Source organism: Euprymna scolopes, chromosome 46 (assembly GCF_053919585.1).
Source record: "Euprymna scolopes isolate OS-2025 chromosome 46, ASM5391958v1, whole genome shotgun sequence".
Taxonomy (NCBI): domain Eukaryota; kingdom Metazoa; phylum Mollusca; class Cephalopoda; order Sepiida; family Sepiolidae; genus Euprymna; species Euprymna scolopes.
In genome coordinates, this window is record NC_136527.1 from 23,935,908 (window position 1) to 23,996,855 (window position 60,948).

The 60,948-nt window shown below is 32.5% G+C and overlaps 2 long non-coding RNA genes across 2 annotated transcripts; one reads left to right on the forward strand and one right to left on the reverse strand.

The window, feature by feature from the left end:
• The first annotated feature begins 2,928 nt into the window (after window positions 1-2,928).
• LOC145270845 (uncharacterized) lies at window positions 2,929-12,032 on the forward strand. The gene is made up of 2 exons (XR_013865596.1): window positions 2,929-3,028; window positions 9,312-12,032. It is a non-coding gene; the product is annotated as an uncharacterized LOC145270845 (long non-coding RNA).
• A 37,795-nt stretch (window positions 12,033-49,827) lies between these two features.
• Window positions 49,828-57,735, reverse strand: LOC145270837 (uncharacterized). The gene is made up of 3 exons (XR_013865591.1): window positions 57,654-57,735; window positions 55,878-56,015; window positions 49,828-52,733 (listed from the first exon to the last, which is right to left on the reverse strand). It is a non-coding gene; the product is annotated as an uncharacterized LOC145270837 (long non-coding RNA).
• Window positions 57,736-60,948: the final 3,213 nt, after the last annotated feature.

Consider the following 60,948-nt stretch of genomic DNA (forward strand, 5'->3'; position numbering starts at 1 on the left):
GATTTCTGAGTCCCAACTGATCGATCACCTTGATACTGGCTATGCAACTTTGATAACCAGATCAGCCATGGCAGCAACAACAGCCGTTTTAGGCTGAGATATGAAGGTTGGGCCAAAACAGAGTTTTTCATAGTCCTCACGGGTGACTTATGTCGTGATGTTGATAAAATACTGTTGACTATGATGTTTGGTCCACACGTTGGACAGCTGGTTTTAGACATGGTGCTTCAGGGCCAAATTTGTATGTGTGTCGGCGTTCAATATAGCTGGATTTCACACATAGGATTCAAAAACGGCTGCTTCATGTTCAGTGCATGATGTTGGTGATGTTTGTGGCTGTTGTTTCTTTCTATTTTTGTTGCGGCACACATTTTCATAGTGATTTTTACGAACACATCCTTTGCATAGATGACACTAGATGGGATATTCCTTTCTTTGGGCGCTTGTTTTCAAATATTTTTCTCTTCGGAAAAAAAACAACTTGTGTGTTACTTATTTGTCATGTTATTTGGTTAATAAGAACCAATACAGTGGTGCCAATTTTTGTAAACAAAAAACACTTTTGCTAAAGTTAAAGTTTTAAGTATAAAAAAACAAATAACGCATGAATTTCTGTTTGCGTTTATATATAAAATAAAGCATTGTAGTGTAACAAACCGTCGACCCCCAACGTCGTATGTGCCGTGGTATTTTTCGTTCACTGTGTTTATTATGGCCTGGTCGTCATTTTTCTCACATCGATGTTATGTTTCTCTGTTAGTCGCAACCCGGCTCTATCTCTGTTTCACAGTCAACTCTGAAAACTGTCCAACCATTGTTGTTATAAGCTGCTATCCGCCGCGAACGGCATCTAGTTGTCAACTAACTGCCTTATCTGCGTCCATATCTGAAGTCGCCACCCACCCCTTGGCCACCAGGAAGCTGCCCTTCCCTTGAAGTCTGTAGGCTTGTATTGTCATTGTCAAATCTAAAAGGCTCGATCTAAAAATACCTACAAATTCATTGTTTGCTGCTCCCTATTTCATTTGTACGACACTTCATATCTATTGTCCGCCCCCCTCAGCACTTAGTGAATCATGGCTCACCTTCATAGTATCACAGTAGATATTTACAATTAAAAACTATTTTTCTAATATTTCAAGAGCATTGCAATAAGCAGTATTCATTCAATATTTTCACAAAAAATAATATAATTATAAAAATGTTCAATGTGATTTTAATGATGACAATTATAACAAAAATTTCAAATGTAATATTATAATATTTTTCTTGTATGAATGATGGTGTAAACATCAGCGTATGGATTATTTTATAATCCTGAAAAATATTTTTTTAATTCAAATCCAGGAAAATAATTGAAAAGAAGATGGTATTAATTTTAATAATAATTTAGACAAATACGGATGCGCAAAAAATGTAGAAAAAAAAATGAAAACAGACAGGATATGCATCCCAATCACAGTATTATCTTTAATTATTAATAAATTGGTTTCGGTTATTTTTTTAATAAATAAATTGTAATCAGTGATTTTAATTGACTTTTTATTTCACATTTAAAATGCACTTTTACGTGCAGGAGGGATTTAATTTATCGGTACAAAACGTTTGAGAATAAATCGAGTAATCGGGTAAAAAAATAAATGCATATTTTAATAAAAGAAATATTTTTTTAACACAAAATAAAATTACATAATCTAATGAATATTTTTTATAATCTTTAAAAATACAAAAATTAAAATATAATAATATTTCAATTGTTTTATAAATTAAAAAATAATGGACTTGCTGACATTTGTGGGTTCTGTAGAATAAGGAGACAACTCAGTTCGAACTATCGAGGCATTATAATGGATACATTTACCCTTAAATAAAATGTTCACGCTACTGAAAAGATAATTTTCCGCATGTTTCATGTAATGTAACGCGGCGGCCATAGGCGATTTTTGTACCGAATAAAAGTATTAAAATACATTAAAATACATAACTTATCCAGGTAGGTAGAACAGTAACTTATCGAACCGAATAAAAGCATTAAAATACATAACTTATCCAGGTAGGTAGAAGAGTAACTTATCTTGCTTTGTCACTTTTTTTTATTTGTTGGCTTCTCTGAACAAAACTCCCAAAAACGGTGAATTGTTATTTTTAATTATTTTGAATGCACCTAATAATTTTTTTATTACAAAATATTTTTCTACTTTATTTTTTGTTGCGGTGAAAAGTGAAAACATAGAAGAAAATAATTAAAACTAATTATTGCAGTATTTAAAAAAAAAAAAAAAAACGGAAGAAGTTTCGTTTCGTTTCCGTTCTTACATCAAGTTCCGCTTCTTGAAACAGTGTTAGGACGAACTATTTTTCGTTGCGGAAGCCGCTAAGAAACCTGTCAATATTACCTTTTATTTTATTAATTATCTTTGAAATAGTCCCAGAAAACTAGTATTTATTCTTAATGGGATTTTTGGGTTTTACAAGGAATTTAATTAACTTCTTAATTTAGATGAATTTGTCAGTTTCTGCCGACGTGATAACAGTTTTCATTTTCATTATAACATTTTTTCACCTGTAATTTTTTACATAATATCTCTTTAATTATTTTTTTCTCGTATAGATTAACTTTAGATTAATCTTCTAAACACAATCAAGAAATGATCGGAAATCTTTATAAAAATAAAAAATAGATAAAAATACGAAAAGGTGGCTTTAAAAACTAGGAGTTTCCGCCATTAAATTGCACGTGCAACGAATTATAGAATTAATAAACATAAAACTTGTAACTGTTCTCTCATGTAAATATTAAAATGTTAAATAAAATAATATTAATTTTATCCGTGATATTCACCAAATAGATCGGCTCTATTTCGAAATGATCTTTTTATTTTTCCTCTTCAATTTTGTTTTCTGCGAAGTCGCTCTTCCGTTCGTCATCTTGAATGTTAAGTTGAGCTTGTAAAGTCAATCATTTGAAAAATCGTTTCCTTTATAAAAGCAGATAAAGTTAATCGAAAGCAGATTATAAAACAAAAACGTAAGTATTACTACATGGCGCACGTATGTTTATTTTTTATTTTCATCTTTTTTTCATCGGATTATTATCGAATGATCACTAATTTATGAGATTTTGTTTTCAATACTGACTTAAACATAAAAAAAGGTCAATACGTAATTCTTTATGTTATCAGTGGTGGCCAATTCTTTATGCGTTTTCACGTACAGAATTGTTCTTTAATGTCCCTGTGTCTTTATTGAAACATGAAATCAGAAAAAAAAAAGCGAATAATCCTAATGAAAATGTTGATTTATCATTGAAAATATTTCGCTGTCGACTGTTTTTGTTTTCAATTTCATCAAACGAAAATAATGAAATTTTTTCATCAAACGAAAAAAATGAAATTTTTTCAGCATACGAAAACAATTACATTTTTTCATCGAACGAAAATAATAAAAATTTTTCATCAAACGAAAAAAATTTAATTTTTTCATCAAACGAAAAAAATGAATTTTTTTCAGCATACGAAAATAATTAAATTTTTTCATCGAACGAAAATAATGAAATTGTTTCATCATGTGAAAAAAAATGAAATTGCGAGACGAAAATCGTGTTTACATAATTAGTGCTTTAAAATATTGTAATGTAGTAAGCATTTTGAACGTGAAAACATGCCTGTGTTTAATAAATCTAGCAAAAATCAACTAATGATCAGATTTTCATGAAATTTTCGATACTTATCCATTTTAGACTGCAATTACATATAAAATGCAGTTTTCATGAAATATATTTTTTTTAGTGCGTGTCCACCCCTCCCCTATGTTTTTTTTCGAAATCCGAACAAAATATATTTAAATCTATCGAATTTTTTGTTTATTATGAAGCATAAAAGTTCAAATAAGTAAAAAAAAATTTAATTTAAATACACATATTGAACAAAATATATTTAAATCTATCGAAATTTTTGTTTATTATGAAGCATAAAAGTTCAAATACGTAAAAAAAAATTAATTGATCAAAAAATTAAATACACATATTGAACAAAAAATATTTAAAGCTATCGAAATTTCTGTTTATTATGAAGCATAAAAGTTCAAATAAGTAAAAAAAAATAATTTAAATACACATATTGAACAAAATATATTTAAAGCTATCAAAATTTCTGTTTATTATGAAGCATAAAAGTTCAAATAAGTAAAAAAAAAATTAATTTAAATACACATATTGAACAAAATATATTTAAAGCTATCGAAATTTCTGTTTATTATGAAGCATAAAAGTTCAAATAAGTAAAAAAACATTTTTTAATTTAAATACACATATTGAACAAAATATATTTAAAGCTATCGAAATTTTTGTTTATTATGAAGCATAAAAGTTCAAATAAGTAAAAAAAAATATTTTTAATTTAAATACAAATATTGAACAAAATATATTTAAAGCTATCGAAATTTCTGTTTATTATGAAGCATAAAAGTTCAAATAAGTAAAAAAAAAAAATTAATTTAAATACACATATTGAACAAAATATATTTAAAGCTATCGAAATTTCTGTTTATTATGAAGCATAAAAGTTCAAATAAGTAAAAAAAAATAATTTAAATACACATATTGAACAAAATATATTTAATGCTATCGAAATTTCTGTTTATTATGAAGCATAAAAGTTCAAATAAGTACAAAAATATTTTTAATTTAAATACACATATTGAACAAAATATATTTAAAGCTATCGAAATTTTTGTTTATTATGAAGCATAAAAGTTCAAATAAGTAAATAAAGATTTTAATTTAAATACACATATTGAACAAAATATATTTAAATATATCGAAATGTCTGTTTATTATGAAGCATAAAAGTTCAAATAAGTAAAAAAAAAATTTAATTTAAATACACATATTGAACAAAATATATTTAAAGCTATCGAAATTTTTGTTTATTATGAAGCATAAAAGTTCAAATAAGTAAAAAAAATGTTTTTTATTTAAATACACATATTGAACAAAATATATTTAAATCTATCGAAATTTCTGTTTATTATGAAGCATAAAAGTTCAAATAAGTAAAAAAAAATTTAATTTAAATACACATATTGAACAAAATATATTTAAATCTATCGAAATTTTTGTTTATTATGAAGCATAAAAGTTCAAATAAGTAAAAAAAAAATTAATTGGACAAAAAATTAAATACACATATTGAACAAAAAATTAAATACACATATTGAACAAAAAATTAAATACACATATTGAACAAAAAATTACCTTGAAGTGGCAATTAAAAAATGATATAAATTTAATATTATTACGTTTTTTTTAAAATAGCGTTTTTTTTTTCGAATTAATATATACTATAATCAGTATAACTGTCAAGAAAAAGAAACTTACTAAAAATTAAATAATTTTAAAAGCTTAAAACGATTAAAATTCCATTATTTCCAAATATTCCCTTACAACATAGATTTTTAATTAATTGTGCTTAATTTTTTTAAATATTAATTTTAATATAAACATGATTCTTGTCAGCTTTTTTATCGCCAGATTAAAAGCAATTTGAAAATATTTTTGCACAAATATTATGCATTTTTTAGAACCCACCCTCATATTCGTCTCTTTTTAGTGAACAAAATATGGAACCCCGTAGGTAACCAAATGAACATTCAGTAAAACCGTTTTTCAAATTAATAAACAAATGTTTATAACATTATTAATCGTTAAACTGTGTAAATATTAAAACATCACAAAATTATAACAAAGATTAATTATTAATTGCAGTTTGAAGAAGATAAACAAAGGTTTTAAAAATCATTAAGCCACTTCTGCTTTTCTATAATTCGCATACTTATCACAAATATGACGTGATGGAAACATGCAGTCCATTTTTCACAATCGTTTGGCAGACCCTAATGAAATCTAATTCTCTGCACCATTTTTAAGTATGTATTCATTTTCAGCACACCCGAAAAACTATAAAAGTTTTCATTGTAAAGATTTTTTTTGCTTTACGTCAGATTCTAGACATTGATCGTTGTTTTTTATGTGTAAGTATTGAAAATAAAATAATAGATTAATGATTCTGACTTAAGCATAAAAAGATATATGTCTAAAATCTTTCAAAATTACAAATATTCTTTACAATGACAACTTTAATAGTTTTTTAAGGATGCTGAAAATGAATAAATACTTCAAAAGTGGCGGAGAGAATTAATTTTCATGACACGAGGAAATTATTTTTTTCAAAAAGTGAGGATCACATTTCTATATAAATTTAATGTGGCCACATGGTGATATTTGGGAGAGGAGGGGCTGCCTGAAAGCCGTGTTGGTTAATTGTTACTTACTTTCAACCTTAATAGTCATCTTTACCATGACGAATTCTATATGTTTTCGGGTATGCTGAAAACGAATATCACATTTAAAATTGCCGTAAACAAGTAGTATGGATATTAAGCTCTGTAATTATTTATGTATCCAGTGGTGGCCACCATTCATAACATAAGGAATTACATTGCTTAATATTCGGAAAACTCGTTATTGTCTTGTTAACTCAATTTTTTCTTTCCCAGAATAATTTTCTTCTTGTTTTGTTAAATGTCTTAATCTGGGGAACACCCGATGCATGGTGAATACCATCTGATAATTTAAAATTAACATAAGTAGATGACACTTGATGACTTCCATGCTTGAGTTGATAAGCAAGAAAAAATTAATTTATTTTGCCTTTCTAATAATCTTTTCTTTCATAACTCATTACTAACGCTTCACATACTCTGTCAAAATGGTTAGCTGAAATCATGTTCCAAAGTGTCACATATAGAACAAACCCCGAGAACAGAATATTTTTAAAAACAGAATATAGATCTTACCAAACCTAAAGAATTCCCTCCCACTGGCTCTTCCCCACTTCACAACTCCGAACCAACTTTAGGCCGTTTCAAATGGATCCTATTACTGTCTTTGACATCCACAAACGATGATACAGCAGATAATTTGTGTTGAAATTATTTGCAATTTTCGATGTCATGCTATATGTCATGACTCTACAATCCATTAACGGCTTTTCCTGTTGTTGCTGACTCCTTCATATTGAGATATCAGTTTGTTCTGTGGCTCAATCACTATCCCACTCATTGGACTTTCCTCAATCAATGTTACCCACAGGTGTTCCACATGCGCCTTCTGGTGGTTCTTATAAAAAAACAGATTTCCAATCTTAAAATCTAATGACTTTATTTTCTTATTCTTGTTCTCTATCAGTTTTTTCCTAACATCCTGAATGTTATTCCTTACCAAAGTAAAAGATTGATGCATCTCTTTTAGAGTGATCTCGTGTTGCTCATCACCATAGTATACTCTACAAAGCATTAATATATTATCTAATGACAAGATCACGTCTCTGTTGTAGAGCAAGTGGTATGGTGATAATTTTGTCGTTTCGCTCACATGGAATCTGACAGTTGCCAACATTTGGTTTATGTATAAATCCCATAACAGCTCATTGTTCCTTGCTTTTGTTTAACTATCATGCATCCTCTGGCCATATAGATGAAAGTCACTATATACTAGTTACTCAAAGGTAGGGCCAGAAAATATTCAACGCCAGTTTTGTGAAAGGAAAAGGAAGCAGATCGCACTTCTGCATTCAAGGTTGTTGCTTCCTCAATTCTCTTGTTTGGCACATTTGATACATTTCCTACATATTCATTCACCTCCTTAAATAAACACAACCAGAAATATTTTTGCTTAATGGCGTGAAATGTCTTTTCCACAACCATTATTGTCATGGTACTGTACTAACATTTTTTTAAAGATGTGACAGTACATATAACCTTATCAATAGTTCATTGTCAGGTTGGGACAAGTAATACACTGTCTTGTCCATCACTATGAACTTTTTTGTTTTGCATCTTTAAATCTAGGCATTTTATTATTTTCCTCTGGTTCCCTTTAATAGAAATCAAACAACGTATAATGGTCATGCAACCTTCTTATATGATGCAAGTTCTTTTGGCTCAAACAAAACAATTCAAGTTTATTACACCAAGTAATTCTTATCATCTATTTCTACCGGGAATCATCATTGTCATTATCTCAACTAGAGGTCCACACCAACATTTTCTTTCCCCTTCAGGTACTATCTCGTCTGCATATCACTAACTTGATGGGATAAGAAGTAGATTTGTTTTTAACATATTTACCCTCGCTCAGATCATAGATCATTTGTGACAGTAATAACCTATGTGAGCTAATTAATTAGTAGTTCTCTAAAGAGCTCTTCAATTCTTCCCATGTTAAACTTTCATTGTTTATATGAGTGTTTATGAATTGTTCGACCAGGCCCCATGTGGTTAAGAAAGCTATCTGACATTTTTCCTCATCCACTGCTCCTGTCATGCTTAAATACTGCTCAACATGATCCACCCACCTCCTATCGCCACCGTCTTTTCTATTTTCCGACAGCGTTGTTTTCCTTAGAAGAGATTTCTCTCTTATCAATCTTCTGGATTTGTGTAATAAATTGCGAACAGACGGGCTTACCTGACAAACGCTCGAGGTGTGCACTCTGCAAAGCGGGCACGTCCAAAGAAAAATGGCAAGATGGCGGCGGCCGGTTAATATTGCCAAGTAATCACGCAAAATCTCGTGTTCTCTCGCACACACGAGAGTTCAGCTTAGCATAAAAACGGGTCACTGTGAGCAAGAAGAGAGAAGGAAAAACGTAGTCAAGACAAAGACGACGCTTCTGACGACTGAGAAGAAAAAAGAAGAAAAAGAGCAAGAAGTAGAAGAGGAAGAAGAGAACGATACATGAGAAGATGAGGTGTGTGCGGTTTTGAGTAAATCGAAACAGACAGAAAAAAAGAACTCTGATTACATTATTAACTAACTAGTATTGAATAAAACTCTACTCATTTTATTATAACTTACATCTGTATATATGAAAGGAAAAATGTGTGTGTTTGTATGTCTCCCTAAAAATTTCGACAGAGGCAACAAATTTTCATGCGATTTGTATCATTTTTAAGCTCGACCTTTTGGACAATTTTTTAAAAAAAAGTTTCAACATCGTTCACTTGCACGTTCTTTTTTGTATTTTTCCATCACGTTCAGTTTTTGTTATTTTCCGATATTTTTAAGAAGTTTTAACATCGTTTTTTGTTCTTTTTTATCAGTTATTCTTTATTTTCCATTTTGTTTTGATTTATCCCCTCCCCCCACACACCTCCAAACACCCTGGAAAGCAGGGTACCCACGCTAGTACATAATAAATTCAGTTTTACCACATTCAATATATTTTATAAAATTTATTTTACATTTTCAGAAGTTGAACACAAAAAGGAATTCATTAATGGATAAGAAAGACCTTTCGTCATGTGTGATTTAAAAAGGTTTAAAATAATAATAAAGTTCTTCATATAAACTTCCTAAAGTTGAATTTATTAGCGTGCCTAAAATCATACACTTCATTGCATATACTTTTCTGGAATAAGATGCAAGCAAACATGAGAGCTAAGCCAAATTCTTGTGAAGTATGTGGTTCTTCTTTTGCTTGGAAGTCAGCTTTGTTGTGTCATATGAAAACACATACGGGAGAGAAACCATATTCTTGTGAAGTATGTGGTTCTTCTTTTATACAGAAGGCAAATTTGTTGCGTCATGTGAAAACACATACGGGAGAGAAACCATATTCTTGTGAAGTATGTGGTTCTTCTTTTGCACGGAAGTCAACTTTGTTGCATCATATAAAAACACATACAGGAGAGAAACCATATTCTTGTGAAGTATGTGGTTCTTCTTTTGCACAGAAGTCAACTTTGTTGTGTCATATGAAAACACATTCTTGTGAAGTATGTGGTTCTTTTTTTGCAAAGCAGGCACATTTATTGAGTCATATAAACACACATACGGGAGAGAAACCACATTCTTGTGAAGTATGTGGTTCTTCTTTTGCACAGAAGTCAAATTTGCTGTGTCATATGAAAACACATACGGGAGAGAAACCACATTTTTGTGAAGTATGTTGGTGTTCTTTTACACAGAAGGCACATTTGTTAAGTCATATGAAAACACATACGGGAGAGAAACCACATTCTTGTGAAGTATGTGGTTCCTCTTTTGCATGGAAGTCAGCTTTGTTGCATCATATTAGAACACATACGGGAGAGAAACCATATTCTTGTGAAGTATGTAGTTCTTTTGCACAGAAGGCACACTGGTTGCGTCATATGAAAACACATATGAGAGAGAAACCATATTCTTGTGAAGTATGTGGTTCATCTTTTGTACGGAAGTCACATTTGTTGAGTCATATTAAAACACATACGGGAGATAAACCACATTCTAGTGAACTATGTGATTCTTCTTTTGCACAAAAGTCAAAATTGTGTCATATGGAGACGCATATAGGAGACAAACCACATTCTTGTGAAGTATGATGTTCTTTTTAACAGAAGGAAATTTGTGTGATATGAAAATGCATATCAGATATAAACCACATTCTTGTTAAGTATGTGGTTCTTTTTTTGCACAGAAGTAAAAGCGCACATGGGACAAACCACATTCTTGTTAAATATGTTGTTCTTTTTTTTTCATAGAAGAAATATTTGTTGCATTATATGAAAACACATACGGGAGAAAATTAGCCATTATAGGAGCAACCAGGCTAATGAAAAAGAATTTCAAAAACTATCTGGTGAATATACCTGGTGAACCAAGTGCAAAAGAAATACAAACAATGGCAGTTAAAGGGACGGTTATCACTTAAAAAAGATCTCTTGGTTGGAGTAACGAAACTAGTGGGAGAATGTTTGGCATCCGGTAGAATGCTCTATTCCCTGGAAAAACAATGATAAGAAAATTAAAACAGAGAAAAAACACATTTTGTGTGTTCTTTTTTTGCACAGATGTCAAAATTGTGTCATATGAAAACACATTATTGTGAAGTGCCTTTTCTTTTGCATTTAAGTAAAATTTGTTTCGTCATATGAACACACATAAAGGAAACAATATCTGATGATCTTTCAAAATCCATACCTCAAAAATAGCATTACAAAAAAATTCCAGCAGAACAACAACAACATCACAAAACCAATCAATTTATAGATACCTCAACATTGTATACCAGTCTCATGAATCAAGAACAACAGAACGATCTCAATCACGAAAATGGTCAGGCATTTTAATCAAGTCTAATTTACAAATATGAAATACATAGATAATAAGTCTGCTACAAAAAGAACTCAAAAAGTTGTTAAAAATACTCCAGAAGTTTAATTACAGAAAATTGGGCCAAAACAATATCGTGACAAGTATTTTCTGGATTTATCCACCCAGGACTATAAAAGTAAGACTAAATGCACAGGATGAAACCTGGGTATGTAACTGCGATTCAGACACTAAAGCTGTTTAGGGAATTAAAGAAGCTATCAAAATCACGAGATGGGGCCAGATAAGCAAATATCCTTCTGATTTATGAATTTCTACATCTGCAAAAACTGTCTCTAGAGATACATTAAACGATGTGAGAAATGTGTAACTCTGATGTTCTTTTCTAGAAAAAAACCCTAAGAAATGTTCCATTTTCGTTGTTATATGAGAAATTAGACCAGAATATTATGTATTGAATGCCTGTCATAACATATGAGAAATTAGATTTTTTATACTTGTTTTATATTCATATTTTATATTTATGTAAAGAAAACATTTCACTTAAAATAATTGATCTGATGAAAATACTTCTACTGAGCTACGTACAGACTTATGTCTTAATCTAATTGTGTCTATACTCATTAAAACTTACATAATATTTGGAAACATCAACAAAACATCTTATATCTTATTCTAATTGTGTCTATACTCATTTTATTATAACTTACATAATATTTGGAAACATCAACAAAACATCTTATGTCTTAATCTAATTGTGTCTATACTCATTATAAATTACATAATATTTGGAAACATCAACAAAACCGTTTCCTTTGTCATATCCCATATCCATAGTTACATAAACAAAATGTGAAATAAAATTTACAAAATGTTAGACTTTAATTTTTTTAATTTAATTTTTTATTACATTTTTTATTTTACATTTGGTGACATGCATAAATGAAACCAGTTAGAATATTACAAGTGCTAATTAAAAGATAAATAGTTAGAATATTACAAATGCTAATTAAAAGATGAATAGAATTTTTTTAATGAAAAAATCGAGGAAAGCGAAATTATATAATAAAACATGTTTGTATCTACAAGTGTCTGAGTCAATACGTTCAGTTCTCTTGCTAATGTCTAAGAATATGTGCGTGAGATGAAGGCGTGTATGCGAGTTATTAAAGATTCCTTTTTGCCTCTCTCCAACTCAAGACACAATCTTAAGTATTTCAGCCCAACCAGCTTGAGAAATTCGAAGAAATCAGATTTTGTTACCCAAGGCATTAATTTAACTTAATTTAGCATTTTAATGTTCAACAAAAGTTTATATGCACTCTTTTCATAAACGCATATTTTTTTTCCTCGCATGTGTTTTTGCTTTCAAGCGACTAAGGTCTTTATTTTATAGTCAGTTTTATTATTATTGTACCTGGCTTTAACTCATCAAACAAAAACTACATGTGTAATAAAGTACAATAAAGATTTGCTGTTTTTTAATGTTTTATTTAAAGGGATATTGTTTTAGGTAGGAAACACCAATATTTAATTAATTACTTCTTAATAAGGTTTTTTATTAGTCTGAAGGATGACCGTATAAATATGTGTGGAATCTATGTGTGCCAAACACGATTGCCAGTAGTTCCCGCTCGGTACATGCGTATCGTTGTTCTGTTTGTGTCAGACTCTTGCTTGCATATAAGACAGGCATTAAATTGCCAGCTGAGTCTGGTTGTAGAAGCGCTGCTCCTATTCGATGAAGACTTGCGTCACAGTGTAAGTAGATTGGGCGCTTGGGGTCAAAGTAGTGAAGCAGGGACGTTTCAGACACTTCACTCTTCAGGTTTTTGAAAACTGTCTGGTGGTGTAGCTCCCATTGGAATTCTGACTCTTTGTGAAGTAAGTAACGTAATACAGTGGTTTTTGAGCTGAAATCCTTAATAAAGCGGGATAGGTATGTCATTACACCTAGAAACTGTTGCAGTTCTGTTTTATGGCATTTCCTGTAGGTCTCATACCTTTGCTGGGTCAGGTTTCATTCCAGAATGGGTGTATATATTTCCGAAGAAGGAGATTTCCTGGCGTTTTATCTCGCATTTCTTGGAATTCATTGTGAGGCCCTCTTGTGTGGCGACTTCCATGAGGTGCCTTAGGTTGTTGTCATGTTCACGTTCTGTTGAGCCATATACAACAATATCATCTGCTATACCGCATGCTCCTGTGCACTTCTCAACTATTCTGTCCATCTCGATCTGGTAGATGTCTTGGCTCACGTTTAAACCAAATGGAAGTCGTTGGAAGCAGTACCTTCCAAATGGTGTTTGAAAAGTGGTCAGGATCTGGCTTTCCTGGTCAAGCTTTATAGACCAGTATCCTGCCTTAGCATCCAGTTTTGAGAAGTATTTTGCACCTGCAAACCGGTGATTGAGTACCTCAACTGTTGGGATTTGATGATACGGCCGCATTAGGGCTTTGTTTAGTGCCCTTGGGTCTAAGCAAACCCTTATTGTGTTGTCGCGTTTGGTTACATATGTAAGGGAGCTTACCCAGTCAGTTGGCTCCTCAATACGACCAATGACATTCTGTGACTCCATCTTGTCTAGTTCAGCCTTTATCTTCTCCCGCATGGCTATTGGCATTCTTCTTGGTGCGTCTATGTGGCATGGAGTGTTAGGGTGTACAGTGAGCTTGTGTGTTTTCTTGAACTCGCCAATGCGGTCGAATCTGTCGTGGTATAAACGCATCAGATCATCTATGCTGTTGATAGGTTGTTGCTGAACGGATATGGCACAGTTCATTGTCACAACGTTGAAGGTTACAGATGTTGACAGGCCCAGTATAGCTGGTCCCTGAGTGTTGACCACATAAAATTGAGTGTTGAGCCCTGAAGAGTCCTTGTATTTGCACCTGATGTTTGCGGTGCCATGGCATTTTATTTCAGTATTGTTGTATGCTGTCAGTACGCATTTCGTTGGGTTTAGTGATCCTGGTATTGGGTTTCCGTCTTCGTTTATGGCGGAGGGGCACATACTGCGGAATATGCGTAAAGGTAGTGTGTTTGCCTGTGCACCCGTGTCTACCTTCAGTTTGAGGCTGTGCGTACCTGGGTGGTCTGTCAATATAACGTTGATATTGACAAACGCTTCATTTTGTGTTGTTTTTTTTTAATCAGTGGATGTTCACTGTTAATAGTGCTGAATATGAGGTGTGCTCCATCGCCGCATGTAGTTTTGTTGTGGCTCTGTCGTCATGTTCAGCAACGCTGTCGACTTTTCGGCCTGTTCCATGTTGTCTGTGCCTTGGCTGGCTGCGGCTTTTGTGCCAGGGTTTTTCTTGTTTCCTGGGTCTGAGTCTCGCTGAGAAGCACAATTTGGCCCAATGGCCCATTTTCCCGCATTAGCTGCATATGTCGTTCTTGGCAGGGCAATGCTCCTTGCCAAAACGGTGGTCCCGTCCACAATTTTTACACAAGTTGCTGGTATTTCTGTTGCCTTCCTGGCGTTCGCGACCACCGCGATTTATGGTGTCTATCTGTGACAGGCCATGTAGTTGGTGTATTTTGTTTATATACACGGCTGAAGCCTCATATGTGCGTGCAAATTTAACGGCCTCTTCTATTGTGTAGCCCTTCGGCTTGTTCAACAGTTCTTTTTGTAAGTCCGGTATGGGCGTGTTGGCTATCAGTATTTCTACTAAACGTTCGTTCATTTCATGGGCTGTGAAATCGCATTTCTTCGCCTGTAAGCGACCCCTGTTAAGAAATCTGTCGGTCGTCTCGGTAGGTTTTTGTTGGTATCTACTGAGTTCGAGCTTACATATACGGCGGTTGGTTGCCGGTTCCAGCTGCTCCAAAAATGCGTTGAAAATTTTGTTGGCATCTCTCTGGTCTTCGTTTGACATAGACCAACTGTTGTATCTACGAATTCCTTCCTCGTCAGTTGCGAGTAGAATGATAGGCACTTTCTCTTTTTCTTTAGTTCCCTTCGCTGTGAAATAAAGTTCCAAACGTTGTTGGAATATTGTAACGAAACGAAACGATAACATCGTTACACCCTCAACGAATGAAAACATTTGTAGGAAGTAGAGAAAAAAAACCCAAAGAATCCGCCAAGACAGGAAGAAGTGCGTGCATGGAGAGGGGCATACAATGTGCTGGTGTAAGATCTTGGAACGGAGGAGCAAAGCCAGGGTCACACTCTAATTCCCAGACACTCTAAGTGTAAGTTTCACCTACTGTCAACAACAAGGAAGCCTGGCTAAATTTCGACAACGATTTTTGTGAGTTATTGCAACTAGCCGGACAAGGAAACGTTTAAAGTAAGTTAAAATATATGACAAAAATGATAATCAACCTGGCATCTGAAAGTTATGATTATGTAATTTAACTTTAGTAATTTTAAAATTTATCCGTTACTTATGATAGTCTTGTTATAGTTTAACTTTAAGTAAAAATCCATCAGTCCAATACGATTGTGTTAACGTTTTGCATTTTGTTTTGTTTTAATTAATTTGGTTAAATTAAATTAGCCAATAAATAAACGAACTCGATAAGAATATAGCAATTTTATTTTATCATCAACGTATTTTTGTATTTTCCTTTTTTATTTAATGGTAGAGAACCATTAAAATGGTAAGAAATTTAATTATTTCTCAGAAATATTACTTTAAAGAAAGATTTTCTTAAACCCCAAGAGAAACTTTAGGATGTTAAAATCCTAGAATATTTCAAAGAAGAAGGGAAATTGGTCGCTGAAGTTCCAAGAAGAGGTCGTCAGTCTAAAAGAAGTTTTTGTAAAGGTTGTACCAACTGTCGACCATGTTTACGCACAAAACAAAGAAAACTTTACCTTCTGTAACATGTTCTTTATATATATTTCTATTGTTTTGTTAAAGTGTTGTTTTTACTGTTGCATGAGGAACTAATCGCAGGTTACACCGCTAGAGTAACGTCCCTTGGTGGTGACAGACTTGTATTGTAGATAATGGCGCGAGAATAAAAATAAGATGTCAGTAGACCAAGTGTATGCGTTGTGTTGTTTTCATTAATGGGAATCTGCATGCAAAGATAATGAAACATGTTGGCAGCGGTCGGATGAACAGAGTTCCAAGGAAGAATACAAAATGGAAAATGTATTGTAAGAAAAATAAACGAAGATAAGTAATGCTTGATTTATTCTGTAACATTGTACACACACACACACATGCACACCTACGCACGCACACACACACGCAAAATAGTTTGTATTGCCTTATCTGATCATTGTGGTCTATTTGCATTTAAATAATATGAAAAAGAAGTTTAAACCAATTTAATCGGCCGTAAAACACAAGATTGTATTGAGAAAAAAAGTATGTGACCTTAACATGGAAGAGATAAATAGAACTGTGACGAGGATACGACCCCCACAACCCCTGTGTATGGTAAATATCTTTCAGCGAAATGGAAGCTGTTTAAATTAAGATGGAATAACTATGCTATCATCACGTATCTAGCGAGACAACCCGTACTATACCAAACGGTGGTGTTGCTGCATACACTTGGAGACGAAGCGTTAAAAGTATATTATGGGTTTCAATTTCTGACTCCGGAAGAAGAGAGAACACCCAATGAAATTCTCCAAGCGTTCGATAAGTATGCCATTGGAGAAATTAATGAGACATACGAACGATATATCTTCGACACATGAAAGCAGGAAGAAGGTGAAACAGTGGAAGCATTTATCACGACACTCCATACGTTGATAAAGACATGCAATTTCTGTGAGAATTGCTTCTCTTCCATACTACGAGACCAGATAATTCTTGGAGTACACAACCCCCACACCCAAGCGGAACTGCTTAAAATGAGACAGTTGGCCTTATAGAGATGCAAAGACATATGCAAACTATCGGAAAATGAAACGCTACAGTCTAAAATTCTAGTAGTAGACTTGAAACCTAAGGGAAGGCCAACAACCACAGAAAGTAACAGAGGGTGTAGGGCGTGTGCATTGCGACATGAACCCAGAAAAGAGTTTTGTCCAGCTTTTGGGAAGATGTGTTTCAAATGCAATGGAAAGCACTACTTTGAAAAAAGATGCAAATCAAGGAAAAAGAATATTCGGTTTGTTGGAAAACAAGATGATAGCGATAGCAGTAGTGATGTTTCAGACTATGAACACGTGGACAGTGTGACCAGGAAAGAAGGAATCAATTCCATCAGATCTTAAGTGATAAAGGAAGAAATGATGGTCAAAGGAAAGCCGGTTGTTTTTCAGCTAGATAGTGGAGCCTCAGTGAACATGCTGAACGAGAAACATGTGGCGGGCAAAACACTTGAGCAGTCAAATAAGACCCTTGTCATGTGGAACTGGTCACAAATGAAACTGTTAGGAGAACGTCGGATAAAAATGATAAAACCAAAAACCGGACTCAAGTATGCAGTGAAGTTTGTCATTGTAAAGGAAGACTTCCATCCACTACTTGGAGCGAATGCCATCCAGCAAATGGCACTCATTAGTGTGAACAATAACAAATTTAAGAGGGTTGCAAACATATCTCAAAAAGACAGCAGCCAGCACCCGCAGAGCACCATATCCGAATTTCAAGATGTATTCCAGGAAATTGAGTACGTTACTTGGAGAGGTTCATCATCTAGAGGTGAACTCCAACGTAACACCACATGTTGCAGCGGTTCGAAGAATACCAGTGTCTATCAAGGCAAAAGTGAAAGCAGAATTAGAAAGACTGGTAAAAAAGAAGGTAATTGAACCAGTGAACGAGCCAACACCATAGGTAAGTGCATTATCACTGGTAATAAAATATGGAAAATTACGGATATGTATTGACCCCAGACCATTAAATAAGGCTCTTAAACGGGAGCATTTTCAGTTACGAGTACTGTATGATCTCCTCCCAGAACTTGCTGATAGCAAAGTTTTCTTAACTCATGATCTAAGGGATGGATTTTGGCACCTGAAGTTAGATGAAGCCAGCAGTCGCTTGACCACTTTTGCCACTCCATATGGTCGGTTTCGATGGAAGGTTTTACCATTTGGAATTGCTCCAACCCCGGAAATACTTCAAAGAGAACTATATAATAATGTAGCCGATTTGAAAGGAATCATCAACAAAGCAAACGATCTTCTGGTGGTTGGGATGGTAAAATGATGGAAGAAGCAACAGAGGACCATGATGGAAACCCGATATGCGCAGATCGAGAAATAACTATTAGCAGAGGTTTATGCCTGTGAACGGTTTCACCAATACACATTTGGTCAACAGGTTACAGTACTGACTGATCATAAACCATTAGAAGCAATAATGAAAAAGGAACTGGGGAAATGTCCAAAGCGACTGCAAAATATGTTAATGCGATTGCAAGTTTACAATGTGATTGTTTTATACCATCCTGGTAAGAAGATGTTCCTAGCAGACATATCAAGGGCATACATTCATGGAGTGAGCAATGAATGTATCGAGGATAATGATGATGATGATGCCCAGGAAACAGAATATATTCTAGTGACAGAGGGAAGGTTGCTCGAATTGCGCTCAGGCACAAAAGAAGACAGATGTATGCAGATGTTACAGCAAGTAATTGTGGAAGGATGGCCAGAAGACAAAGTACATCTTGACCCAGAGGTGAGAGCATATTTCAGCATGCGGAATGAAATGACGGTACAAGATGGATTAATATTCAGAGGAAACCGAGCAGTAGTACCAACAACACAGCGGGCAGTGTTAAAAGAAAAATTGCATTCCATACACCTAGGGGTCGAAGGATGCTGCAGAAGAGCAAGAGAATGCTTGTACTGGCCAAATATGTATAGTGGCATCAGAGACTTTGTCTCAAAATGTCCAACCGGCTGGAAATATGAGGTAGCCAATCATGCAGAGTCTTTAATGGTTCATGAAATTCTGGAGAGACCCTGGGCAAAAGTAGGAGTAGATCACTTTAGCTTTGCAGATAGGGACTATCTCTGCACCATTGATTATATGAGTAATTTCTGGGAAATTGACCATCTCCCGACTACACAAGCTAGAACGGTGATCACTAAGCTTAAGCACCATTTTGCATGACATGGGATACCAGATCAGGTGGTCACTGATAATGGATCACGATTTAGTAGTCAAGAATTCTCCACCTTTGCAAGAAAGTGGTGTTTTGCACATACACCCGTCAGTCCTTACAATAGCAAGGCAAATGGAAAAGTACAATCTGCTGTAAATATGGCAAAGAACCTTTTCCGGGAATCAATGGAAGATAAGGCTGATCCATACCTAGCGATGCTGGAGCACAGGAATACGCCAGCCAAGGGTCACTTATCACCGGCACAGAAGCTAATGTCAAGAAGAACAAAGACACTTCTTCCAACTGAAGAGGACCTACTCAGACCAGAACTACACAAAAATCCAAGCAAAACAGTTAAGTGGGACAGCAGAAAGCAAAAGCATTTTTTTCAACCGGAAAGTAAAACCACTTCAGCCAGTGTAACATGGAGATGTGGTACGTAATAAATCAGACATAAAAGGTCAGCGAGAGTGGAAGAAGGCAGTTATGTGGCAGAGACTGGGTGAGAGGTCATACCATGTCAAAGTTGATGGGGAGTTGCTCCGACGTAATAGGGTGGATTTTCAAAAAACAGTAGAAGCACTCCCATCACCATCATTGATCCCTCAGTCATACCAAAAGCCAAGCGAGGAGGCACCAATAACTGAACCGCCAAGTAAAGAAGGGGTTTGTAATTCGCAAACACCTCGGCTTGAAAGTAATAGAAGAGAAGGAATGAGGCCGGCGACACCATCCCCAGCAAACCAAAATACTGAAGGAATGAAGATGACACGTTCAGGGAGACTAATAAGGAATCCGGCTAGATTCAAAGACTATACGAACTAATTGAGTCCAAGTGAAAAGGGCAGAGTAATCCAAGTTAGGCCGGAGGGTAGTCAGCCCAGTGAAGGCCTAGGTCACAAGGACAAAGCAATGTGTTTTTTTGTTTTGTGTTTGTTTGTATTTTAGTTATTTTGTGTTTTTGTTAGTGGATCTCTTATTCTTTGTTGTTGTTCTTAAAAAGGGGAAGATGTTGCATGAGGAACTAATCTCAGGTTACACCGGTAGAGTAACGCCCCTCGGCAGTGACAGACTTGTATTGTAGATAACGGCGCGAGAAATAAATTAAATGGCAGTAAACCAAGTGTAAAAGTTGTGTTGTTTTCATTAATCCACATGAAAAGAGAATGAAACAAATACCTATTTGCTTTTTTATATAAAAAAAAAACATTGTAGATGTTAACAATAAAAATTTTGGTGGTAAATGCACTTGTTTTTTTTTATTCAATTGTAATGTTAAAGTACAGAATAAGTACAAAACACCTTCCACTCCATGTGCTAAGAATGGCTTTTAAAATAATAACGTTAATATTTCAGCACGGATCAATAAGTGCCTGCATGAGTACGTTATTTTTAATAATGAGCAATTTTTTTTTTTAATTACGGATGGGTTGATTGATTGTACTGGCATTTGCGGAGGGGGGGGGGCTAAATTATTTTTTTTTGCACAAACAAGGTGTTTTTTTTAATCAATATTTAAAGATTTTACTTCATTAATTATCTCTGAAATAGTCCACAAAAACTAATATTAATCTTTCAAGTTAAGTTTAAGTTTCTAACGATGCCGTAAAAACATTTCACGTGTATTTTTCCCCCCGTATAGAACTATGGCTCTTTTTCAATATCTTCGTTTTCAATGTGTTTGGTAAACTGCACAAGCACCAGATTTACTTAAATGTTTCAAACACAATACAAAAAAAGAAGAGTCTAAAAAATAAAAAATAATAAGTAAATAAAAATACGAAATGGCGGCTTTAAAAACTATCAGTTTCCGCCATTAAATTCCACGGGCAACGAATTAGAGAATTAATAAAGATGAAACTTGTAATCTCTTCTCTCTCATGTAAATATTAAAATGTTAAATAAAGTAATATTAATTTTATCCGCGATATTCACCAAATAGATCGGCTCTATTTCGAAATAGTTTCCTTTTTTTTTCTCTCTTCAATTTTGTTTTCTGCGAACTTGCTCTTCCGTTCGTCATCTTGAATGTAAAGTTGAGGTGGTAAAGTCAATCACATTTGAAAAATCGTTTCCTTTATAAAAGCAGATAAAGTTAATCGAAAGCAGATTATAAAACAAAAACGTAAGTATTACCACATGAATTTAGTATCAATTTTTGCGCATTTGTAGAATACGTTAAAAAGGTAAGGGAGATAACTACATTTACTAAACGAATAATCCTAATGAACATTAGGGTAGGTCGATTTTGGAATTGTAATAGGCCGTGGGTTGGGAAAGTTGCAATTTACCAGAAAAACATGATATCTTTTCCCCTTAATTTGTGTTTATATTTGAGGAAATGACTTTAAATGAGGAAATAATTAACGATTCTACTACGATAACGGTGTTATCAAACGATGTCAGCCGGTAAAATTTAGACTAGGCATTAAAACAAATGCAATATTTAGACGTAAAACTATATTTTTATAAGAAATATTCATGCTCGTCTTCTAAAAATAGAATAATAGTTCATAAAAAAATTACTATAAAATATATATTTTAAAATACAAATTCCAATTTAAAAAAACGGTGAAATTCTCGCGATACGGAATTATCTCCCTTTGATATTGTTTATATTACGTCTAAATATTGCCGTTCGAACACCTTTCAATACATTTCATTTTTAAATTAATATTTTTATATGCATATTTAATAAAAACTTGTAAGTTGTTTTCAAGTAAAAATAGCGAGAGTTTTCGTTTGGTTTTCAAGCAATTTAACTAGGCACCGCCAAAACTGGGGGGGGGGGGCAGGTAAGTACTTTTTGACGGACCGTCTTTTTTAAAATCTACCAAAAATCAGGTAATTATCCAATCAATACGAAATTTTCAGCGATTATTAAGAGAAGAATGAACTTTATAACAGTCTACTTATTTTTCATAAACGATATTTATATATATTTATTTTGCTTACAACCCCGTCCCCCCTTGTTTTGAAGTGGGAACAAATATGCTTTAAATAATCATCTGAAACTAAACAAAACATATTCCGTTGTTGTAAGGGACAGGATTATAGATAAAAAAGCAACAAAAAAAAACACTTGTTTACATACCTTATTTTGACGTCTGAATATCAGAACTTTGATTGTGTTTAATTATTCCGCTTTTGACTTTTGGAGTGTGAAATTCGGTGAATATGTTAAGTAAAATAATTAATTTAAGCTAAGCAAAAAAAAAATTTTTTTTAATATTTATACGAAAAAAGCCATTTTAAAATCTTTGATAAATAAATTAATAATTTTTTTTTTTAGCAAGCCGAATAATGCATGACCATTATTAAACAGGGAATTCTTTGAAGAATCGATACAACAAAAATCGATAAATATTGTGCGCTTTGTTAAAAAATATCATCAGTTTTTCGATCCCATTTGATAACGTTTGCCGCCTTTCGACTACGGTGGACCATACGTGCTGAAATAATTTTGTTGGATCTTCATGACTGCCAAAACCGGTGCAAGCGTGAATCAGAACAATTTATGTTGGTCAACACTCACATAGAAACGAGACGTTTCTCTTTTCATTGCATTTCATTTCAATTTTAATTTTTATTCTGCTTTACCCCCCCCCCCATTTTTGGGAGCCTAACCCCCACACATACACATTAAAAACCAAACTCATCAAAATGGTCACCCATCTGGTCCTGGCCAGCCTCAGGGTTGCTTATGTAGTTTAGTTTTTATTCTGTTTTAAATTCCCTCCCCCCATCTTGGGGAGCCTGAGCCCCCCCCCCCCCCACACACACACGCGTACACATTAAAAAGCAAACTCATCAAAATGGTCACCCATCTGGTACTGGCTAGCCTCAGGGTTAGTTTAATTTTTATTCTGCTTTGAATTCTACTCCCCCATTTGGGGGAGTCTTACCCCCCCCCCACACACACACACACACCTCGGGGTTGCTTATGTAGTAAAAAAAAAACCTACAGTTCTTCCTCGTTCAATGACGGAGAAATCTTTCTAGACTGGGTCAATTTTAATTTATATTCTGCTTTATCCCCCCCATCTTTGGGAGCCTAACCCCCCACACATACACATTAAAAACCAAACTCATACAAATGGTCACCCATCTGGTACTGCCCAGCCTCAGTGTTAATAATACATTGAAATTTTCGTCACTGAAAAATAAGGTTTTTTTTTGCCTGTTTGGTCTTCCATAGTTTGCTTTTTATTAAACACAACCGTAAATATTCTCGATCTGGACTCTATATGGACGCGAAGTAACTGGTTGCCTATATGAATAAGTGGAATTATTTGAAATCCAGGTACTTATATTATAATATTTTTGCATATATTCATAGAAAATCACCCTAAATCTTAGTTAGACTAAAAATAAACAACTTAATTCTTTCAAAAACCCTTTTTTTTTTTAAATATTTATACATGCTTTTTGTGCAAGACAAAAAATGTCAGTTGTTAACTTTGGGGGAAATTTTAATATTTAAAATTTAATTAAAAATAGCAGAAAAAGTTTTACATTATTCAACTTTCTATATGATAAAAATCAGGATTTTATCTTTCTGGAAAAAAAGTTACTCAGAAATCATGGGTTTTAATAAATGTAATTCCGTTTTAAAAAACAACAACTTCATTTTTCGGCCATTTTTGGCGGTGCCTACATTTAACTGAAAACTTAAGTAAATAAAGACACTTTTTTCATTAATAATTGTTGTTTACATTCACAGTGATTTCCACGTGGATTCATTCAGTTTTCTGTTTATATATAAGTTGCACAACATTCTAATTACATGTATTTAAACAATTTTTAAATAGACTTAATTATTTTAAAGAAAATTTTTAAATATTTCTGTTTTAATTTTTTTTCTGTAGATTTTCAATGTTTAACCTCGTGGGAAGACAAACCGAAAGTAGGCACCTCCACCGCAAAATTACCCCCTGTATGTAATTTTATTATAAGTTAATATTGCTGACTTAATTACTTAAAAAAGAGGTTGTAATTTTTTTTATTTAAAAGTTGTTTTTCATTGTTTAAAATTCAAAGTTCTGACGTTAGTCAATGAAAAGGAAATCCTTCTAGACTAAGGCAATTTTAATTTTTTTTCTCTAATGGTCTTTCAGCTTTTTCCTATATGAAAAACTGACCTTGTCTAAGTTTAACCTCGTGGTAAGTAAAATTAGATGCTGTTAATATTTATTTAAAATTTATTGTAAAAATTTTACAGATTTATTCTATATATTTTTAAAAAAATGTAGTTTTCATTACTAAAAATAAATAAATTTATTTATTTTACTATTTCTCACCATTTTCCAAATAAATCGCACAAAAATAAATAAGATGGTTGGATTTTATGTTACTTCATTATGTTCAATTTTAATTTCGTAATATTCAGTAAATATGTATAATGTCTGATATCCTACTACAATATATTTTCTTTTAAGATATTTCAATAAAAATGGTTGGAAAAAGATGCACAACAATTTGTGTTAATCAAAACTAGGCACCGCCAAAAATGGCCGAAAAATCAAGTTGTTGTTTTTTATAACGAAATTACATTTATTAAAATCCATTTATTTCTGAGTAACTTTTTTTTTCCAGAAAGATAAAACCCTGAATTTTATCATATAGAAAACAGAATAATGTAAAACTTTTTCTACTATTTTTAATTAAAGTTTAAATGTTAAATTTTCCCAAAAAGTTAACAATTGACATTTTTTGTCTTGCACAAAAAAACGTACATAAATATTTTTTAAAAAAGGTTTTTGAAATAATTCATTTATTTATTTGTTGTCTAACTAAGATTTAGGATGATTTTCTATGAGAATATGCAAAAATATTATAATATAAGTACCTGGATTTCAAATAATTCCACTTATTCATATAGGCAACCAGTTACTTCGAGTCGATCTGGAGTCTAGATCGACACTGTTTACGTTTGTATTCGATAAAAAGCAAACAATGGAAGACCAAAATGGCAAAAAAAAATTATTTTTCAGTGACGAAAATTTCAATGTATTATTAACACTGAGGCTGGCCAGTACCAGATGGGTGACCATTTGTATGAGTTTGGTTTTTATGTGTATGTGTGTGGGGGCCAGGCTCCCCAAAATGGGGGAGGGGCAATTTAAAACAGAATAAAAAAAATTATTTCAGCGCGTTTGGTCCACCGTAGTCGAAAGGCAGCAAACGTTTTCAAACGGGATCAAAAAAATGATGCTATTTTTAACACAAAGGGCACAATATTTATCGAATTTTTTTGTATCGATTCTTCAAAGCATGCCCTGCTTAATAATGGTCATGTATTATTCGGCTCGCTAAAAAAAAATTGTTAATTTATTTATCAAAGATTTTAAAATGGCTTTTTTCGTATAAATTAAAAAAAATTTTTTTTTTTTTTGCTTAACTTAAATTAATTATTTTACTTAACATATTCACCGAATTTCACACTTCAAAACTCAAAAGCGGGATAATTAAACACAATCGAAGTTCTGATATTCAGACGTCAAAATAAGGTATGCAAACCATTTTTTTTAATCTATAATCCCGTCCCTTACAACAACATAATATGTTTTGTTCAGTTTCAGATGATTATTTTAAGCATATTTGTACCATCTCAAAACAAGGGGAGGTTGTAAGTAAAAAAATATATATATATAAATATCGTTTATAAAAAAATAAGTACACTGTTATAAAGTTCATTCTTCTCTTAATAATCGCTGAAAATTTCGTAGTGATCGGATAATTACCTGATTTTTTGGTAGATTTAAAAAAAAACGGTCCGTCAAAAAGTACTTACCTGCCCCCCCCCCCTCCCAAGTTAAGTTTAAGTTTCTAACGATGCCGTAAAAACATTTCACGTGTATTTTTCCCCCGTATAGAACTATGGCTCTTTTTCAATATCTTCGTTTTCAATGTGTTTAGTAAACTGCACAAACACCAGATTTACTCTAGGCTTAAATGTTTCAAACACAATACAAAATATCAATTTTTGCGCATTTGTAGAATACGTTAAAAATGTAAGGGAGATAACTACATTTACTAAGCGAATAACTCTAACGAAAATGTTGATTTATTGTTGAACATTTTTTCGCTGTCAATTGTTTTTTGGTTTCAATATTGACTTAAACATAAAAAACTTCTCTTTTATAAATTTTAAATATTTTTAACTAGTGTTGTTTTTTGTTTAATGGTTTTTGTTTTTATCTTTTTTTCAATTTTCTCAGTGGATTATTATCATTAATTTATTTTTTATTTCAATACTTATCATAAAAAAACAACGTTCAATGTCTAGAATCTGACGTAAAGCAAAAAAAAAATCTTTACAATAAAAACTTTTATAGTTTTTCGGGTGTGCTGAAAACGAATATATAATTCAAAAGTGGCGCAGAGAATTAGATTTCATGATATGAAGAAATTACTTTTCCCAAATGTGGGAATCACTTTTTTCTTATATAAATTTAATGTAAAATGAGCGGTACTAGTGCACTTATTGATCCATGCTGAAATAATAATGTTATATTTTTAGAAAGCCATTCTTGACATGGAGAGTGGAGGGTGTTTTGTACCTATTCAGTACTTTAACCATACAATTCAATAAAAAGAGATATCATAAAACTTTAATTAAACTTGGAAATACTATTTAAAAAATAGTGCAGATCAATAAAGTCACTAGCACCCACTTTCAGGCCACACAGTGATAATTTTTGGGGTTGGAGTTAGGCTGCCTGAAAGTGGTTTTGGTAAATTTTTACTTACTTTCGACCTTTACAATCACCTTTAAGATGACGATTTCTATAGTTTTTTTTGTATGCTGAAAACGAATATCCCATTATATTTGTCGCAAACAAGTCGTTTTTCGGATATTTTGCAATGTAAAGAATTTGGCACTACTGATAACATAAGGAATTACACTGCTTAATCAGAAACTTACTCTGTATAAAAATATGCATATGTTTGCACATACAGAAATGGTCACCACTGATAACATAAGGAATGACACACATCTGCATACAGAGTTTTGTCTTTTTTCTGCTCTTTTATGTCCTCGGGCTTTATTGAAAGATGAAATTAGAAAAAAAATTTTTTAGCTCCACTCACTAGGTGGCCATAAAGTGGGTGCTCATTTTACGTTAAATCTATAATGAAAAGTGATACCCGACTTTTTAAAAAAGTACATTTTTCATATCATGAACATTATTTTTCTGCACCACTGTTAAAGCATATATTTGTTTTCAGCAGCTCCGAAAACTTCCAAAAGTGGTAATCGTGAAAGTTTTTTTTTTTTGGGGGGGGGGTAAAGATTCTAGACATTTACCATAACAACTTCTTTATAGTTTACAATGAAAAAAAAAGTTTAAAATAAAAAGAAAATGCTCGACGCATGCATAGAAGTGGTATGCTCCTGTGTATTTGTCACTAATCAACCAGATTATAAAAAAAAATTCAATATTTACAATTTTCAAGTTGTGCTCTGTTTCTAATACAAAGTTCTAGTAAATCGATCTCCCATGAGATATCGATGCATTAGAAACTGTTTACACACGTAAGTATACCAAAGAGTTTTCCTGTTAATCTATTTGGAAATGCAGTTATCAAATTTTCTGTTTGTTTAAAGAATTCTTATAATTAAAGAAACTTATGTTGTATTTTTAAGTTTTCTAAAAAATACATTTAACAAACCTTACTACTTTGACTAAATAAAAAATAATCATGATTCTTAAACAAATTACAATATTACGGTTCTGAATTTTTAGATGAGGAATGATTCTTTGTATTATTTAGATTATTAAGACTACTGTTCTCATCTTGAGTGTTATTTATTGTGCAAACGTAAAAATAACAATTAAGATGAGAACAATAGTTCAAATGAATAACATTTTTTTTTACATGTTGAAAAATTATTTTTGTTTTTCAATAATTACTTACCTTTTAATTTTAATTCTGTTTTGAAAAGTGAAGATGACATAAAATTAAATAATTTTGTATTTTGAGGACATTAACTTTGATAGATGAAAAGGAAGTTATTATAAATGAAGCTTTCATAAGTAGATGTTCTGAATTTGTGTATGGAAAATCGTAACTTACTTGACTAGCATGTGTGTGTGTGGTTCAAAGGATTGGTCATGTAACAAAAAAGAAAGGAAAGAAAGAAAGAAAGTCTAAAATGGTTGATGATCACTTATGCAATGCAGGCTGTTTCTATTTTTAAAAAATGTACTAAAAAGGGCATCATTTCTCAGATTAGCATGAGAAGAAGCTGATCAGTTTCTGACATGTGCAAAAAATATCCCCTTAAATCATGAAAAATTAACAAAATTTATTTCTCTTCCCTCCCTTTATGCCTGCAAAGGTTAAACAGCTTTCGTCAACCGGGAAGAACAAGAGAAAAAGAGAAAATATAGAATATGCAATCATTGTTTTCAGTCGTCTTGAACCTCCTATTGTCACTAGTATTAAACAATGTCGACTCAGGAGTGATGTGGTTGAAGATTGTGCAACTCTTATCAGGCACCCTTACGGTGGGTATCCATAGTCTGTCAAGACTGAAGGAAGTCACTACTATATATATATATTACGGTGGGTATCCATAGTCTGTCAAGACTGAAGGAAGTCACTACTATATATATATATATATATTATGGTGGGTATCCATAGTCTGTCAAGAATGAAGGAAGTCACTACTATATATATATATTACGGTGGGTATCCATAGTCTGTCAAGACTGAAGGAAGTCACTACTATATATATATATATATTATGGTGGGTATCCATAGTCTGTCAAGACTGAAGGAAGTCACTACTATATATATATATTACGGTGGGTATCCATAGTCTGTCAAGACTGAAGGAAGTCACTACTATATATATATATATTATGGTGGGTATCCATAGTCTGTCAAGACTGAAGGAATCACTACTATATATATATATTGTAACCATATGCTGCGGTAGATATATTCTTCACAATTGTACGTCGTTGTGTTGCAAAAAGTAATACACTATCTTGTGAACCTTATTGTTTTATTTTTTGTTTTCTTCAACTTTATAGGACCCTTCTTTGTCGTATGCTTACAGTTCGTCCCCTTAATATTTGGTAGAATAACTGGTCAAAAACTGCAGCAAATGAAATGTATGTCCCGCTGTCATTGGCTATATATACCACTTGCTTTTTGTGCTCACCCTCGACAGCTGTTTGTCAAATAGTTGACATTTCGCCATTTACAATAGCAATTATGACAAACTAACCTCATCGTCCTGTGAATTTGTTACCAGCTGTCATGCATACGTTTGCATGTGTGCACCTTCACGCTATACCAAGGAATCAAACTCTTGTCTCTTTTACTTTCCAAGTCATGTGATGCCACGTGGGGTTAACATCATTAAAAGACTTTCATAACAGCCCAAATATTTCTTAATATCTTTAAATATGAAGCCAGTCAATTCTTACAATCTATATAATGTAAACAATGTGACAGTTTGTTTTCTAACACCGAGCAAAAACAATATGTACTATTTTTTTACATGAAGGTCACCACTTATCAACGCCTAGAAGCCACTCGGGGATAATGGTTATTTTGTGAACAGTAATCCATGGGATAGTGTTGCAGTATTCATTAGTAGTGGAGATTTGATAAAGTGTCATTACTTAGGGGGCGATTCATCAGGAATTTGTCTATCTCAGACTTGAAGAATTCCATGTTGAAGTAAGGAGGGAAACAGTCAAGCGGTAGAAAGTTCCACAGGCGTGCAGTTCTAAGAAATAATACATATCAAAGTGAGGTGGAAAATTTAAGAGAAATCCTCCACCAGAGAACTAGACACAAGAGTATTCAAGTGTGATTCGACTCTCCAGAAATATGTTGTGTGTGTGCAGTTGCTTGTGTAAAAATCATGGCTAAGAGATTCTATGTAGATGTGGAAAATTATACAACTGTGAGCCATGTCATTCATTAACAGTAAGGTTGGAAAAAGATTGAAGAGCTGTAATATGTGGAGAGATTGAAAAAAAAACAAGAAATCAGTCGCAGATTGAAATGTGATGAGAAAACGATTAGAGCGACTGCACAAAAGCATAAAAAACTTGCTGTGTTCGTGATGTCCATAAATGTTAGTTACTTTTTACAGGGAAGAATGCTATCTAGATCCAGAGCGTCAGAAACAGTTTTGAATGGCTTCCCAAATCCAACAACAGTGTAATCTTGTTAAGAAGTGTTCTCTTTCTACAGTTAAGAACAAATTGAAGGAATTTAATTTGTGAGACGTTGTTTGAAGATGCAAGCCAATGATTACTGTAAAGAACAGAAACTGCAATCTCGACTTCATCAGATGCATTAAAGATCATGATTTCATATTAGTCAAAAGTGATTTTTAGCAATGAAAGAAAATCTTATAGGCAAGGCACTGATTGCAGGCATTACATCAGTCGAAAGGAGGAAGAAGAATTAATTCTAGGTGCATAGCTTCAATGCTACAAGGTGGTTAAGGTTCAGTATTAATGTTACATATTATAAGTGCCTATAGTTCGCTAGCAAGATCGAATAAATTCGACCAAGTATATTAATGTGTTGACTGGGCATTTTCTACCCTACTTTGACCGAAATTTGGATTATAATTCCATCTTTATGTAGGATAGTGCTCTCATTCACACAACTGACAGTATCAATAGGTTACTTGAAGGGCATGATATTCCATTTTTGAATTGGTCTTCACAATTTCCAGACATCAATCCTATCAAAAACGTATGACATTACATCAGGCTACAACTACATAATGATAAAATTTCAAATCGGGAAGAATTTTGGACAAAAGTGAAAGAGAAATACCATACATTTTTACCGGAGTTTTGCTGGAGACCAATTTAAGAAATGCCCATAAGATTGCAGGCTGTCGAATTACAGAAGGACTATACTACTAAATATTAATTAGTTCATTGTGTTCCTATTGTATTTGTGTTACAGTAATGCTCTAAAATTATATTAAAATACCATTTTCCATGGTACAGTGTTTCTTTATGTCTTCTCAATTTAAAGTTAATTTTGTAAAGAAATGAACATTAGGATACTTCAATTAAAAGTCAAATAAAATTATAGACGAATGAAAGATGACACAAATGAGGTATAAGTTTTTTAAACTGTTACATTCAATTTAGCTTAAAAATGATGAGTGCAAACCTTTTTTGATGCCACTAACGTCTAGAAACAAAAATGTTCATAAGTTCATACTAGGATTATCTGCTAGGGACCGTGGTGCTATGGTTAGAGTACTTGGGAAAATTCAATTGTAAGTTACATATACCTGATCGTTGAAGTTTCAATCCTCAGTGAGATTTAAAATAGAATTTTTAATAAGTTTTTTTAACAGTCATCTCTAACAGCATGAAATATAACTCTACTCATTTCCTTTTTTTTAAATTTCATTAATAAAAGATGTTTTTGATATTTTTAATAAAAATCAACAGGAGAAATTTAAGTTAACCACATAAATATATAATTTTTCAAATTTATTTTATATTTTCAGAATTTGCAACAATGAAAACAAAATTAATTAATGGAAAAGAAGGATCTTTCCTCCTTGGTGATTTAAAAAAGGTTTAAAAGAATTATACATTTCTCATATAAATTTTCTAAAATCAAAGGTTACTCTATCACCATACACTGCATTATATTTTGTGGAATCAGATGAAATCTAACATGGCTAATAAACCACATTCTTGTGAAGTATGTGGTTCTTCTTTTACATTGAAGTCAACTTTGTCGCGTCATATAAAAACACATATGAGACACAAACCACATTCATGTGAAGTATGTGGTTCTTCTTTTGTACAGAAGTCACATTTGTTTGATCATATGACAACACATACGGGAGAGAAACCACATTCTTGTGAAATATGTGGTTCTTCTTTTGCACAGAAGTCACATTTGTTGCGTCATATGACAAAACATACAGGACACAAACACCATTCTTGTGAAGTATGTGGTTCTTCTTTTGCTCTGAAGTCAACTTTGGTGCGTCATATGCTAACACATACGGGAGAGAAACCACATTCTTGTGAAGTATGTGGTTCTTCTTTTGCACAGAAGTCACATTTGTTGACTCATATGACAACACATACGGGAGAGAAACCATATTCTTGTAAAATATGTGGTTCTTCTTTTGCACAGAAGTCACATTTGTTGAATCATATGACAATGCATACGGGAGACAAACCATATTCTTGTGAAGTATGTGGTTCTTCTTTTGCTCACAAGTCAACTTTGTTAGGTCATAAGACAACACATACGGGAGACAAACCACATTCTTGTGAAGTATGTGGTACTTCTTTTGCACTGAAGTCAACTCTGTTGCATCATATGCAAACACATACGGGAGATAAACCACATTCTTGTGAAGTATGTGGTTCTTCTTTTGCTCTGAAGTCAACTTTGGTGCGTCATATGAAAACACATACAGGAGACAAACCACATTCTTGTGAACTATGTTGTTCTTCTTTTGCACAGAAGTCACATTTGCTGCGTCATATGAAAATACATACAGGAGTCAAACCTTAGAGAATTGAATGCATACGAGACACTATCCTCAAGTGTCTAACGTCTCTCTGTAAAGTTGTTTGCCATAACAACCTGGCATCAGAATACTTACCCTAAAATTGAACCCTAACCAAATATTTAAAATCACATAGTATTCATTGCCCAAATAAGATCTCCTCACTATGGCTAAGCCACGTTAGCTTTTATGATGAATGGTGCACCTTCTCCATGTAATGTGGCCTCAAGTAACTTCACGAAGCTGGATACTCAACTTGTCCTGAAATCCAGTATGACTAAAAGACCAAAATGAAAGATATACTATAACGTATGAAAATGGTTAATAGCAGAGAGGAAAATTATGTTCTCAATTTCTTTACTGTGTTTGATAGATAAACAAGTTTAATAGAACATTCAAATATAAAGTCCAACGGTAAACCCCAGGTTATGGGACCCTTGATTTCCGAGCACTACATTATCATGCATGGAAGTCAAATTTGGTGCGTCATATGAAAACATATACAGGTCACAAACCTTATTCTTGTGAAGAATGTTGTTCTTCTTTTGGCTGGAAGTCACATTTGTTGTGTCATATGAAAACAGGATATAAACCACGTTCTTGTGAAGTGTGTAGTTCTTTTGAACGGAAGTCAAGGTTGGTGCATCATTTGCTAACGTACAGAGAAATTGAATGCCTATTCGACACTGTCCTCATGTGTCTAAGGTCTCTCTGTAAAGGGGTTTGTCAGAACAACCTGGCATGAGGATACTTTTTCCATAGAAGTAAACCCTGACCAAATATTAAAAATCACATAGTATTTGCTGCCCAAATAAGATCTCTATGGTTAACCCACATTAGCTTTTATGAGGAATGGTGCACCTTCTCCAAGTGATGTTACCTCAAGTAATAGCACGAAGCTGGACACTCCACCAGACAAGATAAATTCTTGTCCTGCAATCCAGTAAGACCCAGAGACCAAAATGAAAGATATACTACAACGTATAAAAATGATTAATTGGGGAGAGGAAAATTATGTTCTCAATTTCTTTACTAACTCAGTGTTGAAGAAATAAAGCACTTAAATGGAACATTCGAATATCTATGTATCTCATATAGAGTTCAAGTGTTAGCCCCAGATCGTGGGCCCCTTGATTTGAAGTAAAATAAAACAAAAACGGACCAACCAAATTCTTGTGAAGTATGTGGTTCTTATTTTGCACAGAAGTCAAAATTGTTTATTCATATGAAAACACATATGGGAGAAAAATATCTCCACTAGAAAAACTGTAAAAACCTGAATATCCAATGTAGTAGCAAATTTTGGGAACATGTATGATAAAGAACAGTTGGAGATTTGTCACACGCTATCCACTGTGACTATTAAATTCCTACAGCTACATACCTAAAAAATGTGGCTATTAAAATACCAAGGACTTGTGTACGACATGAAAAGAAACTGAAATCTTAAGACGGTTTCAATCATACCAGTCATTATAACAGCAATCGAGCTAATGAAAAAGAATTTCAAAAACTATCTGGTGAATATACCTAGTGAACCAAGTGCAAAAGAAATACAAACAATAGCATTTAAAGGGACGGTTAGAATCTTAAAAAAGATATTTCGGTTGGAGAATGCTTGGCATACGGCAGAATACTCCATGCCCAGAAAAACAAAGTGATAAGAAAATTAAAACAGAAAAACCACATTCTTGTGAATATGTGGTTCTTCTTTTGAAGGGAAATCAAATTTTTAGCGTGGATACAAAAAAGATAAGAAAACGTTAATCTTTTACAAAAATGTGAGATTTGTTGCATCATATGTAAAACACATACAAGAAACTTTGGTATCATCGACTGGCCACAAAAATGCATCAACCGGCTAGATGTAAAGACACGGAAGCTACTAATGCTTCATAAAATAATATACAGAAATCAGTATCTACCAAGCCTGTATTTGCTCAGGGGAGAAGGAGGTCTGGGACTCTCAGAGATTAATCATCAACATAGGGCAACTATTGTGAGCACCGGTCAGTATCTGAGAAGCTCCCAGAATGACACCCTCTCAATAGTATATGAACATCAAGAGACAAGAGCCAGCAGAACAACATCAGTCACCCAGCTGGCCAAGCATTTTGGTCAGGGCTGTCTCTCACATGAGGACGAAACACCAAACAAGTGTGCCACAGGAATAGCAAGAAAGAGCTGGTAGAAATATACCGAGACCTTTCAACAGATGAACCTTAAAGAATGGGAACAACACCAGCGTGCAAAGTATTTTCTGGGGGAACTCTTTCAGGAATACATAGATAAAGAAGGTTCTTTGGACTAACTCAAAAGGGGATCCCTCCACAATGATCAGGAAAGGGGCATAATGGCTGCCCAAGACCAGGGATTGATGACGCAAGCATTCAAGAAGATGGCAGGGATCAGTAATGACAATAAATACAGGTTCTGCCATACAGAATTGGAAAGTGTTGGTCATCTGATATCAAGTTGCGTCATATGAAAACACATATAAGAAACAGATGTGATGATCTTCTAATATCGATATCTCAACATTGTATTGCAGCCTTATGAAACAATATCCAATAGAACAATCTCTTTCACGCAAGTGCCCAACCATTTTAATCAAGACTGTTTTACAAATATGACAGAATTAGAAAACAAGTCTCCTACGGAAATCATCTAAAGGAGTGGTTAAAAATACTCCAGAAGTTCCATTACAGAAAATTGGAAAAATGGGCCAAACAATATTGTGACAAGTATTTTCTGGATTCATACACCCAGGACTTTATGTTTGAAATATACAGAAATTGTGAGGTTGAGCCATTTGATATCGAGCTGTTAAGTTCTTCAAGAGGATTGCTAATATACAATGGAATATAAAGGAATGTGTAAATATATCCAAATGACGATTTATAACATGTTGAATATTGAATGCTGCAGCAAGTCATGGGAACAACAGTTGGACATGTTATACACCATCCGCTATGACAGTACGATTCTTAATGTGACACACCTTAAAACGGAGCTGTTAAACCTGACATAATCATATGAGACAATAAGCCGAAAGAAGCAACCTTAGAAGTTTATGTCTTATTATATACTTAAAATAGTAAGAGTAAAAAATTACAAAATACCACATTTATGTACAACGTGAAAAATTTAGAATCTTTGAAAAATTTCTATTTCAGTAATTATAGGAGCAAATGAAATTCAAATAATAATTTTAAACACTACCTGGAAAATATACCTAGTGAACCAAGTGCAAGAGAGATCCAAAAGAGACGTAAGAATCTTAATATAATTGCTCGGTGGAAATGTATGAAGGGTGAATACCTGGCATCCGGTAGGATGCACGATCTCCAGCTTAAACAAAATAATTAAATTAAAAAAGAAACAATTAAAATTAGCCAAACGACATTCCTTTGACGTATGTGGTTCTTTGCATAGAAGGAACATTTGTTGTGCCATATGCAAAAACATACGGAAGACAAAAGAACTTTAATAGAACATTCAAATATCCATATATTTCATGCATAGTTTGATGTGAGCCTCATGATTTCTGCGACTGATGAAAATTGAAACAAAAGAAAAAATGTATGAAATATATTTTCTGGTTTAATAAAAAATCTTAAGAAATATTTACAGACAATTCCTAGAAAACCAAGCTTTTGCAATGAAGCGATAACAGGAAACTTCAAAACTTCCAAAACTCGACACTCTTGTTTCAAAATTTCCAGCTCCAAAACTCAACTTTCAAGTTGAGTTCCAGACGACTACGTATGTGGCATACCTTTTTCTTACTCGTCCATCAACAGCGAGAATTAATTTTCCTTTAACGTTTTTATTCTCATGTAAATCTTTAAAACCACCCAAAAGAACTGAGGTGGCGTCTTAACAGTTTTTACCTTTATTTTTAAATTTAATATATTTCAATAAAACGTCTATTTTATAGAAAGTTTCCATATCTTAATGATTCATGTTTTAAACTTTTATCATTGTTATTTTCATACAAATCTTTATCGTGAAAGATTTTTTAAATATGATTGACGTTCAATAAGTAATGACCCTGACCCACTTCCGTTTGTCTGATCTAGTAGAAATGTTGCATATGCAATGATTTATATCTTTATGGGTCATGTGGCAAATTACAACTCTGAACTAATTATTGTTTCTGATTTACAAGTGTTGGAAATTAGTTAAGTGTGAAATGGAGCTTGTCAAGTGTCATGCTGTGATCAGTTGTCTTATTTGAAATCACGCACACCACACGAAACTTGATGAAATTAAAAGAAACGATGTCACATCATATTATTCTTGTAAAACGTTTATATTATGAATTCCAATATGTCATGATATCTGTAGCAGCAGCACCGAGGCTTGGTTGCTCTCCATCTGTCATTGATGAGGCCACTGTCAGCCACTGTGATGCAATCTTTTTTGAAGATCCATGCTTGACTATTTGTCAAATCGCCTTAAAGCCCATGGTCATTGGGGGTCTGTGGAAACTGTCTGATGGATTCATAAGTTGCTGACAATTTTCCAGAAGCAAAACCGCGTTGATTACCATAGTGTACCGAAAAGTATTCACTCTATATATCTTAAACTGGGATCCACATTTTACAGGCGCTTATTACGCTTTAATTTTCAGAAAATATAGTAAAGTTATCAAAATCAAGAGCCGGGGCCAGATCAGCAAATATTCCCCCTGCAAGATATCACTCCAATCCACAACGCACATTGTTCGAGATCAGAAACACAGACATCTATGAAATCCTTTCCCATGCATTTTGCCTCACCTTTCACTATCCGAGTTTCACCGCTAGAAGCCATAAAATTGTTTTTGAAAGAAACGCCTTTCCCAGATAATGCAGCTTCACTTCTGATTTAAAAGATGCGAGAAACGTGTAACTCTGTGATGTTTTTATCTAGAAAAATAATAACTGTGCCATTTTTCGGCGTTCTACTTATATGAGAAATTAAACCAGGGCATTACGTACTGTACGCCTGTCATAACAATTTTATATTTTTAGGGAAAGTTTCTTCTTACAAATCAAACGATAAACCAAGAGTGTTGGACAACATCGGATTATCATTTACTGCTGCAGCATCAGGATATCGATAAAAATGTAACAATTATAAACTAATATGCCATATACAACTCCGACATAGATAGTAAGTTGTATAGCAGTTATATTTTGTGGGGCTGTTTTATATTTATGTGAACGAATCTTTCTACTTAGAGTAATTGACCTATTATTATCAAATGAAAATACTTTATATGGAGTGAACTTCTACTGAGCTACTTAAACACTTCTCTCATATCTAAATCAGTTGGGTTGGAAACATTAACAAACTGGTCGTTTAGACGCTCCAATCCAAATCACCAGCGATATGACATAGCATTTGGTTTAAATTATTTTATGAGCGAACACGGGAAATAAAGTTTTTAAAAATTGAGACATTTTGATTAATTTAACTTTGGATTAAAAAGTTTCATTCTGCATGTTTTTTTCCGTTTGCACACGTAATTTATCATTAAAAAATTGTGATTCTTTTTTCAATAGACCATTGCTAGATTAGTTGAGGAAGAATACATTGTGACGTCATATTTTTTATAAAAGAAATTAAACAGTAATGCATATAACGAATATTTAAGCATAAATAGAATTTTTGAAATAAAAAATTGAAGAAAACGAAATTTTATAACAAATTATGTTTATATTGTTAGGAGAAACATATATACCCACCTCCTTATATCATAATGGATGTATGGATATGAGCCAGACAGACCTCCCTTCCCCCCTTTCCAAGTCAAGCCAGACAGACCTCCCCTTCCCCCCTTTCTAAGTCAAGCCAGACAGACCTCCCCTTCCCCCCTTCCAATTCAAGCAGCAGACCTCCCCTTCCTAAGTTGAACAGCGAACAGTCGAACGACACAACCCCCTCCCTCCCTCACTGATCAACTATAAGCAGCAGTCAAACACCCACGCAAACATAGGTAACCATGACAGCCGACATCAGGCGGTCGTGACGTAAGCGCTGGAGGAAAGCACGCGAAAAAGTTCAGTTTTCAAGTTAACAGCCGTTGGGAAACGACGACAATATTTTCTGCTCCCCAAAAAGCAGAAATATGTACCAGTATGAAACCCGCCGGTACGTCGCGTCATCCAGTAGGCCCTTCTTCAGTGCGTTGGTGGAATCGTCTTTGCTGCAATGTCCACAAGGCCGGATCTTCTGTGATCGTCTAGAGATTTTTGCCCGTTGACGGAAGCAGTTTCACAAGTAAAAAAAATAATAATGAAAACATCAGCACATCAGCAAATCGAAGAATTTTGAATAAATAAAGACTCCGGAGATTGGGTTATATGGAATGTATTAAAAGAAAACCATAAAAGAAATATATACAAACACATGTACAGTTTGGAGTATGAATTTGTAAGCAAGCATTTAAACTTCTAAGTGGGGTTTCCCCTTGCTGGAATTCATAGGTCTATTAATTTAACCCTTTTTAGTTATCGGGCAATAGGCGAGGGGGTAGAGAGAGGAGAGGTGAGGTGGCTTGACTCTCGGACTCGCTCCGACTTCCCAGACTCTCTCTGTTTTGCTCTGACTCTCTTGGTCTTTATATAGTAGAGCACTGGGCGGGGCGGCAATTACCAATTCCTTCCGACCAATCAGAATGCTCGATAACCAAATCGCCTGATTCTCTCTCATTGGATAATTTGACTGATGATAGAAATTGGCAACCTCCGTCAATCCAAGAATAATTCTAACTCCTCCCCGATCAATCAAAAACGCCCGATGGAAACTAACCAGTTTTCTCTCATTGGATAATTCCCAAACTGCGTAATACGCGATAACCGCGTAAGTAAGAAAGCTGCGTCTAAAAAAAAAGCTTCGTTAATTCTGCCCTTAGATGTGACACGTGTCATCATCAAAGGAAATAAACAATTTATTATTCTGTTAACATCTCGACAAAATATGTTATTGAAAATTGTCAGGTGGCAAAAATCCTTTGATCTATATTTCAGAACTGCGATTCGGTTTGAGAATGAAAAGTGTTGGGAATGTTATTTTGGGTTCAAATGGTTTTATCAGAGTCATAAAAAATCATTTAATATTTAATTCGACAAAGAAGCCGGCAAATGCGTGTATGAAATTTTAATTCTAAAGAAATTATTTATCCTTGTTTTGATCTGTCACAAATATATTTTGTGACGCCAACAAATACGTGTGTGTGTGTGTGTGTGTGAGTGTGTGTGTAGTTTTTAGTTCAAAGCAAAAACATAATCTACCTTTGTTGTTTCTAGCTGACACATGAATTGTGTTCTTGAACAACAAACGGTCGGCGCATCCTTTGAACCTGACCAATGCGTACGTGCGAATTCAAATCAGGAAAAAATATCAACAATCGAATTATGCTTTGAATTCGTTCAGGCATTTCAACTTGGCTGAGGTGCTTGTCCCGTTTCAAGTGTCAAAGTGTATCAACAAAAAAAAACAGAAAGGAAAAAAATGTTTTGACAGAATTGGAATTCAGCGAGGTCTTTTCTTTTTTCGATGTCGGCCCGGGACAAAAATATTAACATATATCTCTTAGTTAAATGGTGTTGCCCGGAATAAGATCTTAACATCTATCTTTCAATTACCCGATATTGCCCGGGATAAAATATTAACGTTAAATAAAAGCGTCACATCGACCCTAATGGTCTGACGCTGCCTCTCTTTGGTGTTACACCAGCGTGGACGACGTATGGTGACCGGCAAATGATCAACTCAACTCAACTTGGCGGATGGCCATGAGACCAAAAAAGGGGCTTTGACTCCAACACGGAATTACCTTGGTCAATATAATTCAACGAGTGCCATTCTACCCGAAAACTTTGTCAGGACAAACCGCATATCGAAGATGACAAAGAAAGAAAAAGAAGTGATAAAGAAAAACTAAGGACATTATCACGTCATCGTTATGTGCGTGTCAGGAGAGAAATTCCCACCAAAAAGCTAAGTATCGTTCGATATTTATTCTCTCATATTTCACCCCCCGCCCTCAGCCCACTCAGTGACAGTTGAATTCTTTCCGTGAAATAATTTCTCTCACCAAGCATAAAGGTGAGAGAATTGGCAAAAGAAAAGAAGGATAAGGAGAGAAAGAACATTGTTACCTAACTTTCACTTTGATTGTTCTAATGTTTGTTTCAACTGTGACTTTATGCATTATCAAAAGAAAAGAGAAACCATAACCCCATCCCAACCTGATATTGTCTGCGACCCGACTTTTATTTTGATTATCCTAATATTTTGTTTGGTCTGTGTCTTTATGCTTTGACAAAGTCTGTGACCCGACTTTCATTTTGAATATTCGAATATTTTGTTTTAACTGTGACTCTGTGTTTTATCAAGAAAGAAAAGAAAGAAAAGGAAAGAAAAGGAAGAGAAAAATAATATATCTCCACCAATGACCCGCCCCCCATCCTGATCTGATGTTGTCTGTGACTGGACTCTCATTATGACTGTTTTATTATTTTTATTTTCTTCATTTGTTTTTTTTTGTTTGAATAATAAATTTATATATTTTAACGTTATTCATTTGGTGTCATACCTTTTTCATTCCCTGCCATCTTTATTATTAAACGTGAATGTTATCAGGTAGTCCATGACGATTCCATTGATTCGAAACTTGGGAGATGCCATGCAGTCGTGATATTATTACGACCGGCAAAATTCCACACTTTTACTTTTCTTACGACGTGTACTTGGTATAGAATTCTTGTGAAAGTCCTAACCCCTAGACTAGACCCGGGTCACGTCACAATATCTACACGTTATGACCGTTATTGAAGAAGATATTGTCTTTAAAAGAGAATATACATCCCATAATATTTTTTTAATATTTTTACTTGTTTACTGTTGTTTTTAAAAAATTAAATTAATTTTTCTAAGTTTTCGTTTTCTACCTAGCTTTTGGTCTTTCAACTTATTTTAAAGAGTTTATGCAGTTAAAAAAAGTAATGTCGAGTGTTACTTATGAACAAAAAATGTCCGACATAAGAGGATCATGTCTTAGGAGTCTCGATAATTGCTAAAAAATAGAAAATTAAAGAGGTAGTATAGTTTTAAAACGGGCGCCCTCCAAGAGAAAATACATTTGTATATTTTTAGGTAATGCACATCCCATAATATTTTTAAAAATATTTTTACATGTTTATTGTTTTAAAAAAAAAAAAATTGATTTTTCTAAGCTTTTGTTTTCTACCTAGATTTGTAAGTTTTTGGTGTTTAAACTTATTTTAAAGAGTTTATTTAGTTAAAAAGAAATGACATTACTTAGTAAATAATTTTTAACAAAAAATGTCTGAAAATTAAAGAAAATAATGAGGTAGATATAGTTTTAAAACGAGCCTCCTCCACCTTCAAAAGAAAATGAATTTGTATATTTTTAAATATTGCACAAGGGCCTACGAAATGAATTTTAAACGATACCCTCTCCTCCCTGTTAAAAATGGCTTTCGAAATAATAAGTTATTATTTCAGCGCGGTATCAAAATTACATAAGATCGTGTTTTTTTTTGTTGTTATTTTGTAATAATACAAGAATTATTTAAACTGAATTAATTCTTCTAAATAAAATAATTGCTTTCTTTTCTTTGATAATACGTATTTTCTCTCTTAATTTCTCTTTCGTAATGGCACACAAAGTTTAAATCTAGAGTATTTTTAAAAAATAAATATTTGGTTTCGTTTTTCGTATCTTAACTCCGTAATCAAGTTTATTTTTTTTTAAACAAGAGTTAAAATTAATTTAAAAAAAATATTATGGGGGTGCATAGTCTCTTTTAAAACGGTAATAAGTGAACGGTAATAAACTGTGTTTTCAATCGATATTTATTCAATAAGGGACCAGTTTTCCTACCTAGCAAAAAGGGGGGATTTTTTCCGGGTACGAGTTTTCCGGAGACGAGTTTTCCGGGTACGGGTTTTCTGGAGACGAGTTTTCCCGGGAGGAGTTTTCCGAGCACCAAAATAAACACATTCTATTCGCCCTCTGAAAACAGGAGGTTTTACCTGCGGGCAGATCCTTCTAGGACAGAACAAACACTGCACTGATATACTACCACAAAAGTCTGATTTGTTTATATGCTTTCTAGGACATAAGTAAGACACAAGGTCAATTCATAATCAGAATAACGCTCTGAAAAATATCAAATTAATCAAGCTGCTAACATCCTTATTAGTACCTTGCCATACTTCACGCAATAAGTAATATAAAATTTGTGGTCGGAAATAAGTAGATAATGCCTGCGATAATTCATTCATGAAACAAAACATATACTTGACTTTGACCTTCACCAATCGCTTATTATAATTATTACTAATACACAACGTGTCCTCGGCATGTTTTTCAGGCTAACCTGCTCTTCCACTTGAATCCTGACTCTTCAAATCCCTGTTTCCGACTCACGTGTTTCATTCACCAAGGAGTTTCATTGGCTCAACCGGCAGAGTGCTATTTGCCAACAACTGAAGTTTCATTCTTTACGTTTAGCCACACACGAGACTTCGAGATGGCGAAACATGTGTCTGTCGAGATCTAACAGAATAAAAACATTTAACGGACATTTAAAAAAAAAAATTCTATTCAAAAACTTGTTAATGCATTAAGAGATAAAGAATGAAATTTTTCAGATCGCACAATAATTGTTTATAAAAATATTGAGGCGTTAACCTGCGTGTAAACCATTATTGTGCCCCTCCAAACTTTCATTCTTTATTTTTTATTGTTTTAACATTTTTTTATGGAAACGATTAATTTTGTAAAATGGCTGTTGTAATATTGCTTTAGATAATGTTATTTACTTCCGGGTATTGCATCATTCTTTTGGAGAGTGGATTTATTTGAATCTTATTGTCTTAGTTGCTGTCAGGTTTAAGGAAGTGCAGTCAAAACGATTGTCGTGACATCCGAAAACTTTTATTGTCTTCACAAGTTTTTAATTAATTTTGTAAAATGGCCGGTGTCATATTGCTTACATAATGTTGTATAGTCTTTTCTACCGGAAATTGCATCATTATCTGGGTCTTATCGTCTTAGTTGCTGTCATGTCAGTCTATGACAACGTAATTGTGTTAAATTGGTAATTCTCATACGTGTAGTGCTAGGAGTGTCAGAAGTTGCCATTAAAAAGGAGTGATTAATTAGACTCGCTATCTGTCGAAGCTTATACCAACATGCATACTGTAATTTAAACCCTATTTTTTTTCAATAAAAGGAGCAAAGACCAAATTTTAAAATAATAAAGGTTTAATCCAAAATTATACATTTTTTTAAATCGGTTTTCTTTGCAAAATATTTCAGGAAATTCTACGAATTTTAATATTTTTAAAAATATTTTTAAATATAATAAATATATATATATATATATAAATTCCAAAAAATCATTGACCTATATAAAATACTAATCAATGGATGCTTCCATTCTTCATTTATAAGAATTAGTCCATATTTATATTTTATATTCCATGTACTTTTTAAATAAAAGGATATTTTTAAGTAAGAGTCACAGAAGACTGCATTTTGTAACTCGTTCCCGCTGTTAGCAAAGGCGATGTTTCCTCTATTTTTCTAGTTGTTAAATACGGATGCATAAAAGGGCAATAAATTATCTTCCTTTTGTATTTCTGACATATTTTCTTTAATCTACAAAGCTGATCAAGATGCGTCATCGTACTTGAAAAATTATCACATTTCACTCATCAGTTTTGGCCTTTTTAAAAGAAACCGCTCAAACAATTTTCCATTTTTTTATTCTCTTAAAAATACATGAGTTTTTGATTTAATATATTTTATTTCTTCTTTATGCAGTGATTTTTGTTTTAAAATATCTAAATACAAAAAAACATCGACAAAAAAAATTGTCGTCAGTCTGATATTTACTGGAGAATCTGACCAGAGCATGAGGTTTCAATTAAAAAAAAATAACGTGTTTTTTTTTAAGTTTTAAACTTTGCACTTTACAGGTAAATTTGCAAATAACTATTCTTTTTTTGTTTAAATTATTTTATTTATTGATCTTTTATCTTCAGTTTGTGATATATAAAACTTAGGTGAGAAAATTATTTAGTTTCATTTTAATAGACATTTATAAATGTTTTTTTTTATTATTAAAACAACGTTTGTCTAGAATATTATATTCGGTTTATTGTAAAGAGCATAAAATTTCACATTGAACCTGAAAATATCGTAAATTTTGAACCAATAGAAAAATTTTGATAGATTTTTAAAGTTTAAAAATTGAAAAAATTAACTCGTAAAATTCAATTAATTTCATTACGTAGAAAAATGGCTTTTAGTTAAAAATGAAAAAAATGACTTTTAGTTAAAAATGAAGATTTTTAGTTAATAATGAAGACAACGAAAGGAAGTCTAATTTTAACATTTCATAAACAACTTTATTTGGTATTTTCGTTAGTTGGGTTTATCACAAGAGTACAAGAGAAAAAGGTATGAGTAAGGGAGTTCAGTGTTCATACGCGCTTGTATTATAGTAGTGAAGAGTTCGTTGATAGAGAGAAAAGTGTTCCATGTATTTAAAGATAGAATTAATATATTGCCGGCGTGTTGAGGGAGACAATAGTTCAGTGTTCGTGCGCGCACGTGTTTATAGCTAGTAGTCGCTGGAACAAAAGAGAAAGAAAAGGCAAAGTCTTCAGTGTGTTGACGTGGGTGAATACGAGTTGTATTGGTGTATGTTCTTTAGCGTGACAAAGAATGTTCGTTTCAGGGTACCACACGTGGAAACAAATAGTAGTTAGAAGAGAAGCATAGCTAGCTCGTTGTAGTAGCGTCCTGCCTGGGTGAAGTCTGCTTCAAGCAGGGCCAGGATCAAAGAGAGTTAATGGTTTCAGGTTTCGCCTTTTATATACTCTGTCGTCACGTGATAGAGAGCTGACTTGTGATTGGACAAGCCAGGAGGAAATGAATTTCAAATCTTGTTGGCTGCTACAGGCTGCATGAGTGCGCGCATGCACTTTGTAAACATATTTTTTAAATAAAAAATAATATTTCTATTATGTTTTAAACAACTTTAATAGTTCATTTTGGAAGTATATTCCATAAAGAAACTAAACAACCCACTTTAAAAAGAGAAATTACGAGATTTTTTTTATATTTTATTCGCAGTTTTGTGTTAAGAGTGTCAAAAATTCCCCGAAAATACTGACACACTTAGTGTAGAGCGAAATATAAAATGAATACGATTAAAAGATAATTAGAAAATCGAAACAAGTAATTGTATTAAGAGAAGAAACATTCCTAACTAAAAAAAACGGGTAATTCTTTTTTGCCACGCAAGCACGCCAAAAAAAAAAAGAAGCTTATTGGCACACAGGTTTATCAAAGTCAGTTTTGTTTAAGAATAAATAAATAAATAAAACCAACTTCATACCCAGTGCATAATTTTGATTTTTTTGTTAAATAATAAACGTGTTTTTCATATATATATTTTTATGCTTATTCGCTGGGTAAATGCCTAAACATTCTTGGAAAAATGAACTTTTTTCAATTATATATATATAAAAACAATAATTCGGTGGTACACCATACAGAGATTTATCCAAAAAATATTTTTGTTTTACAATCGAAAACATCGACTTCAACTCCGTTGTTGACAAATAATAAACGCAGTTTTTTTATATATAATTTTATGTTTATTCGCTAGATAAAAATGTAAAAATAAGTTTTTTATCTGTGGAACTTTGTTTTATGACGGAATGAAATTTGGCGTTGGCGTACTTTTGGCGAGCTGGCGTAGCAAAAAGAATTACCAAAAAATTTACCAGGATTAAAGATCAGTAATTATTTTTTAATAATAATACAGAAAAACATTTTTTTTGTTTTTGTCATGCGAATAAACATGAAATTATATGGAAAAACCACGTTTTTTATTTTTTTAAATCCAAAAATGGAGCTAAAGTCGATGTTTTCGATTGTAAAACAAAAAGATTTTTTTGATAAATCTCTGTGTGGCATACCGCTAAATATTTTTTTAGCTAATGAACATAAAATATATTTGCAAATCTAGTTAATATTTAAAAAAAAAATAATTATGAAATGGGAATGAAGATCGCTTCTTTTTTCTTAAACGAGACTGACTTTGTTTGATAAATGTGTTTTTGGCGTACTGCTGAATTATTTTTTTCTTAAGAATAAAATTGAATAAAGTTTATTTTTACAAGAATGTTTATGAAATTTGGCACGTTGCGTACTTTTTGGTCTGCCAAAAACCAATTACTCATTATAGGTAGGAATTCATCTGTAGCAGTTATATTCTAATGGAATTTGTCTTCTCACTTCGATCAAATTCCTTTTTTCTTTTATATCTTCATGGACACATGTTTCGTCATCTCTTAAGTTTCATGTTTGGTATAAATGTACATAGATTAAATAATGAAACTTCAATTCTTATACATATCGCTCTACTGGTTAAGCCATTGAAACTGCTGGTGACAGTGAAACTTGAATGAAGATCTTCATCATATTCTCTTTCAAACGACTTAATGAGATACGTGTTAGGGATGTAGCAATTACAGAGAACTATTTTTGCTAGTAAATTAATACCCCTCTCTGAGTTCTTCGGCCACAGGCTGACCTATCAGCTAACAGGCGCATTGATTCATTTGTTTCCTAAAAAAGACTTGAGAGAACGTCAGTAGTCAGGTCTGGACCTTCAACCAAGCAAAACCTCTCCTCTTTCGTCCCCTGTCCACCGGACATTTTGATCTAGCATTGACGGTCTCCATTGAAAACAACTAATAATAACTGGGGACAACACAGGAAATGTACTGACTGACCGATAACGACCTCAAAAAGAACATTCTTCCGTTATCTTCGTTTGACATTCAAGTTTCTGTTGCCATTTTGTGTTGTGTTACCTTCCTAAAAATGGTGACCCGATGAATACAAACTTTTTGAAAACATAAAAGAACTCGTAGAACAAGCCTTCTTTGAAACATTCAAAAATAAATGAAGACAACACGAAAGATAGTAAGAAAAACTTCTCAGCCTCACACACATAAAATATTTAATATCTTTCGCAACAGATACAGAACTCTTCCCTCTTTTTTACCAACAAAAAAGAAAAAAGCAACAGATACATTTCCAGTGGAACAATAACACCACGTGTACACACACAAACACGGTGACATGCTCGTGTTTGTGTGTGTGAAAAAAATCCTTTTTCATGATAACTTTCGAAAAAAGAAAAAGGTGACATTCTAAACATTTTTTAAGTGATTATTTTTTAATTATCAAACTCGGAGGTGTGAGAATATTCCTCATTTCAAGACATTCAAATTCTAATCGACGCAGAGAAACGAAACACAAAAGAGAATTATTCGTATAACAAAAAAACTTAAATTTTTTTCTTCTTCTTTGACCAAACCTTATTTCGCTTCACTTAAGAGCACGCACACACAGACACATTTCGTCCACACTTTTACTACTGGCCTACCTTTTAAAAGTATATTTTTCTATTTTATTTTGTCATTTTTTTCTTCACCTCTTATTAAGTATTTCCGCTATTATTTTTGTCTCTGGCTAAATATGTTCCTTGTTCCTCCACGTGGTCCCACGACAATGCTCTTTTTCGATTTTCTTACCCTTGATTTTTTTGTCTCTTGTTGCTTTATATATATATATATATATATATATATATATATATATATATATATAAAATAGTTGCTGCGAACCTTCATAATAATGCCACAGCCTAACGACATCTTGTCTCCACTTATATAGGCAATCCAACCACTCGTGAATATGGCTATTTTAAAAGCCATTGAGAGTTACACTCACGGGGAAAAAAAACTTGGCAAGCTGGAACCGTAGTCGAACAGGCGCCGACTCCAGACTAACTCCTTATCTTCAAGCTGCTACCATTGCCACTCAAACCGAAACTGTGGTCTTATCACAGTTGATATGGCTAATCAGTTTATTATTGTTGATTTTTTTCGATATCCTTAATTAATATATTAATAGATAAGAACATCACAGAATTACAATTAATTACGATGCTGCAACAGTAAATAATAATGCCACAGTCTAATTTTTAATATAAGTAGAACACGGAAAAATGACACAGTTATTATTTTTTCTAGATAAGAACATCACAGAATTACACATTTCTCGCATGTTTTACATAAAACATCAAGCTGCATCTTCTTGAATATGCTTTCCTTTCAAAATCAAATTTTTGGCTTCAAGAGGTGAATATCGGATGGTGCAAGGTGATGCAAAGTGCATGGGAAAGGATTTCATATATGTCTGTGCTTCTGATCTCAAATGATGTGTGTTGTGAATCAGAGTGATATCTTGCAGTGGGAATATTTCCTGATCTGGTCTTGGCTCTTGATTTTGATATATTTCATATATTTTTCTGAAAATTCAAACGTAATAAATTGTGAATACCGGTTTAAGACATACAGACTGAATACTTCTTCGGTACAGTACCGTAATCAATGTGGTTTTGCTTTTGGAAAGTTGTCAGCAACCTATGAATGCATCAGATAGTTTCTAGAGACCTTACACTAGTCATGTTCTTTTGGTCGATCTTGCAAATAGTTAAGCCTGGATCTTCAAAAAAGGTTGCCACGAAATGGCTGACAGTTGCCTCATCCATGACAGATGGATGGCAACCAAATCTAGGTGCTGCTGTTACAGATTTCATGACATATTGGAATTCACAATGGCAACGTTTTAAAAGAATATGTGACATTTCTTTTAATTTCATCAAGAGATTCCTGTGGTGAGCGTGATTTCAAATAAGACAACTGATTACTGCATGACACTTGACAGGCTCCATTTCACACTTAACTAATTTCAAACACTTGGAAATCAGAAAAACAATTAGTCCAGAGTTGAAATTTGCCACATGAGAATATAAATCATTGCATATGCAAAATTTCTACTAGATCAGACAAATGGTAGTAAATCAGGGTCATTACTTATTGAACGTCAATCGTATTTAAAAACATTTTCACAATAAATTTATATATGAAAACAACAGTGATAAAAGGCTTACACATGAATTAGATATTTAAAAATGAAAACTCAATATAGTCGTTTTATTGAAATATATTAAATTTAAAATTAAAAGTAAAAACTGTTAAGACATGACCTCAGTTCTTTTGGTTGGTTTTAAAGATTTACATGAGAATAAAAACTTTGCTTTTATAAGAAAATTATAAACATAATCAAAGTATCATATTCGTTTCTCACGTTTTTACTTGAAAGAATGAAAGTTTCTTTACACAAGTTTGGTTTACTAGGAATTGTGTGTAAATATTTAAGATTTTTTATTAAACCAGTTAGTATCTTTCATATATTCCTCTCTTTTGTTTACATTTTGATCAATCGAAGTTCTCAGAAATCAATGGGCTCCCTACATGAAGGTCGCATTTAACTCTATATATATGTGTTATAGAGGAAGTAAGGGTGTGTTCGCTCCAGTTTCTATAACAAAATGAAGAAAAAAAGCTACGAACTGACTAACTACCTGATGAAGCTATTTTTAGCGAAATATTGGACTTACAACACCAACAAAAGGACATAAAAATGATTTTATCATTTTCTTGACACCTAAAGTTTTCAAAATATTCGAATTTCAATTCAAAACAAGTGTCTTAAAATAGTGTGCAACTATTTTCTTATTTCATATTCCTGCTCGAAACTGGCACGAATGCACACGTCAAAAACGTCAGCTCGTACTTTTAAAATTCATCTCCAGGACTTACTTCCTCTTTATCAACAAAATGAAGAAAAAAAAACAAAACACTACAAACTGAAAAACTAGCATGATTAAGCCATTTTTCGCGAAATATTGGACTTACAACATCAACAAAAGGTCATAAACATGACTTTATCATTTTCCGAAGTTTTCATATTTCTATTGCTTGTATTTATTTTGCACATGATTCACTCGGCATATTGGCCAGATATTTTTTTAAATTCTTTTTCATTAGCCTGGTTAATCCTATAATGAGAGGTATGATTGCTATTAAGGTCAGCATCATTAGGAATGATTACTTCAACTAAGTTTGCCACATTCTACTTCTTGTCCCATATCACTATGTCAGGCTTAATAGCCACATTTTCTAGGTATGTAGCTGTAGGAATTTCATAATCATAGCGAAGAGTGAATGACTTATTTCCAACTGTTTTGGTACATGTCCTTAGGATTTGCTACTTCATTGGCTATTAAGGTTCTTACAGTTGTTTTCTAGTGGAGATATTTTTCTCTATTTTTTCATTTTTCTTATCATTTTGTTTAAGCCAGGGATGGGGCATCCTACCAGATGCCAAACATACACCTGCTATTTTAGACACTCCAACCGAGAGATCTTTTTAAGATTCTAACCGTCCCTTTAAGTGCAATTGTTTGAATCTCCTTTGCACTTGGTTTACCTGGTATATTTGTAAGATAGTTTGTAAAATTCTTTTTCATAAGTCCGGTTGCTCCTATAATTACTGGAATGATAGAGATCTTCTTACGGTTCCAGTTTCTTTTCATGTCATACATAAGACCCTGGTATTTAGTAATCTTTTCCCTCTCAGCTCTGTTTAACCCAGCATCATTCGGGACACTAACTTCCAATAAGGTTGCTTCCTTCTCCTTCTTGTCCCATATTACAATGTCGGGTTTTATAGCTCCGTTTTATGTGTTCACATGTGAATAAACAAATGCGAATTCTGTGCAAAAATGGAACCTCATATTCACAAGAATGTGGTTTGTTTCCCGTATGTGTTTTAATATGACACAACAAATGCGACTTCTGTGCAAAAGAAGAACCGCATACTTCACATGAACGTGGTTTGTCGCCCATATGTGTTTTCATATGATTCAACAACTGTGATTTCCGTACAAAAGAAAAAACCACATACTGCACAAGAATGTGGTTTCTCTCCTGTATGTGTTTTCATATGATCCAACAAATTTAACTTCTCTGCAAAAAAGGAACCACATACTTAAGAATGTGGTTTCCCTCCCGTGTGTGTTTTCATATGACGCAACAAACTGTACTTCAGTGCAAAAGAAGAACCACATACTTCACAAGAATGTGGTTTGTCTCCTGAATGTATCTTCATATGACATAACAAATTTGACTTCTGTGCAAAAGAAGAACCACATACTTCACAAGAATATGGTTTGTCTCCCGTATGTGTGTTCATATGACTCAACAAATGTGACTTCCGTGTAAAAGAAGAACCACATACTTCACCAGAATGTTGTTTGTCTCCCGTATGTGTTTTAATATGGTTAAACAAAGTTGACTTCCGTGCAAAAGAAGAACCACATACTACACAAGAATGTGGTTTGTCTCCTGTATGTGTTTTCATATGACGCAACAAATGTGGCTTCTGTGCAAAAGAAAAACCACATACTTCACAAGAATGTGGTTTGTCTCCCGTATGTGTTTTAATATGATTAAACAAAGTTGACTTCTGTGCAAAAGAAGAACCACATACTTCACAAGAATGTGGTTTGTCTCCCGTATGTGTTTTAATATGATTAAACAAAGTTGACTTCTGTGCAAAAGAAGAACCACATACTTTACAAGAATGTGGTTTGTCTCCCGTATGTGTGTTCATATGACACAACAAATTTGACTTCTGTGTAAAAGAAGAACCACATACTACACAAGAATGTGGTTTGTCTCCTGTATGTGTTTTCATATGACGCAACAAATGTGGCTTCTGTGCAAAAGAAAAACCACATACTTCACAAGAATGTGGTTTGTCTCCCGTATGTGTTTTAATATGATTAAACAAAGTTGACTTCTGTGCAAAAGAAGAACCACATACTTCACAATAATGCGATTTGTCTCCCATGTTTGCTATGTAATGCAATGATAGTAACTTGTAACTTTAGAAAATTCATATGAAGAATGATTTTAAATCACCAATGAGGAAAGTTCCTTCTCGTCCATTTATTAATTTCTTTTCATTTTTGCAAATTCTGGAAATATAAAATAAATTTTAAAAAAATATATTTCATGTGATTAACTTGAATTATGTTGATTTTTATTAAAAATATCAAAAACATCTTTTATTAATGAAATTCAAAAAAAGAAAATTAGTATAGTTTGATGCAATACTGGTCAGTCAACAAAATTAATGTGTTTCTATGTTCAAATATTTAATTAAAAAGAATTACGTTTCTTCATTTTAGAGATGACGATTGATTATTCATATTATTTGGATTCTTCAGAATATTGTTCTTATCTTCAGTGTCATTTTCACAACAACGTTTCTGTAACCTCCGATCTTATTCAGGTCTATTTTGTGAAACCTTGGAACCTTTTTCTTGAACTAAAAAATATGTAGAGAATTTTGAATGAAACCCTTTTTTTTATTTATTTGTTTTCAGCATACCCGAAAACCTATAAATGTTGTCATGTTAATTATGCACAAACAAACGTTCTTGTAATATAATGATGTATGATAGCTTACCAACCATAAAACTAATTGGGTTTTGTCATTTAAACCTTTTCTTTTGTTACATTGCCAATTCTATGAAGCATACACACATGCTAGCCAAAAGAGTTATATTTTCCATACACAAATTCAAAACATCTACTTCTGAAAGCCCCATTTATAATAATTTCTTTTTCATCTATCAAATTTAATGTCCCCAAAATACAAAATAATTTAATTGTATGTCATCTTCAATTTTCAAAACAGAATTAAAATTAAAGGGTCATATCACAATCCAGTAATTATGGAATCTCCATTATTGCTGGAAAAACAAAAACAAGTTTTCAACATATAAAAATACATGTAAAGAAAAAACATGTAATTTGCTCATATCATTTGTATTATTTGGACTATTGTTTTGTTCTTAAGTGTTACTTTTACAATGTTTGCACAATAAATAACACTCAAGATGAGAACAGTAGTTTTAATAATCTAAATAATACAAAGAATCATTCCTCATCTAAAAACTTCAAAACCGTAATATTATAATTTGTTTAAAGATCAATATTATTTTTTTATTAAGTTAATTCTAAGGTTTGTTGAATGTATTTTTGAGAGAACTTACCAACCATAAAACTAACTGTGTTTTGTCAATTTAGCCTTTTCTTTTCTTTTGTTACATTGTCAATCCTTTAAAGCACACACACACACACACGCACACACTAATACAAAATAATTTAATTTTATGTCATCTATCTTCACTTTTCAAAAGAGAATTAAAGTTAAAGTGTCCTATCACAATCTGGTAAGTAATTATGGAATCTTCATTATTGTAAGAAAAAAAATAAAAACAAGTTTTCAGCATGTAAAAAATACATGTAAAGAAAAAAACATATTCTGATTTGTTCGTATCATTTGGATTATTTGGACTATTGTTCTCATATTAAATGTTATTTTTACAATGTTTGCACAATAAATAACACTCAAGATGAGAACAGTAGTCTTAATAATCTAAATAATACAAAACAATCCAGAACCTTAATATTGTAATTTATTTAAGAATCATGATTATTTTTAATTTAGTCAAAGTTATTTGTAAGGTTTGTTGTTTTGGTCAAGTGCACACATATGTTTGCCGCAAACAAGTAGTTTTCCAAATATTAAGCAATGTAATTCCTTATATTATCAGTGGTGGCCAATTCTGTATGTGCAAGTGCATACTGAATTGGCCACCACTAATAACAATTACAATGTTTAATATCCAGATATGTACTTGTTTGCAACACATTTAAATGGGATATTTGTTTTCAGCATACCCGAAAACCTATAAATGTTGTCATGTTAAAAAAGAGTGTTATGGTGGAAAGTAAATAAGAAGTTACCAAAACGGCTTTAAGGCAGGTCAAAAAAAGAAATAAAACAAATTATCACCATATGGCCAGAAAGTGGGTGCTTATTTTACATTAAATTTATATAGAAAACTGATCCCCACTTTTTAAAAAAGTAATTTCCTCAACCTCCCCCTTCCCCCAAAGAAATTTTTATGATTACCACTTTTAAAAGTTTTCTGGGGGTGCTGAATATATGCTTTAACAGTGGTGCAGAGAAATAGTTTTCATGATATGAAAAATGTACTTTTTTAAAAGTGGGGTATCACTTTTCATTATAAATTTATGGCAACCTAGTGAGTGGAGATAAAAGTTTTCTTTCTAATTTCATCTTTCAACAAAACCCAAGGACATTAAAAAACAGAAAAAGAGGAAAATTTGCATACAAATATGTGTTATTCCTTATGTTATCAGTGGTGACCATTTTTGTATGTGTAAGCATATGCATATTTTTGCCACAAAGACGTTTTCTGATTATTAAGCAGTGTAATTCCTTATGTTATCATTGGTGGCCAATTATTTACATTGTATAATATTCGGAAAACGACTTGTTTGTGACAAAGTTTAATGAGATATTCGTTTTCAGCATACAAAAAACCTATAGAAATCGTCATCTGATTGTTAAGGTCAAAAGTAAGTAACAATTTACCAAAACGGCTTTCAGGCAGCCCCACCCCCAAAAATTATCACCATGTAGCCTTAAAGTGAGTGCTCATTTGGTGCTAGTTCACTTATTGATCTGCGCTATTTTTAAAATAGTATTTTCAAATTTAATTAAAGTTTTATATCTTTTTTTATTCAATTGTAAGGTTAAAGTACAGAATAGGTACAAAACACCCTCCCCTCCTATGTTTATAATGGCTTTCTAAAAATAACATTATTATTTCAGCATGGATCAATAAATGCACTAGTACCGCTCATTTTACATTCAATTTATATTAAAAAATAGTTATTTCCACTTTTGGAAAAAGTAATTGCCTCATATCATGAAATCTAATTCTCTGCATAGATTAATGATAATAATCCACTGAGAAAATTGAAAAAAGATTAAAACAAAAACCGTTTAAGATTTATAGTTTTTTTTTCTTTGGTAAACGAAAATACAACATTAGTTAAAAATATTTAAAATTAATAAAATTACTTTTTTTTTTACATTTAAGTCAGTATAAAAAAACAATCGATACATCGACATTTTCATTAGGATTATTCACTAAGTAAATGTAGTTATCTCCCTTACATTTTTAACGTATTCTGCAAATGTGCAAAAATCGATACTAAATTCATGTAGTAATACTTACGTTTTTGTTTTATAATCTGCTTTCGATTAACTTTATCTGCTTTTATAAAGGAAACAGTTTTTCAAATGTGATTGACTTTAAAAGCTCAACTTGACATTCAAGATGACGAACGGAAGAGCAAGTTCGCAGAAAACAAAACTGAAAATAAACCATGATAAAATATTTAGTTTTAAATACAAATAACGATTTACTAAACGTCATTTTATTTACTGGATATTTTTCCGGCATTCACCGGAAGTTATTATCTCTCCAAGTTGTTTCTATTTTAAACCCTTTTAATTGACACTAGGTGCGGGCAAAAATAGGAGAACCAAGTTTTGAAAGCCGATTTATCATAATTTTTTGTAGGTTTCCGACTACTTTTTTATGGTATTTGAAAGATTAATGACTAAAGTTTATTTCATAAAGAAGAAAATATTTGTACACGTGAAAAAAAAGCTATGAAAAATGTTTTCGCGGCGAGCTTACCAATTCAACTAAGTTTTGAAGTTAAATAAATTAATTGTAAAACTCCTTTAAAAGATAAATATTAGTTTTTTGGGTCTATTTACAAGATAATTAATAAAGTAGAGTCCTAAGATACTCAATTAAATAATTAAAAAAAAAACCCTTGTTTCTGCAAAAATAACTTAATTACCCCTAAAAAAGGAAGTAATTTATTGATCACCAAAAACGCAACAAACTAAAATTTTGTAAACATGATTATAAGATGCCCAAAATTTAAGCCAATCGAAACGCTGTTTCAAAATGAAGTCATGATAGTAAAAGGAGGTAGGAGTGTCAGATTTCTTCCCACCCCCAGACGTGCATCCATACATTCCTATTCTGAACGTTTGTATCAATTTTTATCATTTTTTAATTTAATTATTTTTATGTTCCCGTTTTTAAATTAATTTTTTGTTCGACATTATATAAAGATAATGTTATGCCGAAAGTTTCACATTCTTTCGAGCAAATCTTGCTCATAAACATTATGGGACATCTGTAATTTAAAAAAAAAAGTAGACATATTTTTTGCTATTATATTTTTGTGTGTGTGAAAATATTAAATAAACTATGCTTTATTAAATGGTAATATCGGTAGTTCGAGAAATCCATTTTTCTTCGAGTTATATCAAATTAATTAATTAATATGGACATTAGGGGCTTTTTTTTCGTAATGTTCCTGTAAAAATTATTTTATTTCATTTATTGTTACAAATTACGATGCTTTATTTATAGAAATAAAGCAAAAATAAATTCTTGCGTTTTATATTTACTACTGAAAACCATAACTTTAGTAAAGGTATTTTTGTTTACACAAAATAATAAATTTCCACTAAGATTTTAATAAAAATAATTAGTTTCTTATATTCTGCGATCATTATTTGATAAATACTGAAAAATACATTAAGATTGGTTAATTTCTTTAATTTTGGTGATTTATTAAGTTAAAGGAGGGGTCAAAATGTTAATACATTTTGAGCATCGGCATTCATTTTGCCCGTACCTAATTTGAAAGAAACAAAAAAAAAACAAAAAAAAAAAAAACATTGTTGAGAACGCAAAGAGAAAAGATAAGAATCGAGAAGTTCGACTGAAGTATAAAAGGCTGAATGGGGAGTCGTATGCGTAAGGAAATGAACAACACAACTAAAAATAAGGGGGTCGGGCATGGGGGTTAAGAAAATAAACAACTTTCGTAGTTAAAATGAAATAATATATAAAAAAAAAAAAGATCGTTAAAATTATTTTTAAAAAAGTGTCTTTAAGAAGGAGATATATAAAGTTTCTTACCGGAGATGACTCAAAACAGCGAAGGACAACAGAAGGTAAAAGACAGAGACATGTGGGACTAGAAATGCTGCTGCTGACCACAATTAGGGAACAAAACACCGGTCAACCTGTCGGTGTCGAGTCAGGGGAAACTCTATATGAAAAATGTCCGGCCAAGGGAGATAACTGTTTAAGGGACATAATTCATGAAACTAAGGGGCATAATGCATGCAAAATAGACAACTATTAAAAAAAAAGAAGAAGAAAACACCTTTATAATTATTGTAAGTTGTTTATATTTAAAAAATATGTCTTTTTAACTAAAATTAAAAATTAATTAAAAGTATTTTTAATTGCAAAGACGGTTTAAAAATATTGTAAGTTATTTAAATTAAAAATTATTATTATTATTACTAGACCACCCGTGACCCGTTGGGTCAGTACGTTATATTAGCTATGGAATTCATGTATGAGCGTGACACTTGTGGCATAAAGAAAATAGTTTTTTTTTTTACATAACAGAAGCATTTCTATGAAAGTATATTAAAATGAAAAAAGAATATAGATAGATTTCTATGAGTCGTTCTGTTTATTATAATTGTTATTTTTTTTTTAAATTACAGTTACTGAATTATAAGTGGTTGGTCATACTTATAGGTAAATATGCACTGAACAGGTATCATAATCCTTAGTATAGTTAAATTCAAATTTTTATATATCATCTTTTAAATGAAATTGTTAGTTGAAAGTACAGAATAATAAAAAAAACACTCTCCACATGTTAATAATGGCTTTTTAAATAGAAAATGAAAATAAAATGTAACTTTTTTCATTTAATTTAAGCAAACATTCAGTACCCATTGTGTAAAGGAAAACACTATTTAATGTAATAGAAATGTGTGCATTTACCGATTCAGCTTTCCGTTTGGAAATGTAAGCAGACGACTTTAAAAAACATGGGAAGAAGAAAAAGAAATTTTTTTGTAATAACGCCCTCTAGTAAAAAGGTCTGCATTAGTTAAGGGGGATAACTCTATCCAGTTTTACATCGCCGCCTTTTTCTCTCTCTCACACATACACGTAACTATTTCTCGCGTACGTAACGAAAACAGAGGGAGTAGGAGTGTTGAAATCTATTAGAGGGAAAGTGAGAGGTGTTTTCTTTCCATAAATTGTATAGGGTAATATTTCATATTATTAATAGATTCATAGATAAATAGATTTTATAATATATATTATAATTATCTATGAATCTATGTATTATTTGTATATATAAATAACTATTTGATCAAATTAAATGAAATTGTTTGTATTAAAAGCGATATAAAAATTCCGGAATTGGAATAATGGATTGAAGACGTTGCTATTTACGCATGCGCAACCGGATGTTGAAAACCGGAAATCTGATTGCAAACATACAAGATCCATAGACTTTTAGTATTATATAGATTATTATTATTATTATTATTATTATTATTTAATTATTGTTAGTTATTTAAATTAAAAAAAAAAAAAAATGTTTTTTAACTGAAATTAAAAATTATTTAAAAAGTAGTTTTATATTTTAAAAGTTAATCTTGGAACTTAACTCTACTGTTTTGTTACTTTTAATTGAATTGATTTTGATTTTTGAACTTTAATTTTACTTAAAAAATATTCGTTTATTTATTACATAGCATTAAGAGAATACAAAATTCTAGTAAAAATATAAATTTCTAACTTAAAATATTGCAGCATTAAGGATTTTTTAAAAACTCAATTTCAAATTATATAATCAATTCCTAATGCTGCAATATTTGAAGTTATAAATTTATTATATTTTTACTTGAATATCTTGTTTTACTTTTAACAACTAGTCCTTTTACTTTTCCGATTTTAATCTTAACCATATTAATTTTCAGTCTCGCATTTTCTATGTAATCCATGATTTTTCCATGCTTTGCTTTGAAATAAAATTTTCTTCCTGTTTCACTTATTACCCCCTTTATCTCTCTCTGTCTCTGTCTCTCTCTCTCTCTCTCTCTCTCTCTCTCTGGATCGTGCCGTTTTTTTCGGCAGTTAGTTTTGCAAAGGCAAAAGGTCAGTTAGCATTTGAGCACAGCTGAGCTATAAATCGGACAGCGATTAATTATTAGCGACAGTTTTTTTTAATGATATCTTGTTATGTCATCTTATCCGCCATTCCAAGCTGATTTGAGGTAGTGAAACAGATTTGCTTGCTATGATAACTAACAGCCAACCAGAAAAGAAAAACTGTTTCCTCATTTCTTACAAATTCTGAGAATTTTGGAACAGTAATTTTATTTTTAGTAACTTTTGTTTTACTGAACGAAAATTGAATTGTTTTTTTGTTTTTTTCTTTCAAATATAGTTGAGAAGGTGATCTATGAACTGTGAAAATTGTTTACAATTTGGTCGGAAATGAATAAGCAATAAAGCTTGTGAGAAATTCTGCAGAAATAAGCAGGCTCCTCATTGGTCAGTTTGTCTGCCCACGATTTTGTTTGAACCATTCAGATTGCTTGTTATTACTAATTGTCGAGGTTAGTCTTGACGCCAAATTTATCAAGTGAAGATATTATTGAATTTCCTTGATCAGAAGATAATATAACAAATTATTAATTATAATTTTATTGATGTTGTTTGTCTGTTGCTTAAATATTGTGTTGGAGAATTTAATTTGGATATAAATTTGGTTCACCATGCGGTCGACAATTATTTTCGGCTTAGCGAAGGTATTGGTTATCTTCCTTGCACTATTAAATTTATATCGTTGCTTTAATAGATATTTTATTTGGTCGGTGATTCTTCCTTTTTTTTCTCTCGACGACTATAATTTAACTTGAAGTTTTATGCTTTTTTTATTCCCATGTGAGAATGACAATTTTGATTTTTCACTAATTGGGTCATCGGTAGCGTCGAAGCATCATGGCTGATTCGAATTTGCTTCTTGAATAGAAGCAAAAAAAAAATAATAACAACGACCCTAGCTTGGATAGAAGAAAAGCTAGATGGGAAATCTAAAAGGAATTTTTCTCCAGATATAAATAAAATGGATATCCAATCTGGATGATCTTTCCGAGGAGAGATTGAATATTGTACAAATTTGGCACCGTTTATGGCGCAAGTTAGAAGGAAATTTGCAAGTTTGGGACCTGACGCGGGAAAGTCTAATAATATTGTTCCTATGAAAATGGAATTAGAGTGTCCTCAATTCAGTGGGAATCTGTTGTCAAATAAATTCGAATTCCCTAGAAAAGTTGAGTTTTGCACATTTAAGATGACGCGGATAAACTCCTTTTACTAAAATCTAAAT